At 37.1% G+C, this 71,418-nt stretch overlaps 5 protein-coding genes across 8 annotated transcripts; 4 read left to right on the top strand and 1 right to left on the bottom strand.

Annotated features, from left to right (window-relative positions):
* The first annotated feature begins 14,214 nt into the window (after positions 1-14,214).
* On the top strand, positions 14,215-23,882 carry scn4bb (sodium channel, voltage-gated, type IV, beta b). The gene is made up of 6 exons (XM_067406662.1): positions 14,215-14,438; positions 15,164-15,576; positions 20,518-20,681; positions 21,958-22,180; positions 22,329-22,458; positions 22,732-23,882. The coding sequence occupies exons 2-6, from the start codon at positions 15,486-15,488 to the stop codon at positions 22,814-22,816; spliced, it is 693 nt and encodes a 230-aa protein (XP_067262763.1). The 5' UTR covers positions 14,215-14,438; positions 15,164-15,485; the 3' UTR covers positions 22,817-23,882.
* Positions 23,883-26,611: 2,729 nt separating this feature from the next.
* Positions 26,612-30,527, bottom strand: tmprss4b (transmembrane serine protease 4b). Its single transcript, XM_067408235.1, has 11 exons — positions 30,389-30,527; positions 30,067-30,219; positions 29,792-29,918; positions 29,264-29,380; positions 29,136-29,179; positions 28,475-28,637; positions 28,029-28,195; positions 27,608-27,697; positions 27,299-27,441; positions 27,018-27,167; positions 26,612-26,942 (listed from the first exon to the last, which is right to left on the bottom strand). Exons 1-11 carry the CDS (start codon positions 30,525-30,527, stop codon positions 26,931-26,933), a joined length of 1,305 nt encoding a protein of 434 aa, XP_067264336.1. The 3' UTR covers positions 26,612-26,930.
* Positions 30,528-31,946: 1,419 nt separating this feature from the next.
* On the top strand, positions 31,947-40,112 carry tmprss13b (transmembrane serine protease 13b). 2 transcript variants are annotated; one of them, XM_067407340.1, is made up of 13 exons: positions 31,947-32,070; positions 34,515-34,680; positions 34,777-34,890; positions 35,073-35,198; positions 35,305-35,431; positions 35,598-35,693; positions 36,478-36,521; positions 36,621-36,783; positions 36,945-37,114; positions 37,334-37,432; positions 37,526-37,668; positions 38,972-39,124; positions 39,375-40,112. In XM_067407340.1, the coding sequence occupies exons 1-13, from the start codon at positions 32,056-32,058 to the stop codon at positions 39,387-39,389; spliced, it is 1,431 nt and encodes a 476-aa protein (XP_067263441.1). In that variant the 5' UTR covers positions 31,947-32,055; the 3' UTR covers positions 39,390-40,112. The 2 variants fall into 2 exon arrangements, with proteins under 2 accessions (XP_067263441.1, XP_067263440.1); XM_067407339.1 differs by having other exon boundaries at positions 38,972-40,112.
* Positions 40,113-40,639: 527 nt separating this feature from the next.
* On the top strand, positions 40,640-42,617 carry fxyd2 (FXYD domain containing ion transport regulator 2). Its single transcript, XM_067406657.1, has 5 exons — positions 40,640-40,836; positions 41,175-41,210; positions 41,446-41,520; positions 41,635-41,671; positions 42,481-42,617. Exons 1-5 carry the CDS (start codon positions 40,827-40,829, stop codon positions 42,482-42,484), a joined length of 162 nt encoding a protein of 53 aa, XP_067262758.1. The 5' UTR covers positions 40,640-40,826; the 3' UTR covers positions 42,485-42,617.
* Positions 42,618-42,773: 156 nt separating this feature from the next.
* On the top strand, positions 42,774-60,518 carry arhgap35b (Rho GTPase activating protein 35b). 3 transcript variants are annotated; one of them, XM_067406655.1, is made up of 8 exons: positions 42,774-43,638; positions 48,791-48,827; positions 49,566-53,542; positions 53,735-53,876; positions 54,314-54,391; positions 54,650-54,781; positions 54,956-55,061; positions 56,526-60,518. In XM_067406655.1, the coding sequence occupies exons 3-8, from the start codon at positions 49,817-49,819 to the stop codon at positions 56,890-56,892; spliced, it is 4,551 nt and encodes a 1,516-aa protein (XP_067262756.1). In that variant the 5' UTR covers positions 42,774-43,638; positions 48,791-48,827; positions 49,566-49,816; the 3' UTR covers positions 56,893-60,518. The 3 variants fall into 3 exon arrangements, with proteins under 3 accessions (XP_067262756.1, XP_067262757.1, XP_067262754.1); XM_067406656.1 differs by lacking the exon at positions 48,791-48,827 and having other exon boundaries at positions 49,571-53,542; XM_067406653.1 differs by lacking the exon at positions 48,791-48,827.
* Positions 60,519-71,418: the final 10,900 nt, after the last annotated feature.

Genomic DNA, 71,418 nt, shown 5'->3' with positions numbered 1-71,418 from the left:
AGAACTTACCGAACATCCAAAACAATGCTGTGTGCTGAGGTAAATGCGCTCGTTGTGTGTGCGTATCCTACATATGATGGTATTTTGGCCAGCTGGGAACTTGTGAAGAGCTGAAAATGTGTAAAGGAGTTATGTGTGAGGTTTCACCAGAGTTCGTTTGGAAGCGGACCATCTTTTTGCAGCTGTCTCGGTCCGCTTGGGTGCGCACCAGGGTTCGGATGGCAGCATTTACACATGCTCAAGTGAACCGCTCTAACAGAGCAATCGCACCACGGTTCGTTTTAATCGAACTAAACATGAAAAAAAGGGACTTTTGAAAAGAACAATGATTTAAGAGTCCTGTACATAGCCTTATTTCACCTAGTAATGAAAAAAGATTTTCAGATATATTAACCCTATAAAGCCTACTGTATCACAAATCGATATGCAAAATAAAAAAAAAAAAAGGCCTCAAAATTATTAACATGATCAAAACATTGTTAAAAAAAACCTGTTGCACCTCACAAAAATTTAGTTCGGTTGAATCGCACTAGAGTTTGTTTTCCCCTTTGGTGCGGTTAGTTTGTGCAGGTGTGAAAGCAGCAATTGCACTCAGGTACGCACAAAAAGCGATTCTGATTCTGTGAGTGAGCACATTATTTACCATAGTTGAAAACCGAAGAGCACTTCTACGTTGTGTCCGTGCGAGAATGCTGTCCCGATGAAGCCTTGATTTCCCGCTCTGCATCATTATAAAATTCATATGGTCTCTCGACACACTGACAACAGTTCACCTACTAGACAGCGCTGGGAGATCCAGAGAGAAAGTGTTTGAATTTGCTGCAGCATTAATAAATGTACAGTGGGTACAGAAAGTATTCAGTATTTCACTCTTTGTTATATTGCAGCCATTTGCTAAAATCATATTTTTTTTCCTCATTAATGTACACACAACACCCCATATTGACAGAAAAACACGGAATTGTTGACATTTTTGCAGATTAAAAAAGAAAAACTGAAATATCACATGGTCCTAAGTATTCAGACCCTTTGCTCAGTATTTAGTAGACGCACCCTTTTGATCTAATACAGCCAGAGTCTTTTTGGGAAAGCTGCAACAAGTTTTTCACACCTGGATTTGGGGATCCTTTCCAGTTCTGTCAGGTTGGATGGTAAATGTTGGTGGACAAAATAAACCAAAAAAGAACTGCACACTGCCATTGCTGCTCTCAGAATTTAATAAAAAGACAACGTTTCGACCAAAGAGGTCTTCGTCAGGTCAGGCAAACAGTAGATAGTGACAAAATGGCAATTACTTTGCATTTTCTCAACATAGTCAATGACACCAGATACAATTCATTTCATCAACATGATCAATCACACCTGTTTCAAATCATCATATTCATCACCCAATGATTAAATCAACACTAATAACAAACATTATACCCAAATTCACAAAAAAGAAAGCCTGCAGACGGGGTAAGAAGAGACCATCAATATGGGACTCGTCACAAGTTCCTACATCATTGAATTGCCATAATGTAGTGAATCTTTCCAGTAAGTCTCTATCACATGATTGTATACAAGCTCTTGAAAAAGGTTTATCATTTGTACCTACAACATACTGTAATGAATTTGGTGTCTTTGTTGATTTTCAAAAGTTCTTTAGAACGTTACGACTTAAAGAATTCTTCTCTAGCAATGTTGATGTTATGTCTGTGAGTCAGGAGCAACATAATACAAACCTACCTCCCGATAATAGTCAAAGCTTATCAATTAATTCAGTTTTTCGCTCCAAATCTACATTTATTCCACCAAAAAATCGAAATCACTCATTGGAAACATATTGTCGATTGGTTGAAAGAGATGTAGGACAAGTTCTCAATAAGAAACGTGAATATGTTTCTTTTAATAATTTACCTAAAATCCAGAGGAATGCTCTACAAGAGTTAAAAATGGAAAAATCTGTAGTGGTTAAGCCAGCTGACAAGGGTGGTTCGATTGTTATTATGGATGCCCAGTATTATGATCAAGAAATTTATCGACAACTTGATAATCCGTCTTTTTATACTAAATTAAAAGGTGATCCTACTTCTATTTTTAAAAATGAAATACATGAGACATTACAAGTTTTTCTTAAAAGAGGTGATATAACAAAAAATGAATTTGATTTTCTAAAAGTTGAATATCCAATTACACCTGTAATCTACATTTTACCCAAAATTCATAAAGATCTTGTTAATCCACCAGGTAGACCCATCATTGCTGGTATGGGCTCATTAACAGAAAAAATATCGGTGTTTATTGACTCTTTTTTAAAATCTCATGTTCAAAGTCTTCCTTCTTTTGTACAGGATTCTATGGACATGATTAAAATATTACAGTCCATTACATTGCCTAACAATGAAATGTTTCTTGTTACTTTAGATGTGGAATCTTTATACACCAATATTCCACATGATGGTGGCATACAGGCTATTGAATTTTTTCTGGGTGATTTTTTTCAGTAACAAGAGTCCTAGTATTGAATGTATTAAGACATTGACTACATTGGTGTTGACTAAAAACTTTTTTATGTATAAAGATGACTACTTTTTACAACTTAAAGGAACTGCAATGGGTAGCACTATGGCTCCCAATTATGCAAATTTATATGTTGGTCACTTTGAACATGAATGTGTATTTAATCCCAGGGTTAATTCTTTTTTACCTAATATTTTTTTGTGGCGTCGATATATTGATGATATTTTTCTCATATGGTGTGGCTCAGAAAATGTATTACTTGACTTTCTACATTTCTTAAATCGCAGTAGTGAACATCTCAAATTTACCATTTACTATAATGCCTCTCAGGTTAGCTTTCTTGACCTACTTATAATAAAAGATGATGATAAATTGGTGACAGATCTGTATAGAAAACCCACAGATAAAAATACGATTCTACATGGTCAGAGTTTTCATCCTACCAATTTAAAGAAGAGTCTTCCAATTAGTCAGTTTAAGAGGATTCGTAGGATTTGTACGTATAATGAAAGGTATGAGATACAATGTAAAGATTTATGTCAGAGGTTTTGCGAGAGAGGTTATAAAAATACTTGGATTAAAGAGGCTGTGGCATGTTTCGAAAATACTGATCAGCAAGAGTGCCTTGCTCGAACAGTGTCTAAACCGACCAATAATAGATTGTCTTGTATTATCCAATATTCCGCTCTAAGCAATGAGTTTGCAAACATCGTACGCAAACACTGGCATATTTTAAGCTCAGACCCTGCATTGAGTCAGTTTTATAAAGATCCTCCACGAATTGTCTATAAACGAGCCCCTAATATACGGCAAATGTTGGTCAGAGCTGACCAAGGATCGGAACGATCTACGAATCCCTTTTCAGTCCCTGATGGCAATTATAGATGTGGACAATGTGCACAATGCAATTTTACTACGAAATGTCACACTTTTAGTCATCCACACTCAGGTAAACAGTTGAAGATTAAGGGAATAATTTCGTGCAATACTAAAAATGTAATTTATATGATCAAATGTCCCTGTGGTATGGCCTATATAGGCAAAACAAAACGGTGCTTAAAAACACGTATAGCTGAACACAGAAGTAATATACGATTGAAGGACCAAAAAATCCCATTGCTGTTCATTTTGATTCTTTTAAACATAATTTATCGACTCTTCGTTACTTAGGCATTGAACAAATTAAAGTACCTAGAAGGGGTGGTGATATTGATAAAATCTTACTACAGAGGGAAGCTTTTTATATTTATACATTGAATACTCTTTCTCCAAAAGGTTTAAATTTGGATTTTGATTTGAAACCTTTTTTGTGAATTTGGGTATAATGTTTGTTATTAGTGTTGATTTAATCATTGGGTGATGAATATGATGATTTGAAACAGGTGTGATTGATCATGTTGATGAAATGAATTGTATCTGGTGTCATTGACTATGTTGAGAAAATGCAAAGTAATTGCCATTTTGTCACTATCTACTGTTTGCCTGACCTGACGAAGACCTCTTTGGTCGAAACGTTGTCTTTTTATTAAATTCTGAGAGCAGCAATGGCAGTGTGCAGTTCTTTTTTGGTTTATTTTGGAGTTACTTTATGATCGAGCACCTGCCCTGAGTTTAGTTGGGATGTGCGCATTTTTTCTTTTTCTAAATGTTGGTGGACAGCCATTTTTAGGTCTCTCCAGAGGTGCTCAATTGGGTTTAAGTCAGGGCTCTGGCTGGGCCTTTCAAGAACAGTTATGGAGTTGTTGTGAAGCCACTCCTTCGTTATTTTAGCTGTGTGCTTAGGGTCATTGTCTTGTTGGAAGGTAAACCTTCGGCCCAGTCTGAGGTCCTGAGCACTGCAGAAGGTTTTTGTCCAGGATATCCCTGTACTTGGCCGCATTCATCTTTCCCTCGATTGCAACCAGTCGTCCTGTCCCTGCAGCTGAAAAACACCCCCACAGCATAATGCTGCCACCACCATGCTTCACTGTTGGGACTGTATTGGACAGGTGATGAGCAGTGCCTGGTTTTCTCCACACATACCGCTTAGAATTAAAGCCAAAAAGTTCTATCTTGGTCTCATCAGACCAGAGAATCTTATTTCTCACCATCTTGGCAAACTCCATGCGGGCTTTCATGTCTTGCACCGAGGAGAGGCTTCCGTCGGGCCACTCTGCCATAAAGCCCTGACTTGTGGAGGGCTGCAGTGATGGTTGACTTTCTACAACTTTCTCCCGAATGCATCTCTGGAGCTCAGCATCTTGGGATCTTTGGGTTCTTCTTTACCTCTCTCACCAAGGCTCTTCTCCCCCGATAGCTCAGTTTGGCCGGACGGCCAGCTCTAGGAAGGGTTCTGGTCATCCCAAATGTCTTCCATTTAAGGATTATGGAGGTCGCTGTGCTCTTAGGAATCTTAAGTGCAGCAGAAATTTTTTTGTAACCTTGGTTAGATCTGTGCCTTGCCACAATTCTGTCTCTGAGCTCTTCAGGCAGTTCCTTTGACCTCATGATTCTCATTTGCTCTGACATGCACTGTGAGCTGTAAGGTCTTATATAGACAGGTGTGTGGCTTTCCTAATCAAGTCCAATCAGTATAATCAAACACAGCTGGACTCAAATGAAGGTGTAGAACCATCTCAAGGATGATCAGAAGAAATGGACAGCACCTGAGTTAAATATATGAGTGTCACAGCAAAGAGTCTAAATACTTAAGACCATGTGATATTTCAGTTTTTCTTTTTTAATAAATCTGCAAAAATGTCAACAATTCTGCAATATAACAAAGAGTGAAAAATTTAAGGGGGTCTGAATACTTTCCGTACCCACTGTAGTATAATTTAACAGCGGAAATTAACGGCTACGTTCATATAGTGTTTGCGTGTGTCTTGTCTTTACAAATAAAGCCACAATAAGCTCATGGAGCAAACTTGTCAATCATTATGATTATCATTAATCATTATTTTGATGGATGATGCAGAGAAAACTCTGACCAATAAGAGGACAGGTGTACGCGCGTGTGACTTGCATAAATGCATTTTGGTACACTTTGAAATGTTGCCATGTGAAAGCAAACCGAACCAAGAAGAACATGCAACTTTGTAACAAATTTTGTCCCTGTTTTGGAACAGAACAAATCAAACTATCCTTAGGTGTGAAAACACCCTTATGCTAGGTGTCCACTTCATTGGTGTCCAATTCATTCCTATGGAAGTCGAGCTTCACACTCACAAGCATTGAAAATGCTCGCTCTGCTCCACCAGCACTGTGCCAGCACCTACCGTTACGCTGCATTCACAGCGTTAACACTTCTCATTTACTTTGAATGTGTGACGTCATGCGTTGCCGAACTGAATTGTGGGTTCCGTAGCGTCACTTCACTCGTGATGCTCGCGGCAGAAGTTGAAGATTTTTTCAACTCTTCGAGCGCCAATGCAGGCGTCAGCCAATCAGATTACAGATGATAGCCAATTGCGTTCATGCAACACCAGAAAGTAATGTGATTGGCTGTTGTACTATGATGGTTGCGTCAGTGCAAGCTTCAGACACGCCCTCCGTCAAGCGTTGATGCCGACACTCGTGTGAATGCAGCGTTATACACATGACTCCGCATCCCGAAAATGCATGAATGCGAGCCAAATCTAGCCGAGTATGTAGATCTCATCACACCACCAGCACCCAGTTTTTGTATCTAAATTAATCGTTTAACATTTACAAAATGTGCCAACAATACCAGAAATAATCCCCTTTAATGAAAATAAAGGTCCATGTTTAATAAAAATGTTCACGAAACTAAATGAAAATGTTTAGTGAAATTAGAAAATATTTAAGAGATTGATAATTTAGTTGTATAGGCTACATGTTCTCATATCCATATATTTTGTTCTAATGTCACAAGTAATAATCTCAAGGTTTACTGGGTTTTACAATTCTTTTTTCAGTGTGGTTTTGGTGAAGTGTAAACCAGAGCCATTAACGGCTCTGGTGTAAACTAGAATAAACATCGGCTGCATTCGAAAACTGGAAATGCTGCCTTCGGAGGACACATTTCAAGGTAGGAAAGCATCAAGGCACATCCAAATTCAATGTTAGCTTCACTTCCTGTTTTCCTGAGATACCTTCCTCTGATCGATTTTTGAAGGCAGCAAAGATGTATCCTTAGCTGCCTTTGATATCCCAAAATCCTGTGCTTTCCATTCTGAGACAGCTGAGATAGAAAAATAAAAATAAAAAAGTTGCATTTGCTGGCCAGTTTGTGTAATTTTGACCAACATTTTCCACTTTTGATGTCATTTCTAGCGAGAAATTACTACCGTAGTAATTAAATATTTGTTTAGTTCTCACCAAAACTCATGCTATATTGCTGTAGATGATTAAACTTTTATGCTGCCTCAAAAGTCTGTCTGAAATCCGTTTCATGAGGTGCCTTCATGCACAATCGCTGCCTTACAAGTCATTGCTTGATAAGCGAGGCAGCAAGTCAGCTATCTAGGCAGAGATCGTATTATTATTATAGGGAGATAAGAGGGTCTGTAGCCTTGTCCAAATACCCACTTTTGCGGTCTTTGCACTTGACCGCTTGTCTACTTGACGTATTTCCTGCATTTGGGCCAAGTGTTCAAGCAGGCCTGAAGACTGCAAGTGTGTGTAGAACTTTTGGTTACCCGATGGGACACACTTATAGTGTTGTAAAAAATGCTAGCGTTTACAGTATTTTGCATTTTGAAATGCACTTCTAAATGTCTGTTCAGTGGTTGCTATGCAACTAACAGAAGACACAGTTTTAAAACTGTGGTGCTTCTTTAAGTGATAAAAAGTAGTTGCAAATGATGTACAAAATACACATAGCCTACTCATCTTTGCATCAATAATATGTGCAACACTTTATATTTTACTACCAAATTATATGTAATATATAATTAGTTTAACTTACAGTCATATGTTTTCCTTGACATCTCGCGATTTCAGGGCATGAGAGATCCCGAACATAATGCATGATGGGATACGCTTGGCCTCGAATACCGCTCAGAAGCGGTATTATAGTGTGGGTTTAGTCCAAGGGCACTGCACTTGGACATTTTCAAGACATGGGACAGTCTTGCGCACTTACTTCCTGTCACGTGCACAAGATCTCAAGTGGCCAAGACCGCAAGTGTGGGTATTTGACAAGGCATGTATCTCTTACCACCGGAGAAAGCGTAACAGCTAACTTAATCACGTGCGGCACCTCTCAGCCTATCGTGTCGCTGTTCAAAACTCCTCCCTGTTCACCGCTGCTTACTGCTGATCTAGAGAACAATTTCTCAGAGTCGTCCCCTGTCCTTTAAAAGAATAGAAAAACTGTGAGCGCGTTGAGTATAAACGTCTCGTCCATTTGGGGAGATGCGCATGCAGTCAGCGGAGGCTCACGGTGCAGAGCTAGGCTTAACCAGTCAGCATTAGGGGGCGTATGACGGTCAAGGAGAGAGAACGAGCAAGAGGGAGATTTGAAAATAAGAAAAAAAAAACTGCAGAACGAGAAATGGGACACGATACAAAACAGCTCAAAAGAATATCACTGGAATGAAGGTTTATGCCTGGGCAAGCAATTTAGGACTCGCGTTTATATTAGAAAAGCTTTCCAGCGCTGGAGAGAGCTAAGTGGGAAGGCCTGAAAACAGACACGGAGGCTGCTTTGATCCTGCTACTCACATGAGTAACACTGGGTTTTGATTGTCTGGAGCTGCTGTCATCGCGTAAACGATTGGCCCTCTGGCTTGTCAATCGCTGCCATGACCTTCCTTGTGCGGCTGCGCACTCCAGTAACTTTCCACACTCCACAGGTGCGGCATGCAATGTTTTTGTCAGGAGACAGGAGTAACAACTGCAGATTATGAGTTACTTGCTGTGAGTATGCATGTGCTCATTTCAAAAACTCAGTAACAGTCTTTGGTTTCTCAGTCGACGAAAAGATCCTCTGTAGCACCTTTAAGTATGACTGTTAGACTATTTATTCAAAGTAGACTGATTTAGTCAATGTAAAAAAAAAAACAATAAAAACCACAAACAAGACTGAACCCTTTTAAAATTGGACATTGCTTAACCATGGAAATAAAACTTTTTACCTGGTTCAATTTTTGTGATATCAACTTTAAATTTGGAACACTTGGTTAGACATATGGCTTTGATCTTCTAGCAATTTTAAAGTCCAATTTATTTAGTCACTTTTGTAAGAATCTGCTGCCTCTGAGTGTCTTTTTTAAGTATATATTATAGGTATATATTCCAAAGCTTTCATGAATTACAAACATTTAAGTCCAGATAAATAAGTTAAACCACTCCATTATAGTCCATTATAGTTTTTGGGTTCCGAAAGGAAATGTACCATACCTAACATTCTAGCTTTTTTTCAGTTAGCAGTGGATATGATGATGGGTGAAAAAGCACCCTCTGGTGGATTTAAAAGTCTATCATAAAATATTGATAAAATGAGTTCGTTTCAATACGGTGAACAGACATAGATCCTTCTCCCTCAAATTGGGAAACTTTGCACATGCTCTTTTATTTTAAATGTGGCTGTAATCAGCACGTGTGTGTGTGTGTGTGTGTGTGTTTGTTATTGTAGCAAAACTTATTTAGCATACTGAAAGCATGTAGATTAAAAGCATGTGTTTGAGAGACCGAGAGACAAGACAAAGTATATCACTGCTCGTGTTAAATTACATTGATCTGAGGTCAGTCATGAGTCTGTTTATTATAAGCGCATTATTATAATGCTGTGTTCTTCAGATGCTCTGTGTATGTCTGTGTGTGTCATACAGAGATGGATGATGGGCTTCTGAGCCCTAGACTTAAAAGGAGTAATTGAATTTATAGATTTTCAATTGTTTCAACCAAATGGAGAACCTGACTTCCTGTACTGTGTGTGTGTGTGTGTGTGTGTGTGTGGTGTGTGTTTGCTTGCTCGCTCACTGCGGTATACCAGAGTGCTGAAAGAGGCTCGTCCCCTGCCAGACTCTTTGCTGCACCAGCAGAGGACACCTTTCTCTCTCTCTCTCTCTCTCTCTCTCTCTCTCTCTCTCTCTCTCTCTCTCTCTCTCTCTCTCTCTCTCTCTCTCTCTCTCTCTCTCTCTCTCTCTCTCTCTCTCTCTCTCTCTCTCTCTCTCTCTCTCTCTCTCTCTCTCTCTCTTTCTCTCTCTCCTTGTCTCTCTTTCTCTCTCTCTCACTCTCAAATACACACACACTCTTTCTCTGTGTGTGTGTGTGTCTGTCTGTGTGTCTGATGAGAAAGAAATGCAGCATTGGTGGGAACTGGTCCAGAAAGGCAGAAAAAAACCCTTGCCACATTCAGTGCAGCACAGCGCTGCAGAGCAGCCTCAAAACGGATCTCAGAACTCCAAACTGCATCCTTCATTCCACAAACGCACGCACACACCCTGCACTGTCCCAGTGTCTTCAACTCTGAAGTAATCAGCATGGATCATTTTTTGACCCTTCACTTGTATGCACAATTCCATGCAACTATCCCTAAACCAAACTCTAATAGCCAGAGAATTGTTATTGGCACACACAAAAAAGATATTATGAAGAATTGAATCGTGAGTAAGGTGCAGAGGTGTTGTGTGCACTGTGTAAACATGATGGTTATTGAGGTTCTAGACTAAATGTGAGCATGCATTTACACTTCTCACTTGCACAGTATTCATCAAAATGAATAAAAACAGTGAAATGCAATCTCAGAATATTGCACAAACCTGCAATTAAATATATTAAATTAAACAAATATAATCTCACTTTATTAACCAATGTATTTGCTGCTGATCTTTTTATGATCAAATTCAACCATACTAATAAGCAAAAATTACTTTAGATAAACATCACATTTGTGATTTATTTTATTATTATTATTATTATTTTTTTTTTTTTGCAAATTCCAAGTGGGTTTTCATGTGTCTGACATAAAGCCCAGATGTGGAGTGTTGCAGTGACATTTGTCCTTCTGTAAGTTTCTCCCATCTGCATATATGTTCATGGAGCTCAACCAGAGTGATCATCAGCTTCTAGGTCACCACTCCAACCAAGGCCCTTCTCCATTGATAGGTCGGTTTGGCCAAAAGGTCAACTCTAGGAAGAGTCTTGGTTGTTCCAAAATTCTTCCATTTAAGGATTATGGAGGTTACATGTTCCTGTGAACCCTCAATGCTTCAGGCATTTTGTTGTTGTTGTTGTGTGTGTAGGTTTCCACAGTTCTGTGTCTTGACACAATCCTGTCTCTGAGCTCTATAGACCTTTCTTTTGACCTCATGGCTTTGCTTTTTTCTCTATATGTGAAGTGTGTGCCTTTCCAAATCATACCGATTCAATCGAATTTGCCACTTAAAGTGTAGTAACATCTACAAGTGAAATTGGAATGCCCTATGAATACTTTCACAAAGGCACTGTATATACAAAGTTCTGTCATGAAACTCTAGATGGTGCAGGCTGATAGGTCCTTAACTCAATCTGCTTGCAATCACATCATTCTCTATATGGCACAGCTGATTGGTTCCTGCTATATCAGTAGACAATGAGCTCACTGCTAAACCTTCAAATACTTCAAATACTACTAGCAGAGCAGTGCTCTTTCAGAAACCTTCCACCTTCCCCAGCTCCACCTGTATAGATCTGCTACTGTAATTCATGCTATTTTGTATAGCAGTCCAGGATGCTGGTTTACTTGCTCACACTAGCATGTCATGTGTGTATTGGCAGTAGCAAGTCCCGTACTTGCTCTGCAGCAGCGTAGCAGATCTATTCCACCAAGACCAAACATATCAACATTGTCACATCCATTACCATGTCAAACACTGCGAGAGTTGTCATGACAGAATTACTTTTATGTTACATGACGTGAGTGTGAGTAATTATGACTGAATGTTTTTATTTTTTTCCATTTAAACTATCCTTTCAAGAAAGATTTAGTGATGACATCTAAATGTTTTTATAACATTTGTACCAGCCATTGCCAGATTTTTCTTGGCACGACAGAAACATTCTTGCAGAGCTAGAGGATGGAGTTCACGATGTAGTGCTGCAGCATCATTATACCATTCTTCATGTCTGCATGAAGCGGTAAGCACAACCAGGTAGTTTGCAGTCCTCAATGGGAGGGGCTCAATCAAGAGTATGTTTTGAGAAATTATGATGACTGCATCTGAAATTGCATACTTCCCTACTATATATTAATCAAAAAAAAAAAAAAAAAACAGTTGGTGAAAAGGTAAGTATGTCTGAATCCACAATATTCATAAAACAGTAGGTACCTGGGTGACCTACTACTTTCGGCGAGATTCTGAAGTGTGCATCTAATGGACACTTTACTATCCCATGAGGCCATGGGAGAGGAGTTGTGAATGGCATAGAGTACCTCAGAGATGACATGTCTTTGTAGGCCAAACCGGAAGTTAGCAGCGCACGGGTTCCCTCGATCGAAAGCCTATGCATTTTTCCCATAGACTTTTGGAAAATCGCAGAAAATAAGCTCTGTGTTTAACAAAGGGTTATGACACTTACACGTTTTGTCTATCAAGATAATCTTTACAAATTAACACAACATTTATACATTTTGAAGCCTAAATAAAGTGGTCAGATATAAAAAGCTAACAGTAGGCTATAAACGGACTACAGCACACCATGGTCGCGGATCAACGTCACCACCATGCTTCCTCAAACTTTATTGAGAAAATAACTTTATTTAAAAACATGCTCGCTGCTTATGATCTGCGCTGTGTATGAATACTTATCCACTTTTTCATGAGAAATGCTGTCCAAATGTCCTGTTTGTCAAATGTTGATGTCTAAAGTCCCCGCAAAAGGAAGTAGTCCCTTTTAGCAACTTGTTAGCAACCGCTGTTTTTTAAGACACAATTAAGGTGATTGTACGGCAGATTGTCAGATTGTACGGCAGTCAAGATGCATTAAAAATGGACGCGCGCATGAAAACTTGTCGGGAGTTTTACATCATCAAACCATACACGTTTGGTGACAGTGAGCTGCGTTACACACGGCACTGAAATGGTGGCTAATAAAGAAATCTATAGCGTTAATTTTGATCAAGACAATTTGACGTTCGTCGTAGGAGAAGTCACACTGAAGGATTGTGTGCAAAATCTTCTAACACTGCCAGAATTTCGTCGGCGGTAAAATTTGATCACACCGGTCATTAACCGGCTGTCTGTGAACATATCAAACTAGCGATCAAAGACTACAGATTTTAGGCTAGGATTATAGGAATCTTTTAGGATTTGCAAAATTTGTCTCAGACGACCAAATCGTGGCCAAAATCGCACAGTGTGAACCCGGCTCAACTCGCTTCCGGGTTTTACATACAAAAACACGTCATCTCTGAGGTACTCTATTGAAGCAACGCAGCTGATGCTGTAAGTCACATGACAATGACAACATAGTTAATATGTCCAGATTATGTACTATATAAAATGTACTTTTTTTTTTCTTTTTTTTTTTAGCAGTCACAAAGTGATTACTTTTTCAAAAGATGTACCTACTCAGAAAGTGTGCAATTTCGCATGTAATAGATGACTTTCAAGCAGAGCAGTATCTGGAGTGAGCTCAGAGCTAGATATGATAGGGTAAGGAGAAAAGGAGTCACAAGACAAAACTCTAGCAGTTTCTACTGCATCATACTTTTTCCCTCCGGACCAGGCAGATTCTCCCCACTCCCTCTCACTTTTCTTTTCTTATTCACCCTTTTCTTGTACCAGAATTAATTTCTGGCCACTTCTCCCAGTCTTTGACCCAGATACGCTCCACATAGTTAGTTGCATACCTTTATCTATTGTTTTTTTTTTTTTTTTTCATTTGTTGATGGAATATGCTGACAGCATGGTGTTTCTCATTATTTAAATAACTGCTTAAATAAATCCTTTTAGAATAACCAAAAATGACTTCCACGTTAGAGGGCAGATTCATCAGTAAATACAAATGCATCTTTCTCTTCACACCCATAACATTTTATAGTGTATCCTTCTGCATATACAGTACACAGGTTCCATTACTAGAAACCACACACATGCCCAAGTACAGACATTCTCTGGGTTTCAGATAACAATTGCCCTGATCCAGGAAAACCTGACACTGCTGGTGCAGCCTATTATCAATACCAGAGGGGGTGGGGTTGAGAAATGCAGAGTCATAGGAAACTCAATTCTCCTAATCTATCATGGATTTGAAGAGAGAGTGAGACATTGACACATATTCAAAGTCACAGTCACTTTGCAGGCACACACACACACATGCATGTGCAGCCTACTCATATTCATTCATTTTTCTTCCACATGGTGAGAAAGTGACGCATGTCACTCGAGTTGATAGGGGTCAAACAAACTCTCGTCACTCTTTCAGTGTTAATTGATGTGTATCACAGCAGTTGTGGTGCTGGAGGACCCCTCATGTTTCTTTCTGGAGCTGTCCTCCCTGTTGCCTCTCTAAAAAACTGCAATGCAGAAGAGACTCCGGACCCCAAATATCACCGCCTAACAACCTGAACCCACATTTACAGCTCAGAGAGAGAGAGAGAGAGGGGAGGGGGGAATGGAAGGATGGGAGGGACAGGCAGTCAGCCAAGGAGGGGAAAAGTTGAGTGTGAGCCAGATTTTAGCTGATTTTTCATACAGGGTGGGGGAGGGTGTGGGGGGGGGGGGGGGGGGGGTTGGCTGTTTCTGTTGAACAGACTAGCTGCAGTTGTCCTCAGACCTCCAGTGCTTCAATGCTCTTCAGTTCTGTTTTACCGGCTGGACTGCATGTGTGTCTCTCACAAGGTGCGACAGTGAGAGTGTGTGTATCTGTGGGTGTCAGAGGGTGTTTGTGTGCGTGTCTGAGCAGTATTGGGACCAAAGCACTGCGGATTTGTGTGCAGCATATTCTGTGGACTGATGCCCTCTGCTTCTCCGAACAGGACACACAGATTTACCTGCTCAACAGAGGTACGGCGCAGACACACACACACACACACACACACACACACACACACACACACACACACACATGCTGACTCAACTAAACACAAACACAGCTCTTGAGTCATTTGCACACATTTTGGTTGGATGGTGTGTGTATAATATTAATATTAACAAATCTACATAATATCTATTATTATAATTACTATATTATATATTGGGATGATTATATATAAATTTTTATTATATCGTCAGTTTGGATCAAATTGGACCAAATTCATAAATATACATAAATATATTTAATAAACTATATTATTAAAAGAAAAACAGGAATAGATACATTTCATTAGTATTTTTATATATTAATAAATAAAAATATTAATTGTACAATAAATATTTTGTTTTTATTGATATTATTATTTTGTTCCTGTTTTGTGTTTTATTAATATATTTAATGATGTATATATTTATTAATTTGCATATGCTATAGACACTTTTATCCAAACCAACTTAAATTGCTTTAATAGCTTAGCTGGATTCTGTCAGCTGATCTCTCTTGGTTGTAACAGTTAGGTTTATAGTTAATGTGGAATAATTTTATATATAATATATATATATATATATATATATATATATATATATATATATATATATATATATATATATATATATATATACAGGAATTTGTGGAGCATTAGTATGTATGTAATTAGTCTTTTTGCTCTCCTGTTCAAAACGTCCCTTTTTCACAGGTCAGAGGGCAACCGAACAACCAAAAAACTGAGCCAGATGGAGTTCTAGAAACTTCATCTTCCCAGCTGGGTAGAATCTTGAGCTTCCAGATCTCTGAGATCTGGACAGGCCTTTGACTGGGGGAAACTTACAGTTGATGTTAGGAACTGTGAGCGCAGATTGATCAAGTGCGCAACTGCTGAGAAGCGGACGGGAGTCTTTGCCACCCAGACAGCATCTTGAGGATCCAAGACTTCTGGGAAACTGAGGAAACTTGACGGGAACTGCTGAGGAAGGCTGGTGGACGTGACAAAAAGAAGGGAGAAGAAAGTGAAGTATAGGATGGAAACACAGAGCAGAGGGCATCTGAGAGGGGGAGGAAGCACACCCCCTGAAAGAATCGCTTCCTGTCTTCTGCTCACGCTTATCACTGGTAAGACTCTCCTCCCCTTCCTTATATTGAAAACATGCTGTTGGCAACTATTATGTTTAGTTATGGTTTTTGATTTAGGAAAATAAACTTTAAAAATTCAAAAGACTACATGGGATAATCTACGGCTATGTGTGCATTACACAATTTGAATGCACAACAAGGACATTTATACAGCACTGAGGATAAACGGCATACTCTCACTGACAAGAACAGTAATTCATACTGAAAACAGTAAGCTAGCAAACTCTGTGCAGCTCTTTAATGTCCTAAACACAGACAGACACAGATCCAGCCCCATATTTTGCATTGCAAGGGTGTGTAAAGTCAGCATTAGATTAGAAGCTCAAATTTCTGAGACAAATTTGCTCAGAACGGAACTACTCACAGGAAATTGTGGTCAGACTCGCCCTCATGTCCTTTTATATCTGATTAAATACTTTCTTTCTCAGCATGTTAGAATGTTAACACCACTTTATTTCATTGAGCAAATGAGTATGTACTTTATCATTAAATTTGGCCTTGGTAAGGCTTGCGTATCACAAATTAAGCTGCATTTGAATTTAAATATAATACTACATGGCTCTCAAGGATATTTCTTGATTTTTAGGTTGCAAGTTTTGGTTGTTAGGTTGCAAATTTAGTTTGTCAGTGGTGTCGTATATTGTTTGTGAATGAGTGACTTATGCGTATGAATTATGTATTCAAGAGCTGTGTACGGGAAGTCCTGTGCTGCTCTAGAGAACATGCTTTGGACCACAACGGACTAATGCTTGATGACTTACAGTAACTTCAGGGAGTATCACAGATCTTAACTGCTGCTGAGTTAATCACAGAGTTTAAAGGAGCTGTGATGAAATACAAGGGACTGAAGACCCCCTTAAATAGGGTCTAGAATCACCTTTGTCTGGAAATCATGACTGTTTGAGACAAATGTCTCTTTGCTTAAATCTCTTTCAAATATTTTTTAATCATATAGTTTTAAAGTATCTGGGCTATGTTATCCATATTCAATTTGTAGCTCTATATTTTACTGTAAATTACTTATTTCTCCTGTATCGAGGAAAATACATTACTGATAAAAAATAAGTCTCATGAGACTTTGCTCATCAACTTTTGTGCAATGAACTTTTTCTTGTAAAGCAGCAGGCTACATTTCTGTAATGGAAGCAGGGCTTGGCATGAACTTTTTTGCTCACCAGCCACTTTTTATTTTTAATTTTTCAGTTGTAGGCTTTTAAATTGTAGTCTTTACGTTTTTCAATTGTAGTCTTTCAAAAGGGCATCATAAATAATAAACTGTTGTCAAAAATATTGATTTTTCAATACTGATAACTGAAATATCTGAAACGCTTCCAATATTAATTTTCCACAGAATAGATACACGATACCAGCTGCGGTTTACGCGCTCTCATTTCTCTGACAGTGAGTTGACACACAAACCCGCCTCCCCTCACTCACTCGTTTCATTTGCTCCAAAAAAATATTGTAGGTGTCACAGGGCTTAAATCTCGGCGTGGGATTGCACGTATTGTTCATATTTTACTTATTCCCACAGATTTTTTGCTCCCACCCAAATGTGCGTACATAAAGCTGCCTCTCAGTACTAAATTGAGTTATTTTTCAAATAGTCAAATACACACAAAATAATGTCAAAATGCCGGTTTTGATGAGTATTCACATAAACACAGTCAGTTTTGTTTTAACTTTAAGTGAATGTAAACAGTGGAGAAAGAAAACTTATGTGTAACAGTATATTGGATCAGTGCATCAGTTCTTAATGTCATGACCTAATTTTTCAACCCGCCAAAGTGGCTAGTAAGAGTGATTGCCTTACACACCACTGCTGAAATCCACACGCATTTGGCGGGTGTTAATGTCAAGCCCAGAGCGGAAGCACAATGTCTCTTTCAGAGAACATGATGACAAACATGTTGATAAATCAACACTGAGTACACAGTGTTTCTGAGATCACTCGTGTCCTGGTTTAAAATATCTCTCATGAAAGGGTACAGTTGATTTGGTAGGACCTCTTCACTGGTCATGTAACCTCTCCTGAAGAGTTACACAGCTGTGTAAACTCAGCACTCTCACACCGGCTCGTGTTCACTTTTTCACATTGCGTGCCAAGCAAACTTCTGGACACTTGACGTCAGAGAAGCCCAGGTGTGTATGTAAGGTTACCACAGCCTGCTTACTGCTCTTCTGAAACAGAACATACAGTATGTAAAATATATTTATAATTACAGTTATATACATTATAGTTTATGTAAATAGATTTTCAATATACAGACACATAGTTTCACTGTTAGATTGCAAAATTACATTCAAATGTATACAGTGTATGTACAATGCATATCAACAAACTGATTAATAAATGATCCTCACAATGAAACAAGAAAACACACATTAATTCATGTTTCAATTAAAGAGTTATAGTAAACACCAAGAAGAAAAAAGTTAAATATAGATAAGAAACTGCTATGCACATGAAACAGTGTCTCTGTAGAACCACATCTGAAATGTGACAGCTGTTATATGAACCTTGCTTAACCATGCGCTGACATATTCAAAGTCCATTATCAGCTGTGTTCTGAATAGTAGAAAACACCTTACAGAAGTGTCCAACTGCTTGTTATGTGAAGGACGTCTCTTTATCTGCAGCCTATAGTACTGTAGATGTTTGTGTACATAAAATATTATAATTTATTTTCTTTATTAATATTGTTTATTAATTTATTAGTATTCATTTTACTATTATTACTATTGCTGTTTTTAGTTGTATTTTTATCACATATATTTAATTGTGTACAGATTATTCATGCTTTTGGTAGACACATACTAAACACTAAACCACAATCAAAAATAGATCAGTTCATAGAGCATCCCCACTGAGAAGTTTAATCATATTTGACACTATATAGTCACAGGATGTTTTATGCATGATTTGTTTATTTTATTATGCCTAGGTGCTGAGATAATGGCTGAGCAAACCACAAAAAAAAGTGAATACATACAGTTGTGCTCAGAATTATTGGCACCCTTGATAAATATGATCAAAGATGACTGTAAAAATAAATCTGCATTGTTTATACTTTTGATCTTTAATTCATAAAATTAGCAAAAATCTAACCTTTCATTGAAGGAAATTAATTGAAAGTGGGGGGAAAATCACATTATGAAATAAATGTTTTTCTCCAAAACATGTTGGCCTCAATTATTGGCATCCTTTTATTCATTCATTTTTGCAATGTCCTTTTGCCAAGATAACAGCTCTGAGTCTTCACCTATAATACCTGATGAGTTTGGAGAACACCTGACAAGAGATCAGAGATCATTCCTTCATGCAGAATCTCTCCAGATCCTTCAGATTCCCAGCTCCATGTTGGTGCTTCTTCTCTTCAGTTCACTTCACTCATTTTCTTTAGAGTTCAGGTCAGAGAACTAGGATGGCCATGGCAGAAGCTTCATTTTTGTGTTGGTTTTGATGTTTGTTTTGGATCATTGTCCTGATGGAAGATCCAACCATGGCCCATTATTAGATTTCTAGCAGAAGCGGTCAGGTTTTGATTTTTTTATCTGTTGGTATTTGGTAGAATCCATGATACCATATATCTGAACAAGATGTCCAGGACCTCCAGCAGAAAAATAGGCCCACATAATTAAATCCAGCAGTATATATAACCGTGGACATGGGGTACTTTTTATCCATGTGTGCACCAAACCCATCTGGCGGCTTTGCTGCCAAAAAGCTCTTTTTTAGTTTCATCTGACCATAGAAGATAGGCCCATTTGAAGTTCCAGTTGTGTCTGACAACTGAATATGCTGGAGATTGTTTCTGGATGAGAGCAGAGGATTTTTCTTGAAACCCTCCCAAACAACTTGTGGGGATGATTTTTTTTAGGCTTTCTGAGACTCAAGACTCGACTAATCTCTGCAATTCTCCAGCTGTGATCCTTGGAGAGTCTTTGGCCACTCAAAAATTACTCCTCACTGCGCATTAGGACGATTTAGACATGCGTCCTCTTCCAGGCAGATTTGTAACATCTTTAGTTGATTGGAACTTCTTAATTATTACCCTGATAGTGGCAATGGGGATTTTGAACAGCTACTTTCTATATTGTGAAGCTCAGCAATCTTTTGCTGCACATCAGAACTATATTCTTTGGTTTTTCTTATTGTAATGAATGATTAAGGGAATTTGGCCTTTGTGTTTCCTCATGTTTATACTCATGTGGAACAGGAAGTCATGGCTGGACAATATCATTTTCATGATCACCCTGGTGTGCTAAAAAAAAATGTAAATATGACTGGTAATATACTTCAGAGATATTTTACTCAAAAAATTCTAGGGGTGCCAATAATTGTGGCCAACGTGTTTTGGAGAAAAACATTTATTTCACAATGTGATTTTCCCCCCACTTTCAATTCTTTTCCTTCAATGAGAGGTTAGATTTTTGCTAATTTTATGAATTAAAGATCAAAAGAAACAATGCAGATTTATTTTTACAGTCATCTTTGATCATATTTACCAAGGGTGCCAATAATTCTGAGCACCACTGTATATACTCCAAAGGCTGGCAACACATTATGCAGTATCCAGCAGGAAAAATAGTGCAGTGTGGCAGAGTGTTAAACATTGCGGGCTGGTAACTTGAAGGTCGTCGGGTCAAACCTCCTGTGAGATGATCTTATGATCCATGAGGGAAAAAAACATCAGTTCTATGAAAGAATTACTTTTGTGTGAGAAAGAATGGTTGCATGCGTTTATATAGCCTACTGTATTTGCATCACTGCATGTCAATTTGTCATTATAATATCTAACTGACCTTTACTAAACAGAGTTGCTTCTCTCTCTTATGGTTTTAGTGACACTGTGACAACACAACTAGGAACATTTCATTTAAATTTCCGTCTTTGTCTGCTTTCTCTTCCTGTTTGAGGAGTGTGTTGTGTTCATGCTCTAGAGATGTCTACTGGTAAGATCCCGTTTTTGGAAGCAGTGAATGGCAGTACAGTCCTTCTGCCCTGCACCTATGCCAGCTGTATTGGGATCACTAACCTCTACTTCAAATGGGAGTTCAATGATAATGGCACCATGCAGAAGGTAACATATATTTAGTTAAGTAATCATGGTGGCTATATAGGCTACTATAATACTCTTCAGCTGTTGATGTATAGCATAAAATCAGGCACTTGCAAATAAGTGGCATAGAATAGAACAAAATAGATATAATAGAAAACATATTGCCACACAAACATGATTACAATATTAGGCTTATGCTACTAAAACAAACTTTATCGGGAGTTTAGAGACTAGAGATCTAATTTTAAACCTAAAAAAGTTTTACGTTAAAAAAAACTGTACCTGCAGTATTTTTGCTCACTTGTCAAATTAACAAATTTGTGAGACTGATCACGTGAACTCCTTTGCACAGGTCGTATGTTCGCGCCATCCAGCGGTCTGACATCTTATCACACCGCGGCCTCGCGTCGCGTTCATACAAAGGCAGCTGGCGCCATCTTGCGTCTCAGTAATCGATTGAACTGAAAAAGAAGGACTTCAGTAGTAGGCTATTAATATTACTGTTGATGTTGTTGCCGTGTTCGTCTTGCTGCAACCGATTGTTTAATATATCGTAATGGATTTTTTTAAGATAATGTAGGTAGAATCATAAAATAATTAAAACTCAGATCAATATTTCATATCAACGTATTCATTTATTTGGTAAGCAGTCGTAGGCTATAAGATGACCTTCGAATCACCTTCTCACGGTTTATTTTCGCGATAATGACCAGTTCATTGTGTATTATTTAGCCTACATATCTAACCATACTATTCTCTTTCTCGCTGTTTCTAACTTCTGTTTACTTCTAACAACCATCCAAAAGTTTATTTTAAAATGAGTTACTGTTGCTGATGGAGGCTAAGTCTAACATTGATTGGATGGAAATATAAATAGAATATGCCTCACTTCATCTTGAGCTGGTTTTGAATGCCTTCAAGGACACTTGAGGTGGAAGTGGAGCAGTTCTAAGAAATCATTCAGTTGACTTGATGTTGTTTCTCAGTGGCAAATTCTGTGTGGTACATTGCAAGCGTCTAAGATGGCAACAAAGATTATAGCCTGTGTATGGATAAAGGCCTCTGAGTCTTCAAAGCATCTGTGCATTCTCAAGCTGTAAAACGACAGAGTTCTACCAAAGTTAAGGATATCGTAAAAGAGAGTGACAATTTAAGATATAAATTGGCACTGCAGTAGAACTGACAGTGTCAAAGGCAAAATACAGCATTTGAGCCAGTCTAAGTTTAAATGTGTAAGTGAAACTTCACATATGCTCATTTTAACGTTTATAACTAAAGAGTTCTGTTTTCCAATCAGGTGGCTGATTCTGTGATTCCAACGGATCACGTGGAGCCAAATAAGGTGAACATCTACCGCGAAAGGGTGGAGTATGTTGGCTCCAGTAAAGAAAACAACATCTCTATCCTGCTTTGGAACATAACATTCGAGGACGCAGGTGTCTACAACTGCTTTGGCAAAAACCCCAAAGAGAAGGGCAAGAATCACACCGCCTTTTTCACCTTAACTGTTGTAGAGGAACGTAAGTGTAGTGGGGTGGGGAGAGAGGGAGTTACAGAGAGAGAATCAATGATATATGAACGTTACATTTCAAGGACATTATTAAAATAGCTTTGCTTCTCTTCTTGTGTTCTCTTTTTTGTCTTATTTTCTGGCTACCCCTCTCTCAGTAAGGGTGATTGATAACACGCTCACCATTATCATTGCCTCCTGTGTTGGTGGATTCATCGCTTTTTTAATGGCCTTCATGCTGATAAAGAACTTCACTCTGTTTGTTCTCGCAAAGATTGATGAAAAAAAGTGAGTTCATGTTACAGTCCTATGCCCTTTTAAGTGTGACGTTTACCAGATTTTGACCATGTTATTGAAATTGTTTGTGCAAAAAGTGAGGATGCAAAAAATATAAAAACTCTATTTTAAATAAAAAAAAGGTAAATTACTGGTAATCATGAATTACAAAAAAAAAATGGATATAATATATTATAATATTGCTAATTAGTATTCTGTATAAAATATATTATCTATACATGATCTCCCTCTCATTCTGCTTGTTTCTTTCTTTGTCTTTTTCAGTAAGGAGTGCCTTGTCACCTCCTCAGGGATTGATAACACGGAGAACGGTCTGTCGGGCTCCAAATCTACACCAAAGAAAGCATGACAGCGTGCATCCAAACACAGTCACACATGCACTTGAAAACATGGATCAGCCATCATGCTGTGCCCTCTCTGTTCATTCACATATGCGTTTACAAGTGCTATGCTTCTGTTTTAATCACAGAGAGCAATGATAGTATTAAACTAATTTGAATTTCATTCATAATATATCCATGGATGATATTCACATGGCTCATTTTAAACATTTGGTTGACTCGTAGACACAGATATGAATGAAAAGAGGGGCATTATGTATCTCTGCATATATTTACATTTATATATGCATTTAAATATGCACCACATGCAGCCTCATGCACTTTAGTTCATTGACCCACACTGAATCTGTGGGCTATATTTATTCTTATGATAGAAAAAATAAATATTTTCTTCAAACAATGCTTAAGACAGGGATAATGTGCTAATCATTTAGATCATTGGACTGGACTGTAAAACTGTGAAGGGCCCTTAGCCTCAAATGTAGGTGCCTGACTAAAATAGTTGAGAAATGAGTACAGTTGAGAACGCTTCTGAACTTTAGTTCAGAGCTTGTAGTAGAATACTATTTGAGGATTAAGTTTTGTTTAGCACAAGTTTAGAGCAAAGGTCTATGGATTTTTATTGTGAGTCCTTGTGTAAATACAAATGCAGTATTGTTTGTCAAATGGCCATCAGCCTAAATATATCTGTTGTAGAAAGATCAATTATGCAACAATTTTAGGGTAAGTTGTTAAGAGGACACTGGTGATTTGTGCTGTTTCACAGAGACAGACTCTCAGAGTGGATTAAAAAAACTGCACGTTTTAATGCAGTACTTCTGAATAGAGCAAAAAATAAATAAATCAGCAGAACTCTGATTATAATAAGCATGAATGGAGAAAAAAGGCCTTATTGTAACAGTCTTGAGTCCAGTTCAACATAAAACTCATTACCGTTTTTGCTTGAAAATAAAACACAGGTGCCTGTTAATGCTTCTCTCGCCACCTTTTGGCGAGGACAACTAAATCAATGCAGAACATTATGATGCAAAAAAAAAAAAAAAAAGAAAAAAAAAAGAAAAAAGAAATAGAAAACGCTGCAAAATTACAAAAGCCAAACAGTTAGTAAATACAAGCTAATGAATGATACTTGACAATCTGTAGAAATCAATATCCCCTTAGAGAAAACCCTGAATGAAACACTGAAAATGCTGCTTCAGATAATTTTCAATGCATTATAGCATGTTAAATGGCCAGAAGTTTTAGGGATATATGGCTGACTATAACAGTAGAAACATTATATGTAATGCTTTTTTATTGAAATATTGAAACAAATTGTCACATACTTAACAGAATTAGCATCAGCTTTGAAACTGAATATAGCTTGGTGAATTTCCATGCTAAACAAAATATGAATACCAAAAAGGAAAAATATAAATATAACCTTCCAATGCAAACAGACATACTGTGACCTGTAAACCATGCAACTCACCCTACGACATCATGAAAATGCAATATTTAAAGGCAATAAACTCATTGTCATACAGTCATGTAGAACAATAACTAAATGATAGTATACATGATGTAAATATAGATTTACCAAGACATGACTGGATATAGGTATCACAGGTTTTCAGAAGTTTAGCTAATAAGCATTTCAAACTTTCACTTGAAGGATTCAGGGAATTCAGTGGAGACCAGAAAAGGGACTGATGTCAAGCAAGTCTGGTGAGGGGAGGTCTGTTTATTTGATTAGAAGTGAAATGATTGAGAATTAATAAATAAAATTCCCAAATAATCTGTTCTTGAAACTACAGAGCTGCTGTTCAAAACAGAAAATGTCACCTCTAAAAGACAGAGAGCAAATTATCCTGTCATACAAAAAAAGATGTTACCTCCTTTAGTTACATTTTATATTTCATGAAATGAAAATTTTAAGCAAGTTGGTAATCAATAAAAGTAAATCTACTGATCTACCTACGAGAGCTCTGCCTATAGGTACAACCATTATTACTGAATACTTGAAAGAATTTTACAGGTCTTTGGATTTTGCAGTTATTGAGGAATTTTACTGTGAATCCTGGGTGATGCCAAAAGGAGTTAACTCCAGATAAACAGTCAGAGGTTGTAACTGTTTATATATTTCTCGTAGATTTATTATAACTATAGAGCGCAAAATCAGTCTGAGAAATCTGGTAAATTTATACTGAATTTGGACCTGACAAAAACATAGCAATGTAGGTTGTATATCCAGAGCTCTCCTCTCATACCCCTCTGTAATATCACTAAATGTTTAAATTGTCTATGAAAATAGCAATCATTTTCTTTATAGTATTTTTTAAAAATGTATTTATTTTAAAAATGTAGTGGTGTAATTTAAATGATTGGAATTCTGTTGGTTAAAGATTCACTTGAATGTAACCATAACTTCTGTGGTTAAGTCAGGACTCAACTTTCAACAATACTTGAGTCAGTTGTGCTTTGAGTGGATAACTTCTGGCATACATTGAGACTACACTGTCTTTTATTTAAATCTTAATCCTCAGTTTTTTTGTTTTGTTTTTTTTTTAATCTTGTAATGGCACACAAGTTAGTAAATCAATACACATTCAGAGGGCTCTTTAGCTTCATTTAATAGGAGAAATATTGAGAAGGTACATTCATAAATTTTCAAAGCACTTGTACTACCTCTTAAGAAATATTTTTACCATATTATTGTGCTAAACTTGTATTTAATATTTATGCATTTAATAATTTTACGATTTTGGAACAGTGTTTTCTCTTGTTGTTCATTGAAAGAGTTATTCTGCTTGATATTGGGCTTTAAGATCTTAGGGCTTTTAATTAATTAATGCACTATTTAATTAACAGCATATCAGTTTTGTTTGGATTAGCTATTATTTGTCAGGTCATGACGTCCGCCAAGCCTAATTGTGATCAGGCTATCACATCAATCAGAAATTGACCATAATTTTGTGATTTTGTTTTTGAAATGATTTTGTTGAAGCTGTATTGTGCGTCATGTTTTTGTATTGGAGTTTGAATCAAGTTTCACAAACACCCATTTCATGTAGCCAAAACCAACATCCATATCGGTGTTCAGTGTGTCTGTTCACACAAACTGTGATTCTAAAACAGCTTCTGTAAAGCTTTCTGCAGCTCACCATGTGGAAAATCATAAGAAAATGCCAGAGACAAAGCAATATAGAGGATGTGGGAGAAACATTAAAAGTTTGATTGCTTATTTTTAGTTAATCATTTAAATAATTTAAAATGACTGGTGAAATGTATTAAATGGGGAAAACAAACCAGTTGCTTCTGAACAAAATTCTACATCTATTTACAAATTCTGTATTGTGAACATAACTGTAAACTGTTCCTATAGTAATGTGTGTGCAAACTGTACAAATGTTAAGGCATCGGAGTGCCACTGCAGCCATGTTTTTGCAAAGCTGGATCAGAAACATTCAGATGCTTTATAAACGCTAAGCTAAACCAGGCTGCTAACACTAATGTAAGACCAAGGGGAATAGAGGCCTCAGGAGTGAACAATTTGCAAAGTTGCAATCCCTATTCTCAATTTCAGTTCAACACAGACAGACATTGTTTGACATTAGTCCCTGCCAAAACTGAATGTAAAACATATGCTGTATCATAGATGCTCCATTCACCTCATAATACAGAATTCTTGGTCCCATTGTTTCATCAAGCCATCGTGCAGGCCTGTTATTCCCCACGGGACTGGACAGTCATGCATATTATATTTCTTTATTATAAGCTACTAAAATAAAATGTTTTGAATAAAATAAATGTGATGGATTGGTAAATGCATCAAGCTTTATTATTTATTTTTTGCTTTCTACATGCTTTTGGATAGAAAAAAAAAATTAAAACATACAGTACTTTAATAGCTTTATACAGCAGGCTAACTGGAAAATTGCCACAGTGCTACTTCCAGTGAACAAGTGTGAATAAAAAAAAAGCATGATGTTTCGACATAGTACTTATGTCAATTTGAACATCAAGTTCTAAAATTGAATACTTATATTCACACAAACTGATTTCTGTATCGACACACTGAGATGGTGTGTTTTCTCCTTTGTGTCACGAAAGCATGAAGTGATTCATCCATGGTTCACCTCCTCATGGATGTCTCTAAAACGTGACAGTTGATCTTGAATTAGATTTATACTTTATAAATATTCATTTGCACAATCCTGTGACACATACCTCCATTATAGTGTAGATCCAGTCAAGAAGTTGTCTAACATCAGTGTAAACTCCAGGTTTTCCCTCCCGTGCACAGCCCACACCCCAGCTCACTACGCCCAATAATTGCCAGCGAGATGAAAGGTACACAAGCGGACCCCCGCTGTCCCCCTGAAAATGAGTGAATACTAGTCTTGAACTTGAATTCCATTTTGAAATTTCTTACATTGTCTGGATGCATAGACAATATACATCTTTTAAAAGGTAGCCCACTGTATATTTGATTTTTCATTTGTTGTTACCTGACACGCATCTATATTTCCTTCTAAAAATCCAGCACAAAGCATTCTGGGAGTGATGGCGGCACCATAAACAGAGGGTTTGGAACACTCTGACCTGTCAATCAGTGGCAGTGAAGCTTTCTGCAGCACTGAGGGCAGCTCACCTGTGGAAAATGAGAATGAGGAAATGCCAGAGACAAAACAATATAGAGGGTGTGGGAGAAACAGAACAAGAGGTGGACTGCTGATTTGAAATAGGTAGAAGGTCACAGTCCTTCCTTAGAGTCACCAATTATCCATTAAGTGGCAACAAACCCCTTTCCCTCATACCTTTCTCCTTTAGCAATCCCCATCCAGTCACCACAAGCATGTCCTTCACAGACAGCTGGTGCGGGGGTAAACAAACGGGCAAGATCGATTCTAAGGGAAGTATAGGACAGTATAAGCTAGAGAAATGAGTAAGGCTTCTCAAAGGAATCAAGTTAAAAACAACAAAAACCTACTATAAGTGTTCCTTTCATTTTTTTGCATCAAACTTTACAAATTGTTGTGTGTCAAATGTTATGGTTCACATGTATTTTTTTCCCCTACTTATTAATAGGTCATAATTTGCACAAAAAAAAAAAAAGTATCACATTATAAAAGATTGGTAAAGATGCTTAAATGGAGCTTGAGCAATTTGGAATGTCCCTTTAGAGAATAATAAAAGAGTGCATAAGAGTAGGTCACCAGAATGGATGAAGTACTGTACCCCCGATTGTGACAGGCCAGGTGAGTTTTAGCATGGCGATGTCAAAGTCATTGCTCAAGCGGCTGTAGTCCTTGTGGACAACCACCATCTCCACACTGACACCCCTGGATGCTGTATTTTGGGTCTGACCCAACACCACAGTCCATCGACTTAGATCTCGTGTCCGGCTGAGAGTTTGTGAGAAAGAGACAGCAAGACAAAAAAATAAAAAATAACATCCAAGTGGACCAACTGACCCATAGTCATAAATTTAAAAGGGTAAAAATGTGTTCTATTATTGTAAAGAGAAGATGTTATCCAAAAGCAACTGTTTTAGGTTTACCCATTTAAAACACTTTGCCAGTCAACAGAGTGGTTTAAATAAAAAAAAAAAAAAAAAAAAAACAGTTAACTGAAAATCAAAATGCTGACTGAAATTCTGTCCTAGGACACATTAAATGACTCACCTTGTGAAACAGTGAGCAGCTGAAATAATCCAGTGTGTGGACAGTAACGCTCCTCCACACGCGTGCTGGTGGTTCCATTGAAGACTAACCTGCCATGGCCAGTGTTCGATCGCTGTGTCCTCCCCACCAACAATACGGTCCTCTCCCACCACCTCCCCACAGTCTGCATAAGAACAGCAAAGCCATATAAAATAAGACATGCACAAATGATATTAGTAGCCTATGCTTACTAATGCCTGAGTTTTAAATTGAAAAAGAAAGCTTGAGCTAAAATTGACATTCAATTTTGAAGTACAATTAAACATTTGAAATAAAACATTTGTCAAAGGAAAGTCTGTCAAAAGCCTTGAATGTTGGATGTCTTGTTTCAAAGTTTGAAAAAATAAAAAAAAAAGTTACATTTTATAAGCTTTATATACAGATTTATGATAGATTTATGGACCAGGGTTGAACATGCATTTCCCAGAATGTAGTTTTTTTTTTTTTTGCAATTTGCTTTTGCAATTCAGTAAATTACAATTCCTATCATTCCTGTTTAACTTCCTGTGTGCTGTGGCCAATTCCAGCTCATTTTTAATATTCTGAATTTTGCCCAACCCTAGTAGACAAAACCTGATCCATACACACTCTCTCTCTCTCTCTTACTCTCTGTCAGTCATACCTGAGCAGGACACAGACACCACTGAGCCAAAGGAACAATTATCACTGTGAGAGAGAGCATAATTATTTCTATATGTAAATGACATGCACATAGAATTATCACAAATGACTTTACCCAGTGTATCTCACCTGACTGAAAGGAAACTCTGGATGTCAGAGTTTGTTGAGTCATTGCTGACAGTAGCAAATGCATTGTGAGGGTTGAAGAGCAGACTCTTCACTGGGACTCGTGTACTTCGTGGACTCCTGTAATGTAGTGAAATATTTCCTGAATAATATTACGAAAGCACGGCTTTATACTGCACTTAATGGGAAGGTGATGAGATTTCATAGTTCTATCATGACAACTCTGAGAGTTTGGCATGGTATGAATATGACAATATTGATGTATTTGATCTTGGCAGAAAAAAAAATCTGCTTTGCTGCTGCTGTTGATTATAGTTGCAGAGCAAGTACAGAACTTGTCATGCCAATACACACAACATGCTGCTGCTGTACAAGCATACACAAATCACCTCATAACATCTATGGTGGAGCTGGGGAAGGGGAAAGGTTTCTGAAAGTGTGCTGCAAACGACAGGCAAGTATTTTTGAGCAGCTTAATTTAATACTGATCATTGGTTATCAATGACTGTGCCATGTCTGTGCTCTGCTTACGCTGTATATCCCAGTTGCTGACAGGTTAAGCGTGTGTGCTTTGTCCTCCAGTTATCAGCACACACTGTTCTCCATCCACCCTCATTAATGAACACCTGCAGGACCAGTCTGTCCCCCATCAGCCTCACTACAAAAGGTAAAAATAGATGAATCACATGTTCTTCTACAAATGCACCTCTAGTATACTAAACTGAACTGAAAATAAAGGTTCTTTATCTATGGCTCCATGAAGACACAATCTTCTCACTAAGAAAAGTGTATGTGTGCATAATCACCTGGATACGTTTCATTGGTCCGCAGTTTGGATATGCATGCAATCTCATCTTCGTTTCCTGCACAGTCAGCCTTGCCATCACATGCCTTCTCTATTGAAATGAACCTCAGTGAACCAGAGCAGAAGAAAAACTTGGTATTCACCATCCTAATGGCTGGAAGGTGTACAGATAAACAACAAACAGAGAGATTTTTTGGTTATTTGCATGGCAGTTTTAGATTTAGCAGTCAAAGTGATGAAAAGATTGTCATAAAGTGATAAGCATTACAACGGAGAAAAGGAAAGATAACAGAAAGTACAATGGCACGGCAATAGATTCTTACTAAAGTACAACCCCACTATCAAGGCTGCCAGTATGACTAGCACACAGCACACAGTTATGATGGTCAATCTCCAACGTGCTCTGCTCTCCGCTGTCCTCAGCGTGCTTAATTCTCGCCTTCGTTTCAGCTTCAGGGCCATGAGAAACTGGGAGAAGAAAGAAAATCTAGCCAAATCAGTGGAGTTCACTGGTCCTGTAAATAAATATGGTTTTGTTGTCCTCTCTTTAGCCGTGTAGGAGACTTTGCTAATGCTAACTATTTTCTATGGCTAAATACATACAGATTAGTATGTGTGCTTAAACTGGTGTTTGTTTCCTACAGTTCTAATTAGTGAATCTCACAGGTTTCCTAATATATGACTGACTGCCAGCTCACTAGATATGACAGTGTTTAGGGAATTCCTAGTTATCACCTTCACTCAGCTGCTCAGCATTAACTATAATCAGCTGGAGACAGGTTTGATGGGACGGGACTGTGGTTGAATTCAGACCAGCATACTAACACGCTCTTACTATGTCTTGTATGCTAGCCATATATAGCAGAAACAGTAAGAGTAGTATGCTAGTATGCTATTCAAAAATTAAGCCTTTAATTCCAAACTAGGTTTAAATGTACTTCTCAAGCTCCTACACTCTAAAAAATGATGGGTTAAAAACAACCCAAGTTGGGTTAAATATGGACAAACCCAGCAGGTTGGGTTAAAGGGCACCTATTATGCCCTCTTTCACAAGATGTAATATAAGTCTCTGGTCTGGTCAAGTTTCAGCTTAAAATACCCCACAAATTTACCCCTATTTGGGGGTGAGCAAAAACATGCCTTTTACTATATTACTATATTGCTGGCTAAAAAAATAAATCTGAAATTGGCTGAATAAAATGGCTGGGTGTAAAATCCTTTGAGTTCAGATTTATAAACATGAAGAGAATTTCTCAGTGTGATTTAAATTCCTTAAATAATTACAGCAGTTTCTTTCTTTTTTTCTTAAATGGAAGGACTTGTTTTTTATTGCTCATTTTTTGGCATCTAAAAACACACCTTGCTAAACAAAAGCTGTGACGTACAAGATAGGCGTTTAAATATGTCAAACACACACGTATGCGTATGTTTGCCATTTTTGTATTAGAAATGGATTTATGAATGTGATTGTTTTATTTGTGACTGTGTGCATTTGAATGTGTGTAGGTGTGTCCATTATTCACTTTCATTGGATTCACTTTCATTCAGATTCCAATTTTATCTGTGATTATTCATATCTTTGCACTGTCAGACTTAATATATTCAACACTCACATTACTTTGCCTTTATATTGCAGTTGTGTGGGTTATTGAGTGAAATTTGATACATGTGTAAACATACTTGTGTCAATCTGATGGCATCAATTAAGCACCTACAGTAGTTTCCCAAATTCTGTTGTGCTTTCATGAAAGCAGTTGACGGAAAATACTGTGGTGTATCTGCACTACAATGTTTCTATGGAAATGTTAAGAAACTTTGAAGGGCTTCCTGTAAAACCAGTTCAACATGAGTTACTCCATATAGGGTGAGTCTGTACTGCTCTGATGATGTAATAGTTGTACTGTGCCAGTATAGCAGGTGCATGACAGGGAATAAATACATAGCTGAAGTACAGGTAGAGTCTACCTGATCTATTTAAACGGATACTCACATGGAGAACAGACAGGTATGAATACTTTAATACGTAACAAAATATTTCCAAAACAATCATAGATACACCTATTTCGTAATTATTGATTTGTTCTTTTTGTGGTCGGTTTTGATACAACTGTGGTTTTGTTATTTTGTTAATATATTATTGTAAATGTTTAGTGACTAGCACTAAAATTGTATTAGTATCATGTTCTTATTGCTGTAGTGTTTTTCTCTTAGTGATAAGCTTGTGTATTGCGCTACAGTTGTCTTGGTATTGTGTCAGTTGAATTAGTTGACTTGTATCCTTAGTGATTATTAACACAGTATATACATTCTAACTTGATTTGTTTAGAAGTTTTAATAGAAATAAAAATCAGGCATAATATATGCGACCAAGTGAATGATTCACTGTGTGTATTATAAAGAACATGTTCCAACTGGGTGCTGTTAGAGAGAATAAGATCTGCAACATGCCTTAAAAAGGAAGGGCAGATTCTGAACCTCTCAGATCTATCCTGGTAACAACACTGGTTGTGGTTGTGTTTGAAATCAACATTTAAGGTGTCATTTATTGGACAATTATAGAGAACTCACAATAAACTTTCAATCATCTGGATTTTGTTAGACTTACTATAAGTATTTTCATAAAAGTTTATATTACAACAAGACTGTGCGGATAAATAGACAATGCTTTTTCACACCCTTTTCTGCTGGAGTCAGTGCACTATGTGCGGCAAAAATAAGTTTAATGTTGAATCTCTACTGTGTACTCAATATATGGTGCTGCTTATGCAGGTATAATACCATAACCTGTTAATATGGGAGCTGAAAGAAAAATTCTCTGCTTTCTTGTGTAATGTACAACAGGTCTTACACCATTTTATTATAAATGGCAGGTATATAAAAAAAATACTCTTTGTAGTATACCAGAAATCACTTTATTTTGTTGTATAGTGCTGCAGCTGCTGAAAGCACGATGTGTGTGATGTGAACCAGGCCTAATATAAGTCTGGTCTCATTATGAAAAACATTACAACAAATTCAAGACAAAAAATGCTTATAAGTGTAAAAATATGCAATTATATGCAATTAAATAGCTAAGAGACCAGACTGAGATGTCTAAATTGCTCTGTCTCAACTCCATGCAACATCTTTATAATGTCATATAATGTCATATAATGTTTTGAATGTTCTTTGTTTTGGCAATAAGAGAATGGTTCAAATTACCAATAATCAAATTACCTTAAAATTATAACTATGACAATATAATGTGGTAATATACAGTACAGTCCAAAAGTTTGGAACCACTAAGATTTTTAATGTTTTTAAAAGACGTTTCGTCTGCTCACCAAGGCTACATTTATTTAATTAAAAATACAGTAAAAAAAGTAATATTGTGAAATATTAGTACAATTTAAAATAACAATTTTCTATTTGAATATATTTTACAAAGTAATTTATTCCTGTGATGCAAAGCTGAATTTTCAGCATCGTTACTCCAGTCTTCAGTGTCACATGATCCTTCAGAAATCATTCTGATATGCTGATCTGCTGCTCAAGAAACATTTAATGTGTACAATTGTACAAAATATTTGTGTACAATATTTTTTTTCAGGATTATTTGATGAATAGAAAGTTCAAAAGAACAGTTTTTATCTGAAATCTAATCTTTTGTAACATTATAAATGTCTTTACTGCCACTTTTGATTGATTTAATGCATCCTTGCTGAATAAAAGTATTAATTTCTTTCATTTCTTTTAAAAAAAATAAAAATTTAAATTCTTACTGACCCCAAACGTTTGAACGGTAGTGTATAATGCTACAGAAGCTTTGTATTTCAGATAAATGCTGTTCTTTTTAACTTTCTATTCATCAAGGAATCCTGAAAAAAAAAGAAGTACACAACTGTTTTCAACATTGAAAATAATCATAAATGTTTATGGAGCAGCAAATCAGCATATTAGAATGATTTCTGAAGGATCATGTGACACTGAAGACTGGAGTAACGATGCTGAAAATTCAGCTTTGCATCACAGGAATAAATTATCTTGTCAAATATATTTAAATAGTACACAGTTATTTTAAATTGTAATAATATTTCACAATATTACTGTTTTTTTACTGTATTTTTAAATTAAATAAATGTAGCCTTGGTGAGCTTCTTTTAAAAACATTAAAAATCTTAGTGGTTCCAAACTTTTGGACTGTACTGTATGTACTAAACATGACAAATAATTACTCTTCAAATGACTGTTTTAAGGTCAAATCTGTCCTTGTTAAACAGAAAAGCAGTCCCACTGCATAAATATGAGAATATAAGTCTTATCATCAATGTATAAACAATTCATTTGAAATCTGATTGGTAGTAGTTGTTTACAGTGAATTTAACTGAATGACAGATGAGAACGAACAGTGTAAGATATTAATTACCTTAAATGCTACTTAAATATCTTGCATTTATTTTATGAATACAGGCTGAGGCTCCACCGTCATATGACTCTGTGGTGAATCAGAACATCCCTCCACCTTCATATCCGAGTCTTCAGATATTGTCGACTACCCAAATCCAGCCGTACAGCATACCTCAACCAATACCTCAAACACCTGCACCTTGTGTAGTAGAGACAAGTCATACTACAAGTAATACTAATAAAATGGACACCTTATACACACATAGGTCATAGAGCAATAAATCATTTTAGAGTGTCAATAGCCATTTTTGTTTGCTTTTTGCAGTCCCGACACAGAGAAGGCAAGCTCTCCCATACAAGAGCAAAAGGTGTTGCTATGGAGGGTCTAGTGGTACTGTTGTTGTTGTAGTGTTGGTTGTAATCGCCATCTGGCTGGGAGGTAAGCACATATTTTAATGTCATATTCACAGTTGTGCTGTTCTGCCCAAATCATAATATACTGTAGCTATTTTGGGTTGTGTGTACTGTATTGTGTCACCTAAAAGCTTAAACTCTTACATAACTTTAGTAAATTTGAATTTTGTCCATGAAGAGTAACTTCATTTTTCAACTGCTGCACAGTGCGTTATGGGCCGTCACTGTGGGCTCTCTCCGAGAGAGAAACAGGGACAGACACATGCCCTCCTTCCTCAGTTGACTGTGATGGGAAGAGAGACTGTTCTCAAGGCAGTGATGAATCTCACTGTGGTTAGTGTCAATCACATAAAAATATATGTAAATAATGAAGTGATTTTTTAAAATCTCTTTTCATTTGGAAATCATATACGCTAATTTGCCTTTAATCTTTCTATAGTGCGGTTTGGTACAGCAAATGAATTGCAGGTCATGACCTCCAAGTCCAGGCTCTTCTTCCCAGTCTGCGCACAGGGCTGGAATAAAAACCTAGCTGACCAAACCTGCCAACAGCTTGGCTTCAGACAGTAAGTATACTGTATTTTCGTTTGTTACATTTAACCTGGTTTTCACCATGAAAAAAGCCATGGAAGCTGGCATGGCGTTGAATCCCAAGCAAACAAACATTAGATAATATTACAGATCTATGTATGAATTTGTATTCATGTGTGTTTTGGTTTATGTGCTCCACAGGAGTCATATTTATAGTGTCTTGCAAACCAACTCACCCTCCTTTCAAAGTGTGAACAGTCAGTTTACAAACACCATCCAGGGGAGCGTTAATTTGAGGTAAAACATTTTTTTTAAACAAAACAAAAACTGGTATAATTTACTGCTGAAAAAACAATGGAAGCATAAATCTCAAGCAGAAAAAATAGCATAACCCACATAGAACAAAAACACTCCAGAAAAGTTATGGCAGAAGTTATAAATCTATTCTAATGCTCATGTTTATGCTAAATACCAGATTCTATGGCCTTACAAAACTTTAAATAAAACACCGATTTGGATTTGCCACAGGATAAATGTACAGTCAATAGGAAGCATTTGCTGACATCTTTTTAAAATGCTGTCTAATAAACTGTGTAGTCTATTGACATTAATTATTAGGCAAAAAGGCTGTTTTTCAATATCCCTGAAATAGCAACAGATTCTTTACAGCAATTTCATATGAATTCACAAAATGTGATTTGTATGCAAATGTATGTTTTGTTTTTGTTTTTTTTGGGGGGCGGGGGGGTAATCATGAAAGTCCACCACTTAACCTAATTCAGTGGGTCATAAGTAGATCATATAAAAACAGACGAATAAGATGATTATGAATTGCCATTACATTTTTTTTTTTTTTTTTTTTGGAATAGACCTAGAACACAGTCTGAATTCAAATTAATTTCCCCATCTGCAGTTAAGAAAGACCATAAATAGGTTTACAAAGCATTGTGAAGATGGCAATGCGTGATAATGTATTAAATAATTAAGTGTATTTAGATGCAGAAAGGTGTAAAGAAATCCAACAAAACAGAAAATACTCTTGGTCTCAATTGTGTGTGTAACAATGTTGTTTTAATTGTAGTACGTCCTGTCCTGGTCAGCAGACCGTGTCCCTGAGCTGCAGCAGTGAGTATCCTGCACTGTTGCTAAATGTTATTGCCACATGATAATGCTATCTAAGTCTAAACAGTCTCTTTTTTTCCCTCCTGTTCTTTCTCTGTTCAGAATGTGGAAAGCCACCGGTCTCCACGAGGATCATAGGGGGAAATGCGGCTGTTGACGGTCAGTGGCCGTGGCAGGCCAGTCTGCATTTCAAAGGGTATCACACGTGTGGAGGAACTCTGTTGACTCAAGACTTCATCATTACCGCTGCTCACTGCTTCCCCAAGTCAGTATACATTACATTAGATTTGATGACTAGTCTACATGTTGGAAACAACATTGTATTATGTAATTAAAATTAAGATTAATGAATACCTTAAACAATTTCCAAAAAGCATGGATGGATGAACAAATGAATGAATTTAGCTTTTCCCCCTCTTTTCTTAGAGAAAATCCCAGCTATCAGTTGCCTAGTAACTGGAAAGTGTATATTGGTTTGGTGTCCCAGCTCCAGCTTCCCAGCCCATATCTTGTAAAGCAAATCATTTTACATGGGAAATATGACCCAGTGACAAAAAACAATGACATTGCCTTGCTAAAACTCAGTAAACAGGCCAGTGAGTTTATACACACACGCACAAACACAGAGTTACAAATATTTTATTACTCAAGAACATTATATGATGTAAGATACATAAATATTTGTGCAAGTCATAGCTTAACTGATCTAATTCTGTAGCTATTAACCATACATGTTTAAATTACCATAAATATAAGTCAAGAGGCATTTATGACCACTGACGGGTTTCTTTTTTTTTTTTTACATTCTGTTAAAGGTAATATACAGCCTATCTGTCTGCCTGTGTTTGGCCAGACATTTTCTCCTGCCCAGCAGTGCTATACTACTGGTTTTGGAGTTACCCGGCAAGGGGCTGGTATGTATGTGTAAAATGTGTATGTCTTTTGTTGTCTGAATTTGCATGTAGACTATTAATAACACTGGCATCTCTCAACATGTTTGTTTGCAGACAGTAGTCCCACTTCTTTGATGGAGGTCAAAGTAGACCTGATAGACTCATCTGTGTGTAACTCACTTACTGTTTATAACGGACAAATCACTGAGAATATGCAGTGTGCAGGAGATCTTATGGGAGGGAAAGACTCCTGCCAGGTTAGATACATTCTCATATTCAAAAGCTTGCTGTCTTCGCATGCAAATAGTGCCACCTTTTGGAACAATATGATATTGCAGTTTAAACTTTGTAATGCTAATGTTGGGCGTAGAATTTAGTAGGGACGCTAGTGATATGCCCCTACCAGTAGCTATACAGCGACTACTGAATTGTCCCTAGCAATAATTTTGATCAAACAATTAAATATTTAAATGCAACCACTGTAATTTTGGCCGCATCTTAAAATGGGTCGTACCAATCACGTTACCTGAGAAGACAAATAGTCTACGTTAGAAAACTGCATGGGCTCTTTCAAGGACGTGCATTAGCTAATGTATGAACGGATAACATGTTAGACAAAGACTCTTTGAACAGTTCAGTTGAATAATAGAGTTCAATAACTTAAACGGTTATTTCACCCAAAAATGAAACTTATGTAATTTATTATTCACCCTTATGTCAAATTCGATGGCTCACTCAGTGACACCTCTATTGAGAGCAAAGCCATTCAAACTCTGAAGGTCCATAAAGGTACTAAAAACATATTTGAAACAGTTCATGTGAGTTCAGTGGTTCTATCTTAATATTATAAAGTGACAATAATACTTTTTGTGGGCCAAAAAAAACAAAACAAAATAATGACTTTTCAACAATATCTATGTGGGGCGATTTCAAAACACTTCATGAAGCTTTTGAGCTTTATGAATCTTTTGTTTCGAATCAGTGATTCGGATCTCCTATCAAACGGCTAGACTGCTGAAATAACGTGACTTTGGCGCTCTGATTCACTGATTCGATTCGTAAAGCTCTGAAGCAGCTTTGAAATCGGCCCATAACTATATTGTTGAAAAGTCTATTATTATGGACCTTGAGAGTTTGAATGGCTTTGCTCTCAATAAAGGCCTCACTGAGCCATTGGATTTCATCAACAATATCTTAATTTGTGTTCGGAAGATGAACACAACGGCTGTAGAACGATATGAGGGTGAGTAATAAATGACATTATTTTAATTTTTGGGTGAACTAACCCCAAAAATGAAAATTCTGTCATCATTTACTCACCCTCAAGTAGTTCCCAACCTGTACGAATTTCTTTCTGCTGCTGAACACAAAAGAAGATATTTTGAAGAATGTCAGTAACCAAACAGATCTCTCTTATTTTTCCTACTATTGTAAATGGGGGACGAGATCTGTTGGCTGCATAATCAAGATTATGTTACTAGTTACAAGCGAGTTCCCATATCTATATCTATAAAAAAGTTCTGTCTTCTTCTTCCTCACTTTTAATTCTCTATCTCTCAGGGCGACAGTGGGGGTCCATTGGTGTGTAAAGCTGATGATCAATGGTTTCTCACAGGCGTTACAAGTTGGGGAGATGGCTGTGGAAAGAAGAACCGTCCAGGGGTCTACAGTAACGTAGGGCAACTTTTAATGTGGATATATGGCAAGATGCAGGTAAAACCACATTACTGTTACACACACACACACACACACACACACACACACACACACACACACACACACACACACACACACACACACACACACACACACACACACACATACATTAAAGTACACTGATATTAAATGTAAATGAAGATACTGACACAAAACGTTGTGAATTCATCATGACTTTTACATACCTTTATTTCTTCTTTCTCTTTCTTATCCCTCTGTTTTATCATCTCTGTTTTCTTCATTACAGCAAGAGCGACCCTGACCTTCTGCGACCTTGAAGAACAAATATTCACTCTACTCTGCTGCGTACACATCACTGATTTGACATTTTGCACAGAATTAATCTGATTTACTGATTTTTTAATGTGAAACAGTATAGATGACCTGTACTACTGTAGTAAATATAGATTTCTGTTACATTTTAAATTAATTATTTAAATGATGAAGATCCAAAGAGTCTTTATTCCTTTTGTAAATAAGAAGTCTTTTATTCTGGAGATATGAATGTTTGTGAATAAAACATTACTGTTTTAGGAGCAAATCATTTAAGCAGTACAGTTCTCTCTGTGTTGTATATTGTGTATTATGTACTGAGTAGGTCATCATCTACTTTCTCCTAACAATACATGTGACATAAAAAAGAGTTTCAAAAACATTTAGTGCCTTTTTCATTGTACAGTGGAGCAGCATATTGAACCAAATTGTCCTTCACTCTGAGAGTAAAACAGCAGGCTGTGATGGTTTTATTTGAGCTTTTTAGCCAAAATTTGCTGAAAATTAAAACAGCGCTACTGAAGACAAATTCTTTCCTCTCTGAAAAGGTGAAAGTTGGCAGGATCTTTTAACATAGACATAATCATTAACTTTACAAAGAATACCCCACTTAGTCCCTTTTTATACTCTGATAGATTTATCTTCAAGCTTATTAAAGTGGAAGAGAGTAAACTCACACTTGCTGTATGTGGACAGAAGAGAGGGTCGACTGAAGTCACTATTTTCCACTTGCACTATTTGAAAACAAGATAACTCCAATCTGTTTTATGAATACTCCTACTCGAAACTAAAGTGATTAGTTATGTATTTGTTCTACACTTTTTTTATTTGTTCTTTAGAAAATGACAGATTAATATTTAACTACCCACTGAAATAGAACTAACAGATAAACTAACTCTTTGGAGTCCTTCATAGTGTATATTACAAAATGCGTGAAAATTACAGAGTAAATAATATTTTGGAGTTTACATCACGAGTTTATTTTATTTATGTTTTTATTTATCTTATATCAGATTAGTTGGCCTTAAGAGACTGAATCTGTCTCTCATGGTCTGCTTGTTTCTCAATGAGCTTCAGCGCCCTTGTCAGCTTATTGCAAGGGCACATTCACCACAGCTCAATGGTTAGATATTAAGAAATGACCCAAAGGCTTGTGTTTATGTGCGTGTTTTGAAGTTTACTGGATAAGACAGGGCGGAATAAAATGGTTTGAAGGTCGTTAATTGTGAAGCACACACACTCTCTCTCCTCCCTGTAACTCATACTGATTTGTCATTCGCTCTACCAGTTCAATTCCACCTTCGGAGAGTTTAAGGAGCTCCCGGCAAACAACTAAACTCCTCTCTCACTTTTACTTTCACACACATATATCACATTTGAGGAATTACCATCTCTGAAACTTTGAGATCCAGCACCACAGTTAACGATGGGAGTGGGTAAGTTTGATTTAGCTTTATGAACTATTTTGATAATCAGTACTTATCAAAACTAACTTTTTTCTTTTTAAAAGATTTTATTTATCACACAACTTAAATGGATAGTTGCCTCAAAAATAGATAATGTAATCATTTACTCATATTCATGTCGGTCCAAACCTGTATGACTTTCTTTCTTCTGCGTAACACAAACCACACAGTTTTGGTTGAGGACAGAATATTCATTTTTGGGTTAACTATCCAATTAAAAATATTTAGACATCTATTAGAGAATGTAAGAATAATATTTACCTTAAGTTTAAAGTTAACATGATACCTTTTTTTTGTTCTCTCTTAAGAACAAACAGAGTATTCGGATGCTGATTTCACCTATGGTAAGAACGTCTGATGGTTACTTATACTCCTTTAAATTAAACTGACTGTGGAGTAATCATAACGCATTTTAAAGTTGACTTATGTTGCAGAATATATCTCAAGGGAACAGTCTTGCTCACATGAGCCAGTCAACAAAAAGAATTTTTAGTTGTACAACTTTTCATGCAAAGCTTTGTTTAGGAACGCTTTTGTGGATATCTTGTTTGTAACTATCTATGTGTGCGCTTATGCCAGATTATGAGTTAATCAGAAGAGGTGGGCTGATCTTTGCAGCCGTTTTGTTCTGTTTGGGCATGGCTATCATATTCAGTGAGTATGTCTAGATTTATGCAATCTACAGCATGTCCTCTCTGCATACATTTTAATAAAGATTACCATCAAACATACCATCCTTTTATAGTCAAATGTTATCTTTTCTGGCAGGCAAAAAGCTCAAGTGTGGAAACAAGTCATCTGCTAAGTAAGGCACACACGATATTCATACTGTAAAAAGATATAATAAAAGATAACACACACACACACACATTGGGTTTTTATGTTTTATTGGATCATTCCATAGACATAATGATTTTATACTGTACAAACTGTATATTCTATCCCCTAACCCTAAACCTACCCATCACAGAAAACTTTCTGCATTTTTACATTTCCAAAAACATTACTTGTATAATTTATAAGCTGTTTTCCTTATGGGGACCAAAAAAAAATGTGTCCACTATAATTTCAGATATTGCTATCTTAGTAGGAATAATTGTCCCAATGACATAGGGTATATCTGAACCACACACACACACACACACACACACACACACACACACACACACACACACACACACACACACACACACACACACACACACACACACACACACACACACACATTCTCTCTCTATTACCTCTTGGTGTGTCTTTTCTTTATATGCTTGAGGACAATGATCATTGACCTCTCCTTCATTAACTTTTACTGTGAGCATGCACATGCATTAACATATTGTTATACTTTATCAAGCATATTTATAGCAAAAATTATGTAATGTATTATAAGTAAATGCCCTGATTTTATGTCAAGAAAGCATTTTTCAATGACTTTTAAAAGGTAATTGTCTTTTATTACTTCCTCACACATTTATCTCAGAAACTCTGAATGAAAATATAGATTCACAACATTGTGTAAATGTACTTGATGTGCAAAGAATGTTGATGGACAAGATTCCCATTTATTCAATAATAATTTTTTTTTTTTTTTTTTTTTTTTTTTTTTTTTTGCAGGTAATGGGACACCTCAATATATTCACCAAGGACAACCCTTTCATGATCACTTTCATGATCTCAACTTGCATGTTTTTTTGTTTTGTTTGATGAATATTGTACTTTCCATTGACATGATCTATGTACACAATCACAATAAAATGAAAAAAATGACTTAAAAATGGTCCTGTGGAAATCACCTTATAATTTTACACATGAAGTGACAGTAGCCTATAATTAAATATAATAAACTGGTAAATAGTGAGTACTGCCGATGTCAAAAATCTTGATAGGCTGTGTGAAATTTGACAAATGAATGAGTATTTATTTGTTTGAGATACTGCTTCACACCATTATTTTTTTTAGAATTTTAGATACGATCACAATCATCTGCAACAGCATCAATCACTCTGTCTTTGAAAGGATGCTGCTTCGCCTTTAGGTCGGGCCTGCGTCCGCGTGCGCGCGCTCGAGCTCGGCTCTTGTAATTGGCTCAGCGCTGTGCTGTTGTCCATGCGCCACTGGGCGAGTCTCGGCTGTCTCAGTAACCCTCTTTTATCCTCAAAAAAGGAGAGCGAAAGAGGGCAGACTCAGAGTTGGGTTCGGGCGGATGGACCGCCATTATTGGGAGCCTTGGACAACCACTTTCACCCACACGCACATATATATCCTAACATTTAAAGACATGCGTGGCCCAGATTGCTCGTGATTTGGCTACGAAAAACTGGATGTTGTGTCTCAGTGTAAAGGCATCGCTGCATGCTGTCTGCACACGATGAATTTAGCATTTTATAGCCACAACAAAGGGCATTATAATTGACCAAAACCAACGTGCTTAGGCCGGACATTAAAACAAGCCTTTTTCCCCGCACGGAAACGACTGGCCTCCAAGAAAGGACATTTCTTTGTTTGGATATGTTTAGCCGTCGGTGGATTTTCACAGCCGTTTCTATACTAACGCGAGATCAGTAAGTTGCGTCTGACAAAAATATCGCCTGGAAACTGCAAGTCTGTCAAGCCACAATCAAAGATCCCCCAAGGAATTTAATGTCCTCGGCTTTTTACTTAGTCTTTTGTTTTCCTTTCTTTGTGGTTTCTAACAACATTGGCCGAGCCGGTTGTAAGCCCTCTCGCGCTGGCCTGGAAGAGAAGGCAAGGGGAGGACGGAGAAAGGCACTGGTATGTATGTATTCTCCCCGGTGTTTCATTAAAATCGATATTAGCGAGCAAAGTAGTCTGTGTCACCTGCTACGTGACAGTTTTCAGCCTTCAAGAAGCATATAAACAGTATCTTTATTAAATAAGGAGTAGAGTAGCACTGAAGGGGAGTTGTATGTTTAAATAAAAGTGATTGCTGTCTGTTGTGCAGCAGCGACATGGTTGCATTGTAAACGGATTTATCTCGCACTCTTATAATCTCAGAATGTTATAAGTTGGCAGAATATTTTCTCACGTGATGTGCACCTTGTTAGTTGCCAAGTAACACTGGACGGAATTGCAGAGCATTTAATTGTAAAATACACCAACGGGTAGTACCGTAGATGAGTCGCGCTAATTTTATTATAGCTGCATACCCTGTTTTATATATACGTGGGGGAAATGTCACAGACAGTAGTGTAATTTCTGTTGCAGTACCACTCACAGCTGAGCCGCTCACAGAAAGGCAGTTCTGAACCATGACATCCGCATTACGTAGCTGGTATTTCTTGCTTAGGATATGCTAGGCCTTGGCTTTTTAGGATGAAATCCTTTATCTGTTGCTTTCTTTAGGGTTCAGAATTTCAGATGTGTATTTTGCGTGAAGAGTGTGCTGTGATGTCTTTATTTTTTCCATACACATACAGCCAAGACAGTGTTTGATGTATGCTCAAGCCATATATTTCTCAATGTCTAGCATCACAGTGGGCTACAGCCAGGGCCAGGCTGGGAAATCTCACATTCATCCAGGCCATCCCATATACCCACAACAAATTTTGGAACCACAGACAACCCTATTTGTTGTATTGGCATCACATAAACAGTTTAAATCCTTAGGCTGGGGCCATGAAAAATAATTAAAAGTTCTCCCTTGTACTGTGCCTTCACTTCCATTTTTGTTTTCCTTCTCTTCATTTTACCTGATAACTCTCCGTCTCTCCCTAGTGTGTGTCCCGAACTGTCTCAACCTTGTTTCAAAAGAACCACCTCATTGTATTTTTTTGCAGATAATCTAAATTTGTTTTGGTTTCATTCAAAGTATTACATTAGGACAGTGTGTTGTTGTTGGGGTTGTTCCTGGGATTCGGTGGCTTTTGTGTCCACGGTAAAGATCATGATCTTACTGCCTTAAAATGTTGAACAATGTCAATTTCTAAAGCTGTCTTGGTCATAAATGAAATCATTTGAGACACCTCCATATATCATCATATGTGATTCACACACACAATATTTTTTTGTATTGAGTATATCAGAAATTATTCTTTCTAATGAATATATTTTTCAATTGTTAGATTTAATTGAAAAAATAATAATTAATAAAGAGTTTTAGTTTGTCCCTCAAATGATCCACTCTGTACATCATAAAGCAGCCATCACGTCTTTGGAGGGAAACAACATGGGAGTGTGATTGAGATCCTCTATTATTTTAGTTGCCTATTTTTACACATTTTATCAAATTTGATGTGGTCGACCTTAAAGACACAGTATGTAAGTTTTTGCATTAAAATATCCAAAAACCACTAGCACAGTGTTATATATATATTTTTTCAATTGTGCCCTTATCCCAAATGATTATCCCAAATGTTTCCAACAATGTTTAAATCCAGAGAAATGTTGACCAGTGTAATGATTTGTGTCATTGCATTGCCTGCCAATGACGTTGTATCTGCGTTACCCTCAATTTCCGGCCCGATTTCCGTAAAAACCATGTAAACACCAAAGAAACTTTAATATATTATGCAGTTTATTAGACAACCGTTTGGAGACCTTTATCTACAGAAAACTAATTGTTTTATTTATATATATATATATATATATATATATATATATATAACAGTATAATTAGAGCTTTATTTGTAGTAACAGTAATACAGCATTTTCTCCAATATATGTTTAAAATTGCATGCCAAGCAACATAAGTCCATCCAGCTTTTATTAATATCGATCTATGTTACTGCAGTGTGCAACAGGTGTCTCATACCAGCCACCAAGTGAACGCACAGAGTAACGCATATAACATGACTTTTAACACACTCAAACGTATTTTTAGTATGATTGTTTTGACCAAGTAATATTTAGTTCATTACATTTATATAGCACTTTTCTGGGTGCTCAAAGTGCTTCACACATGGAAGGGGGAATCTCCTCAACCACCACCAATGTGCAGCATCCACGTGGATGATGCGACGGCAACCATATTGCACCAGAACACCCACCACACACCAGCTTATTGGAGGAGAGGAGACAGAGTGATGAAGCCAATCATATATGGGGAAGATTAGGAGGCCATGATTGACAGAGGCCAGTGGGCAAATTTGGCCAGGATGTCGGGGTAAAACAGTGCTATGTTACCCCACAATTTTAATTCGTCAAATAAAGTGATCTGTATGAGTAGTAATTCAGCACTTGCGCCTGTTTCATTAGAATTAAACAAAACAATGTGAATTTATGTGATCAAACGTAACCGACAAAACGAAAGGAGCAGCAGCGGCCGACTGTGGCATATAAGCGTAATAAAAACAGCAACGTAATGTCCTGGGCTTTCAACCCTACGTTGCTTAGTTATATTAAAACTGTAATATATTAGCTCACCCATGAACATGATTTCCTGTCAGATTGCTTTCCTTTGACTGGCTGAGGTGAAGACGACAACTCCCATGATTCCACGCTAATTAAACAGCGTCATCAAGCGACCTCTAGTGGCGAAAATTACATATTGTGCCTTTAATACGTCACTCTGTTGAGGGAAATATGAAAGAAGTTTTTGATCTTCCATTTAATTTATTTTGTTTAATAAGTGTTTACATTTATTTACCTGAGCTTGACCAAAATAATTTTTCAAATGTTTTACATCACCCTGTCATAATTACACAATTTCTTTTAAATAGACATCAATGACACTCTTTACTGAGCACTCACACAGATGGGAGTTTGAAAGCAGGTGTCTATCAGTGGACCGGCCTGCTTTAAAACGTTCCCACTTTCAAAATTCAAACACTTCTGTATGATTTCAAACGCTCCCGTGTGTTGATCATTGTAACCAATTACAGACATATATGTTGAGCGTGTGAACATAATGGCCAATCAGAGGTGTTTACGAATCTGCTCAAGGAGTCACATTTTTAAAATTTCATTACTAACTTGGTATTGAAGTCTATACTTTTGACAACACTTTTAAATAAGACCGCTTGACGCAGGTTTTTCAGAGAGACTGAAAATAAAAGATGATGCAGTAAGGACTATATTGGATTCACCGGTAATGTAACAACACATATGTGTGTAAGAGTGTTTTTACCATGTCACTATTGCTTTGTCTGTTACAGGTCATTTGATATGTACTGAATAATATATATATATATATATATATATATATATATATATATATATATATATATATATATATATATATATATACTCTAGCACCATAGTCACACTGAATAGTTGTGATTTGCTGTTCTTTCCTTTGCTTTGGCATTTATGGGGTTAGATTCGTGGATACAAAAGAAAGGACATAGAGAACGCTGGTTTTGTTATTGTTTTGATTCTCAGCCATTCGCTGTAATTCTGAATAAAAGCTTCAGTGAGTGAGATTTTGTCATCATTTTATTTAAAACAAGATACTGCAAATGACAATGATGAATACGTTTTTCACTTTTGAAAAAGATGAACAGTGAATAGCCTATAAGTGCGACAAACAATGGTATATTCATAATTAATTTACACACAACACCGCAAGTTATCGTTTGTCAACTATAACTATTTGTCACAAATCAGTGAAGAACAAAACACTACTGAGGTTGTGTTGCTGGGAGACGCAACTTTCTGCTTAGTTTGGAAATATTTTAGTTAGCAAAATAGAACAAAAAGTCAAAATTGACAAAATTGTTTTCAATTCAAATTTTCAATTCATATAATTAACCTAATGTATAAAATGAATATCACATTTGTAATCATACTGATATTTGAGAAAATAGCACTCTTGCTTGTGCTATTATTGCTTATCTATATTATGTTATAAACACAAAATACAAGAACTCATACAAGAACTCATACAAGGGCAATTTATATCTTGAATTTTGGGGGCATTTTTGTTTTTCCGACCTTTTTTCCTTGCATTTCCGACCTTGCACGAGGCTATTTTATGTCAGACTAACTACAATGCCAGACTAACTTGTTTGTTATTAAGCTTAATGGAGGGCTATTGCCTAATAGGCTGACCGTATTGAGATGTTTTAATAATGGTTTAATTTCACACCAGTGACACAAACAGTGTCGAAGTTTAGGGCAAACATTGTTACCTGTCTGTCACCAATGAAGGCAGACCGGGGAGACGTGAATGGTGCTCGTCTGTTCTATAGAGCGCTGTGGTGGCTGCGACATTTAATATCGGAGGGTGGGAGGGGCTTGTGCGGTCTTGCAGAATTATTAAGAATAAGTTGTCAGGCACACACTGAGAACTGTTTGAGAATTGATGCCACAGGCCAAATTTAAACAAAAATTAAACCATAAAAAATGTCTTGCAAAAAGGGCACTTATCTAGTCCGAGACCTAAAGGGCAGGAGCTTGACCACCTCTTAGGGTCTATCTGTGCACACATACCTTAATTTAATTGTTACTTTTTAACTACTTGATACAGCACCAATTAAGTGATAAATTAAGTTGCTGCAAAATGGGATCAAGAACTGTTGTCAAAGTTATCTTGTTTCATATTATTTAAATAAATTATTTTTAATAATGATCTGAAGTGATAAGGCCCTTAGATAACGGTTCACCCCAAAATGGAAATTCTTTAAGAACTCATATGAATGTTTCTTTTGTGGAACACACTAGGTGAATTTAAGAATATTTTGCTCACTCTTTTCAGTATAATGTAAATGGATGAGTATTGGGGCTGTCAAGCTATGAAATGACTGAAAAAGCATCATAAAAGTAGCCCAACAACATAAATTTTGGACTGTTTTTCAAACAAAGATATAATATGGCTTCACAAGACATGGAATATAGACATAGCCCATTATATTGGCCACTTAAGATGCTTTTATGGTGCTTTTGTGTCATTTTCTGAAGCTTGAAAGCTCCAGTCCCCATTCATTCATGGAAATTGTATTTAAATTTTTCTCTTTGCATTCCATAGATAAAAGACAGCCGTGTGGGTTTGGAATGATATATAAGTGAGGAAATAACAATTTTCTGGGTGTGCTATTTTACTGGAAATGATAAAGAGATGGATAAAAAAAAAGAAATTATTTAATACTGTTGATATTCTATTCACCAGTTCTTAGTAGTTTACATGTGCTTGCTATTAGGTCATGCTCTTTAATTCATTTGAAGTTAGCCTTTTTTGTAGTCTAACTGTTTGTCCCTAACTGGTTCAGTGTGCAGCAAACTGGTGGATGCTCATTTGGAATGAACATCCACCTATAACACCCTAGCAATCACATAGCAGCTAGGAATGCTAACGATTAATTGATGATTGATTAATTGTATAATAATTTAATCGATAAAACTTATTGATGGTCAATTAAGCAAGGTAATCATATGAGGAGTATCACCCAAACCTATTTTGAAATAATTGTGTGTGTATTTGTCTGTTCAGGCATAAGGCGATGTGAAAAAGGAGGACTAAATTTTGTTTGCAACAATCTTAAGCATTATTGAAGAAACATTATTATACATTATTAGCAACATATAATTGAAATTCTCAATGTAGATTGTTAGGTACTTTAAGGGGTTTAGTGTTTAATGTACGGTTATATTGTTACATGAATATCATTTTAATATCTCTCAGAATTATTAAAGTAGTTTTATATTTCATCAATTTTCCTTTTAGGCAAACAAAGCACATAATTTTGCTTTGATAATAATTTGTTTATTCTTTCTCTCTCTCTCTCTCCCCCTTTGTCATTTAGGTTAGCCCCAATTCCTGCTTCTGCCTTCTTCACTTTTTCATGTCCTGCTTCTTATCTCTCATTAGTCCCCTCTAATATGGCCAAAAAAATGCAAGCAGCTGTCTTGACCTGAAAGAATGATTGAAACATCAAAACTAAAGCCTCAATTGTAAATCAAATACAGGTCTCTCATTTCAACATTTTATGGACACGTTTTAAAGAGTCTGCCTCTGTCAACCTTTGGGGCATAGCAAGATGAATGCCTGTGTACGATGATGGCTAAAAAGCAAGAATCCCGAATGCCTATCTACAGCCTTGTTGTTGTAGGCCTGTCGGGAACTGAGAAGGAGAAAGGGCAATGTGGAGTTGGAAAATCCTGCCTTTGTAACCGTTTTGTCCGCCCCAGTGCGGACGACTTCCATCTTGATCACACTTCTGTGCTAAGTACCAGTGACTTCGGTGGCCGGGTTGTCAACAATGACCATTTCCTGTTCTGGGGAGAGGTGGGTAGAGTTTTGGAAGATGGTGCAGACTGCAGGATGCATGTGGTTGAGCAGACAGAATTCATTGATGACCAGACATTCCAGCCCCATCGCAGCACAGCCTTACAGCCCTACATCAAAAGAGCTGCCTCCACTAAACTGGCTTCTGCTGAAAAACTCATGTACTTCTGCACTGATCAGTTGGGACTGGAGCAAGATTTCGAACAGAAGCAAATGCCCGAAGGCAAGTTGCAGGTGGATGGATTTCTGCTTTGTGTTGATGTCAGTCGTGGTATGAACCGAAACTTTGATGAACAAATGAAATTTGTTACCAACTTATACAATCACTTAAGCAAGACAAAAAAGCCTATTGTGTTGGTTCTCACTAAGTGTGATGAGGGTGTGGAGCGATACATCAAGGATTCTCATACTTTTGCCATTACAAAAAAGAACTTGCAAGTTGTTGAGACTTCGGCACGGTCCAACGTCAATGTTGACTTGGCTTTCCTTACCTTGATACAGCTCATTGATAAGGGAAGAGGTAAGCCCAAAATCATACCTTACTTTGAAGCATTGAAACACCAGAGTCAACTGATTGCCTCTGCAAAAGACCGCTATGAGTGGTTGGTGAACCACATAGTGAAGAATCACAATGAAATTTGGCCCAACATCAGCCGTCGAATGCAGACTTCACCTGAATACAAGGAGTATGTATTTTTAGAAGGTACGGGTAAGGCTAAGAAGCTTTTTCAACAACATATTCACCGGCTAAAACAGGATCATATTGAAAAGCGTCGTAAAGCATACTTGAGCGCTCTTCCACTTGCCTTAAGTAGCTTGGTGTCTGAGTTGGATGAAATTGAGCATTTGAGCTGGTCTGGGGTCCAAAAGGTCCTTGAGTCTAAAAAAGACTTTGATCATTGGTTTGTGGTGCTGGACGATGCACCATGGGAGGACACGCCACATCTTGACAACATGGAGGATGAGCGCATCCCCTTCGATGTGCTAGACACCACGGCTGCTGAAATAATCTTTGATGCACACCTTGAACACTTGCGCAATGAATGCAAGAGGGCACAGATGCGTCATGAGTTCAAAGCAAAATTAGCATCTTCACCTTTTGTTACCCCTGGCAAACCCTGGGAGGAGGCCCGAAGCTTCATCATGAATGAAGACTTCTACCAGTGGCTTGAGGAGCCAGAATATTTGGACATTTATAACCGGCACCAGAAAGCGATCATAGACAGGGCAAAAGAAGATTTTCAGGAGCTTTTGCTGGAGTACTCTGAACTCTTCTATGAACTTGAGCTGGATGCCAAACCTAGTAAAGAGAAGATGGGAGCAATTCAAGAGGTGTTAGGTGAAGAACAACGCTTCAAGACACTTCAGAAATTGCAAGCTGAAAGGGATGCTTTAGTGCTGAAACACATCCATTTTGTGTATCATCCTACGAAGGAAACATGTCCGAACTGCCCACACTGTGTTGACAATAAAATTGAGCAAATACTAGCTTCGTGCTTCCCAACACAATACCCTTCTTTTGGAAAGCCCCACATGATTGATGGAAAGGTAGATAGGATCAATCTTGTTATACTTGGCAAAGATGGTCTTGCTAGAGAATTAGCCAATGAGATTCGGGCATTGTGTACTAATGATGATCATTATGTACTTGAAGGCAGAATGTATGAACTTGTCCTTCGGCCAATTGAGGGCAATGTTAGACTTCCTGTTAATTCGTTTCATACATCCACATTTATTCCCCATGGATGCCTGTGTTTATACAATTCAAAAGAGTCCTTGTCATATGTTGTAGAAAGTATTGAGAAGTTGCGAGAGTCCACGCTTGGCCGAAGGGACAACCATATGGCTCAGCTTCCCCTGTCACTCTTATTAGTAACCAAAAGAGGTGTTGGAGGACTGAGTGACATCGGTGGCGAGACTGCTCAAGCATTAATCTCACAGGGTCAGCAGGTAGCCATAAAACTGCATTGTAACTACCTGGAACCTGCCTCTCCAGGCACTGGCTATGGGAGAAATGTGAATGACAAGCAGATCAACCAGGTCTTAAAGGTTCTACTTGAAACAAGGAGGACTTCTACATTTCGTAGCTGTTCTCCACCTGCACCTCCGCTGCCTCCATGTATTCGAGACTTACAGCAGAACCAGAGCCCAGAGGCTGAATTGCGAATTGTCATGTGCCTAATGTGTGGAGACTCCTACGACATTGATCAGCTTCTTGCACCGTTCCTGCTTCCTCAGCATTGCAAGCCAACCTCTCCCCAAACAAGTGGCACTTCAGTGCTGCTAGAACAAACAATTGGTGGACACAAGCATACAATTGAGTTGTCCCTACTGTCATACCATGCTTCTTTTGCCACTCGTAAGAGTCGGCTGGTGCATGGCTACATCGCTGTATACTCTGCTAGCCGCAAGGCTTCTTTTGAAACCCTGTGTGCCTTTTTGTGTGAGGTTCAGGACATCATCCCTGTTCAGCTGCTTGCAGTGGGGGAAACCCGGACTGAGCTTCTGGACTCTGAGTCTGCTCATGAGTTGCTAGTCCAAGGTGAAGAACTGGCCCATGAACTTGAAGGACGGTTTTGCAGTATTGTCTGTGGCCCTGGTGGAGTTGTTGGAGGACTTCACAAACTAGACCTATTGGAACATTTTTTCACAGAGGTACTAGAAAAGAGAACCATTGTTGAGGCCAGTCATATGTATGAAAATGTTGCAGAAGCCAGTAGCACAAATGAGAATGTGTATTCGCCACACTGTGGCTCCCCAAGCCCTGTCACAATGCTGTTAGATTCTGAGGAAGACATGGAAGCTTCCCCGCCTTACCACGATGGTACACTCACCTCACATGGTGGATTCAAACTGCCTGACCTGGACTCAGGTGACACATTCTCTGTGATCTCTGACCTTAGCACCTTTGAGAACAAGCTAAATAATAAAGTTCCTCCACAAGTGAGACCCAAGCCTAGTGTCACATTTGACCTTAGAAAACCAAATTTCAACCCATATGTAGATGCAGTTAGTCATCGGCGTTCCCTTACATCTAATGTGACGTGGCCTCTAGGAGGAGATTACGATCCTTCGGACTATGCTGAGCCAATGGATGCTGTCTCTAAGCCACGCCCCAGCTATGAGGACAGCATATATTCTGTGCCACATGACAGCACACAGGGCAAAATTATTACCATCCGCAATTCCAATCGGATCCATTCTAATGGTGGAGGCAACGGTTCAGACAGTGAAGGGGATGGCAGCTCGTTGGAGAGACGTCGCAAGTTTTCAGCAGCAAGGGTGAAGCCACGGCTCTACCGTGATCGTTCCAAACGTCTGGGGAAGTTCAGCAGTTTCCGCACTAGTTTTTCCATTGGTAGTGATGATGAGATAGGCACACTCACAAGGTCAAAAGATGAAGATGTTTCAGCACTGAAGACAGACATACTCAATGAAGAAGGAGAAGATCCCAAAAAGAGGAACATACTGAAAAGTCTTCGCCGACCAGGCAAAGTAAGATTTATTTATTTATTTTACAATGCTTTTTAAAGTATGCTTGTCTGTTTTTAACATTGATATTTCATTTCATTTTTTTTTTTTTTTTTAAAGCTTTGGAAGCTTTTAATGCTTCATTAAAGGAGTCAAAACAATGCTAATTTTCTTGTATAATTGTAAAATAATCTTTATTTGTCTTGCTGTTTGTAGAAAACAAGACCAAAGCCTCGTCATTCTATCTCTAAGCCTTTGGAGAGTAACTACTTTGGGGTGCCTCTGGTGAATGTGGTTTCCCTTGAACGACCTATTCCGGTTTTCATTGACAAGTGTATTCGTTATATTGAAGCCACAGGTACATTTGCTGCTGCCGTTTCACCAACCTACTCACCTCATAAGAGTTGTGCTTAGAGAACCATATAAGCTTATCATTATCGCAGTGTCCAGTTAAAATTAGACACTTAATGGGCTGTAGCTGTCATAAATCACACCACAGCATAGTATTGCATAGTTCACTTTTTTTCTGACTGGGTTTCAGTTATGGTCATATAATAAAGATTGTAGAGCCATATTAATGTGAATTTAAGAACTTTTTACTTTTAGGATTTTTAATAGCTGCAATTGCAGTATATTAGACCTGCATGTAGTAGTAGTTTGTAACATTATATTAGAAATATAAAAATAGAGAAACTTGTACTTAATAATGTCTTAAAATGCTTAAGAGTCAAAGGAAGGTGATTTACCATTAAAGTGATCTTGTTAATCATCTCTCTCTCTCTCTCTCTCTCTCAGGTTTGACAACAGAGGGTATCTACAGGGTAAGTGGGAATAAGGCGGAGATAGAGAGCATGCAGAGACAGTTTGAACAGGGTAAGTTTTGAAGGATTTCAATACTTCAATATTGTTGTGTAATTTTGTCAGTATGATGGTGGATTTCTGTGGTTTTAATGTAAAGCAACATATAGTGTGTATGAGTGCATGTTAACAGCATGTGAAATCTTTTAATAAATGCATTTTATTTTGTTATATTCCACACAAAAAGTATTGATGGATAAGTTTTAATGCTCTTGTTTTTACTTTCTTTCTATATCTCATTCCATCACTCTTCACTTTATTAATTTGTCTTAGACCACAATCTGGACCTTGTGGAGAAGGACTTCACTGTGAACACAGTTGCTGGGGCAATGAAAAGTTTCTTCTCTGAGCTGCCTGAGCCTCTGGTTCCTTATAGCTCACAGGAAGAGCTGGTGGAAGCTTTCAGTAAGATTTCACTTGGCATTCTTTAAATGCATTTGTGCAAAAATATAATAATGAATTTTAAACTATTATATTGTTGCATGCAAGGGTAGCAACATTGTATGTTATGTCATCCATAACAGTGCCTGTCTAAGCCTGTGGAATAATCAAGATTGACATTTTTTTTGTTGTGCATAGAAATTAATGATCGAGAACAGAGGCTTCACACAATGAAGGATGTGTTAAGACGATTTCCCAGGGAGAATTTTGATGTCTTCAAATATGTAATGAGCCATCTAAACAAGTGAGTGTCAAACCACCTGCAGTTACAAACTATTAGAGATCAGTTAAAGGGATAGTTCACTCAAAAATAAAAATGTACTGTTAATTTACTCACCTTTAGGCCATCGAATATGTAGGTGACTTTTTTTCCCTTCACAGTAGAACAGTAAAGAAGGTTTTTAGCTGAAACCATGGTCATTGGTGATTCATATAATGAATATATAATGGCCACTTTCACTTTGAGAGTAAAAAAAAACATAATATACAGGCAACCCATATACAACACCCATGGCTCAATGATACATTGAGGTTTTATGAATAGAAACAATCAATCTGTGCAAGAAACTGAACATTATTTTGAACATAATTACCTTTAATCCACAGCTTGGGCAGACGGTCCTGAGTGTGTTCATGAGTTCATGAGTCTGTAGCGTGAGCTTCCTGTTGCATAATGATGTATGTGCAGGAGCTCAACTCTTTGGGGTCGGCAGAGGCACTTGCATTTTTACTGATATCAGTGATAACTAGAAATACTCATTTTGAACACACATATAAGAGTACCTATGCATCATTTGAAACTGTAAAGGGTCTACTTTTATTTGTGTACACTCACAATAACAACAAAAAGATTACAGATTTCAGTAAGTTGTACTGTATCTTTCAACATACCTTCTGATGTTCATTCATGTTTATTTTGTATTGCGCTCCACTTGAACTGAGGTGCTACAGTGATCTGTCAGGCCACAGAGTGCTAGAAAAAAAAATTGTGACAGCTCGAGAGACATCTATGGTCTCACTCTAGTGTTCTTGTGTAGATTCTTGTGAGGTTTATTGTGCTTGTAGATTCACCGCTGTAAAATCACATTGTAAATAGAAACATTTGACATTCTCCAGAGGGCACGCAAAAATGCTCTGAAGTGTTTGCCAAATCAGTTTCACCAATATATAAAGTAACTGAGGGTGATCATGCTTTCGTTTAAGGGTGCTTAGCACATTCTAGCACCCCTGTAGAACCAGGCCTCTCTTCCTCTCTGTTGTAAACAAACACAGCCTCAGCTCATGTGTGAGTTTTCTTTCTGCGCGATAGGAAGCTCGCGCTCCAGGCTGCCATGAACACACTCAGGACTATTTGCCCAGTCAGTGGATTAAGGCTAATAATGTTGTAAATACTGTTCAGTTTCTTGCACAGACCGATCGTTTTGCTTCATAAGACCTCAATGTATCGTCAGGAGCCATGGGTATTAATTTTGTTTTGCCTGTATATGTTTTTTTTGACTCTCAAAGTGATGGTAGCCATTGACTTGCATTATATGAATCACCAAGGGCCACAATTTTAGCTAAAAAAAATTTACATTTCTACTGAAGAAAAACCTACATCTTTGATGGCCTGAAGGTGAGTAAATTAACAGAAATTTTCATTTTTGGGTGAGCTATCCATTTAAAGTGAAGAGACTCCAAACCTCATCTCCCTGTTTCTTTCTCACAGGGTTAGTCAGTGGAACAGAGTCAACTTAATGACCAGTGAGAATCTCTCTATCTGTTTCTGGCCAACACTGATGCGACCGGACTTCACCTCTATGGATGCCCTAACAGCCACACGCACCTACCAGACAATCATCGAGACATTCATCCATCAGTGTGCTTTCTTCTTTTACAACCAGCCTCCTGCTGAGTCACCCACTGGCCCCTTTGGACCCCCTGGACCACTGGTGCCCTCTGGATTGCCCCCATCCCCCACAGCCGCCCCTTCTTATTGCCCTCCGACCCCACATTTTACCCCCCTTTTGCAATCTCCGCCACATTCTCCCCCCCAGAGCCCTCACACAGCCCCTGCAGAACCACAAACGCTGTGAGAAAATGTGGCCTGTTATTTAGTGAACCACACACACACACTTCAATGCATGCTTACACATCTACATACACACATCTAAATGCCTCTAAAACATGTAGCTTGTTTAGGTCAGTGTTGTATGTGGAAAAAATTGTGCTGAGCTCTCAGTACTTGCATCAGGAATGCTCATTCCTGCTCCTTGAAATCCACCTTCATGCAGAGTTTAGTTCCAGTCTGCTCTAATATACGTCTGTAATTTTTAATGTACAACAAAACCTTGATTATCTGGTTCAGGTGTGTTTGATTTGGCTTGTATCTAAACTCTTTCTAGCACTGACCTACAGTTATTGACACATACCACACACCAGTTGAAGGTCTGTGCGCTTATAAACTCTTGAACATACTATTTATTAGTGTGTAACCATCAAAGACTTCAATTAACATGTCAGCACTGCCCTTCATGTAGTTCATTACAGAAGGGGGATGGTGTTATTTTCCTGAGAGTTAATATAGATGTTCTAATCAAGAAGGATATGAACTGTTTTGAAGGATTTTAAAATTTTCCTGTTCCCTTCCTCTCAGTAGAAGGCTTATATTCATTTTTACAACAGTACATGCTGTCTTTTTATTCTTTCTCTTTGCGTCTCTGTATGGATCTGTGGTATAGAGGAAACTATAGTCATGAAAACCATGAAGCACATGTTGTTCAGCCTTTCATCTTAAAAACATTTTGGGAGATTAATAGAATTAACTTCATTTTTCTCTTTCTCTGTTTATTTTATTTCAAGAAGATTGAAATCCCTTCAGCTGCAACCATATTCACCACTTTGCCTGGCTGTTGTGTTCCACTCTACCTTTATTGGTTTCTACCCCATGCCTTTTAGTTTTAAGTTATACGAACTTTAAACGTACCATGGATTTTGGAGGAAGTTTTTATTCCTTGCTTTCAAGAGTTGAAGTTCTGACACCTGATAGCCTAGAAGGTGCCGTTGATGAGAATTTGCTTTGCTGAGTGTCTCCTGTGGATCTTTGCTCATAAATTCACCTAATGGGAGTGTTATGTGGCCTTTCTTTGAAGGCTGGGATTTAAATGGCAGTGATATCACATGGTTTTAGGGAATGTACTTCCAGTTAGAGCTGGTGAGGGGCTCAAGATCACGGAGACTGCAGATTTACTCTGACCCTTAAACATAAGACACTGAATCAGCAACTCAAAACCCTCACACCTTAATTTTGGACTCAAGTTACAAAAAAAACAAACAAAAAAAACATGTTAAAGGCCTTTTACTGATGCCTAGTCTGACTGGTGTAAGATCTTCATTGTTTTTACTTAATCTAAAGCACTTTTTTTGTCTTTTTATATAGACCTGTATTGTGAACTGTGACACTGAATAATGATTGGTAAAAAAAATTTGCCACCGTGTTTAAAAAAAGGACTTTTGGAATCAATGGACTTTTTCAAGGTGAATGTGGAATGGTCACACAGATTAAGCCTAATCCTGGACTCAAGTTCACTCTTGATGATTCTACATTCATTACTATGTCTTTTGTCCACTATTAGTATGTTTTGGACCTCCTGTACAGCCTGATTTTTGACTAACATGGACCTTAAATCACCTATTTTTTATTGTCTTCTCCATTTAACTCAGTTGGAATGACACAATTTGCCTCTACTGCTCCTACCATCTCATGTTCTGTTTAAACTCTTCTGGACAAATCCCTGATGTATAAAGACACAATGATTCATCAAGTATAGATTGTATGTATATTACCATATTACCTTATTTCTCTGAAACCACAAAGCTTCTGATGTGAAGGAAATTATTCCTGAACATATTTTGCTTGAAATTACACTTCCTATTTCTATCCAGCCAAGGTAGAAAAGCTGAAGTACCAAAGTAGTGCAATATGGCTGACGAGGGTTCAACACCAGTTGTACATATTTTGATGATTGGGTTGGGGATGAGTATGTCAGATTCAACTAAAATACTTGACAAATAGCCCATATGGCAAATCTTTGATGATTTGAAAATGCTTTCATTCATAATCCTCTTCATTCTTTGTATCTGCTGCTTTTCTACCAGGCTGAACAAGACTGAAAGAATCCCAAGTTTACTTGAAGTGTACTATTTTCCTTTCATATTGAGATTTCCGGTGAATTGCTTGAATTAGAATTAGCAGCTAGTCCAGGTGTTGATACAACCATCTGTATGTGTTATACTTGTAAGAGTGCAATTTCTCTTCAAGCTAATGTGATTAGTCAAGAAAATTATTGGTAACTGTGATGGTTATCATAATGGTTCAAGAATTGAGGCCCTTCAAGAGTGCCATGAAATGTTTTATGAAGTAGAAGTGTTTGTAGAAGTAGAGCTTCTTTGGATTTTTACTTTTGTTTTTGATTTTGATTTTCTCCTACAAGTCTGAGTATGAGAACTTGTTTATTCTCTGTCTGCTTTTGCATTGTGTTGAAGCCAGAAAATGGAATACTGGCAAAAACCCTGATTAGTTGTGATGCTGCAGCATTAGGAGTCATTTAAACAATCAAAGTGTGCAAAGTTGCGCCTCACAACACCTGACCTGCTGAGTTTACTTACCTTGAATAAATGAACTTGCCCTAGAAACTGCTAAGTGAGCTTTAGTTAAAATTCTGAGATACATGTGACAGTTGTAGAAAATCTGATCTGCCACTTTATGACGATTTAATTATATTTCTCAGCATAAACTCATGAAATAATACATCAGACTTGTAATTGGGGGCCAAGTATCAAAGGTGCCTAGGCACCTATTGTAATTGTTAGTCGTCATTGTCGTCATCATCTTCCTCCACTCTGGAAGTCTATGGCAGTTATAAAATTTGGCACACAGATCGGGGACATTCTGAACATTAAAAACAGCAATTTTGGAGTCTCTATCTCAATTAATCTAGTGCCACCAATTGTCTAAAATTTCACACACGTTTATGCTAATAATGTTTGCACCATAAGGGCGAGATTTTTTTTTTCTTTCTTTCCCTCTGATTCCTTGGCTCAAGATGTTTGATTGACATCAATTTCTGTCATGAAAAACCTACTTTTTCAAACTCCTCCTAGACCAGAGGTCTCCAAACTTTGTCCTGGAGGGCCACTGTCCTGCAGAGTTTAGCTCCAACCAGCTCCAACACACCTGCTTGAAAGTTTTGTGTATACCTAGTGAGACTTTGATTAGCTGGTTTTCAGGTGTGTTTAATTGGGGCTGGTGCTAAACTTTGCAGGACAGCGGCCCTCTGGGGCTGAGTTTGGAGACCTCTGTCCTAGACCTTTGCTCCAATTTTCATTAAAATCGAACCAGATCATCTTCAGACCATGCAGACAAAAAGTCACGGAATTCAAGTTGATTCATCAAACGGTTCTCGAGTAACTCAATGAAGTGCAAAATTGACGCAAGGCGATAGCTGTGTCTCATTCTGGAGGCTGTGTCCTCCAGAGGTCGCATTTGTAGGCTGCATACGTCAACAAGGATGTCTTATTTAGGAAAAGTAACCGTAATAAAATTGACTGTTATTCCTAATGAGGTGTAAAATACTGTAATTTTTTTTCTTACTTTGCAATCTAATAGTTTCTTTTCTTAAAGGGTTAGTTCACCCAAAAATGAAAATAATGTCATTTATTACTTACCCTCATGTCGTTCCACACCTGTAAGGCCTTCATTCATCTTCGGAACACAAATTAAGATATTGTTGATGAAATCTGATGGCTCAGTGAGGGCTCTATTGAAAGCCATTTAAACTATTAAGGTCCATAAAGGTACTAAAAACATATTTGAAACAGTTCATGTGAGTTCAGTGCTTCTATCTTAATATTAGCATATAAAGTGACAAAAATACTTTTTGTGCGCCAAAAAAACCCCAAAATAACGTCTTTTAAACAATATCTATATGGGCCGATTTCAAAACACTGCTTCATGAAGCTTCTGAGCTTTATGAATCTTTTGTTTCAAATTAGTGATTCGGATCTCCTATCAAACAGCTAAACTGCTGAAATCATGTGACTTTGGCGCTCTGATTCACTTTATTTAGTTTTTTTTTTGGGCGCACAAAAATTATTCTTGTCACTTTATAATATTAAGATAGAACTACAGATGAACTCACATGAACTGTTTCATATATGTTTTAAGTACTTTTATGGACCTTGAGTTTGAATGGCTTTGCTCTCAATAGAGGCGTCACTGAACCATCGGATTTCAACAACAATATCTTAATTTGTGTTCAGAAGATGAACAAAGGTCTTACAGCTGTAGAACGACATGAGGGTGAGTAATAAATTACATTATTTTCATTTTTGGGTGAACTAACCCTTTAAATGAGGCCGCCTCTATGACGTATGCAGCCTTCAAATGCGACCTCCATATGGATACAGCCTTTGAAATGAGATGCAGCTTAAATCTCTGCAAAGCTTTAGCATATTCTGACCACCAGAGTGTTATGACAGCCATGACCTCAGGGTATGTGCATAGTTTTGGCTAGTGTTCAGGAGATATGAAAAATTGACGTTTTTGCTTCTGAACTGGTCTCTTTAGATTTGGAACAGCAATAGTCAAATGATGACTAATATCAGACATTTTGGGCGTCGGCCATGTTGAATTTTGTTGTAAAATGCTATATTGTACGAATACATTGGCGTATCATTACGTGCCCTGAAAGGTATTCAAAAAGTTTTGGGGCATCACCACCTCTTGGTCAAAAGTTATAATGGAATTTCCAAAAATGCTAATAGCTTTTGATTATTTTTGCATATTGTAATAAAACTCTTAACAGATTCCTTGGGTCATGCTGAGAACATGGATACCAATTTTGCCATAGTTGGTCAAACTTCCTGTCTGCCATTTTGATTTTCTTTTACCCTTTCAGGCATGAATTATGACAACCTTGACAACCATGCATTTTTTCCTATGCATTTTTATTGCTCTTAGGGCATGACATTTTTTTACACATTCTTCAAAGAGATTTTCAGATGTCCACTTGAGTGGACAGTATGTATTTATGGGTTTAACTGAAGAGATACTGTATTAAACATATTACAGTAATACATCAAAAGTTTGTATATTTAAACCAATGAATAAAATTATTTTAAAAACTATAAAATATATACAAAAAAATATAAATGCAAAATATTGCAAACGTAATTGAACTTCATAGAAGTTTAACGTTGCATGTCTTTGATATCAGAACTTGATGACGTGATTTCATCAAAGATCTCTACAACCAGTCAAAATACAAGACTATAAGTTGATGGCATGATTCCAGAATGACTCTGAGGCTGTATTTCTGCAATGCTTTGGCATATTGACACCAAATTTTGCATGTGTCATTGTCACACACATCAATTTGGTCACAGCGCCACTTATTGCTCGAAAGTGATAACCATTAATGACTGTATGATTTAAACCTGCTTTTTCGAACTCCTAGTCCTTTTGTCTAATTTTCATCAAATTTGAGTCACATCACATCTTCAGACCATGCCGGAAAAAAGTTATGGATTTCATGTCGATAGATGAAACCGTTTTTTCCCCCACATCAATGAATTTGATGACATCTGAGGCTGTACACAAATTTGATAAAAGATAAATCATATTACTAGGGATTGTATTTTTGATTTTTAAGCCATTTTGACTCAAATCATTGTTGCAGTTGGTCTGATGTTCCCAGCCATGCTGGCATGACTTAGCATACCTTCTATGTGCTTGGCCCCTTAATTTCAGCTTGCAGCTATATTTATAACATGCATTTATCAGAATTATTGAGCCTCCATGGATTTTTTTTTTTTTTTTTTTACATCATTTTAAGTTCACTAATATTAGTGTAATCGGAAAAAGTCTGACCCAGACCCAGTTATATCAAGGGTCAATTCATAATTCAACAACCCTTGCTCTTTGTAAATGAATGTTCTGCTACCCTCTTGTGGCTGTAAGTTAATCAGCAGGTATGTTTAATAAATAAATGAGCACAGTTAATAATTGAACATGTAAATTAAAGAGAAAACCTGTTCATAGCTACTGGATTTTTGAATGTGGGCTAATATATAGGAGAAGGGTCTAGACTCTCGATGACTTGCGTGCGCACGCCTATCACCCTGTTTCATCCTCTTCCTGGTGCCTTTAGTTTTTATTAATTAGCAGGTCTTTCTGCTGTGAGTAGTTGGTTTTATTTTTTTCATGTTGGAGAGAAACACAGCCTTTGTTATGGTTTAAAAAAATTTGAGGGGAAGTATAGGTAGCGTGCATGACCAAAAATCTATACAGGGAGTTTTTTTTTTTTTTTTTGCTGGTTTCAGTATTTCAGAATATGAGTCTGATTAAAAGTATGTATTTAATTAAGATGGAAAAAAAAAAGATCCTATGATGAATGAGGGTCAGGACAGGAGGGCTTTAAATAAATGACAACAAACAATAAATCAATTTTGTTACATGTATGTTGTTCTCAAGTTTCTCATTGTGTTGCCTTTCGATACTAATTGACATGGTACACAAATAATCGTAGATTTAATGTTATGTTTATACTGGTTATACAGTACCATTCAAAACTTTGGGGTCAGTAAAAAAAATTTAAAATGTTTTTGAAAGAAGTCTCTTATGCTTACCAAGGCTTCATCTATTTGATCAAAAATACAGTAAAATAGTAATATTGTGAAATATTACAGTTTAAGAATATAGCCGCAAGGTCTATACCAAAGTCCACCTGAAATCTTCGCTGATAGTTAAGGTCAGTGTACACACTGTGTATACCATGACAATATCAGCATTAATATCAGCCTTCATCTCAGTTGAAATGATGGTTTAGAATTTGCTGTTAGCTTCCTAAGCATCATAATTTCAGGAATATAATCATGTTTGCTCAGAATGATTCCACATGTACAAAGTTTGTATGTACATGTTCTCCGTATGTACACAGTTTGGAGAAGTTTAAGCAAACAAGGTATACTATAGGCATAATAGCCATTGTGGCCTGGGCCATGTCAGACAAATATATATATATAAAAATTGCTAAATATTTAATAGATTAAAATTCTTTTTATGACTTTTTGCTAGCAAGGTCTAGACTATAGCTAAGTTTGGTGAAGGACTGACAACCAGCCAAGGAAGAGTTAAAAAATTTTTTTGGTTTTAACAAATTAGAAAGGCAGATACAATTTTTCGGTTTGGTCTGAAAGCAAGAACTTTTTCAAAGTTATAGCCACACATTTTCACTCGCCACAATTTTGACATTGATACCATGGGGAAAAAACTGCCATATAAAAATTTTTCATTTTATCTCATAATTTGGCAGCAGGTAGACCTATATTAGGCTACTGTTACTTTTTATGACCTGAAGCATGGATCCATTACAACTGTTTATGTTCAATTAAAACAAAACTGACTGTATATGTGAATACTAGCCAAGCCCAGCTGGTATTGTGTATCTATTTTGCAGAAAATTAGTATTGGAAGTGTTTCAGATATTTCAGTATCAATATATATTGAAAAAAAACACTATTTTTAACAACACTATTTTGCACTTAGTTTATTATTTCAGGTGTCTTTTTACAAATTGAAAATGTATATATTATATATAAAATTCAACCTGCCAAAGTGGCTAGTAGGAGTGATTGCATTACATGCCACTGCTGAAACCAACCCATTTGGCGGAATTAATGTCAAGCCCTGTGTGTGTGTGTGTGTGTGTGTGTGTGTGTGTGTGTGTGTGTGTGTGTGTGTGTGTGTGTGTGTGTGTGTGTGTGTGTGTGTGTGTGTGTGTATTTATGTATATCCCAGTTCTAATCTAAAGTATACGGTCCACCTAAAACCCCAAGGTGTGAAACCAGGTAAACCGTTTAACCAGCAGTGCTTATGAAGAGATTAAGTAAACCAAGAATATAACAAGATGGCAATCAATTTACAGTCAATTTACTCAACAATATAACAAGGGCTTAGACACCTAAATAAAAAAAAGGAAGTAAAAATAAATAAATGAGAATAAATACATTAACAAGACAATTTCTACACAGGCTCAAAAAAAGTCTAAAATTAGCTAAGAATACAAAGTTATTAGGAAAATATTATAATAAATTGTTTTTTTTTATCAACTAAGGCCAGTAAAATCCTATCTTTTATTTGTAGTTTTAGACAGGGCTTGGCTTTTAGATCCTGTACTTTACCAGTTAGTTCCCTCATGAAGAGACGAAGCTCCGCATTCACAGCCAATCTCAGTGACGTCACAATGGCACGCGTTCTAAATATTCCCGACTTCAGCGGCAGTCCTGTAGGCTATTAACGCTGGAATTCTCTTTCGAGCTCAGTGTGTGTCTCTAACTGCAGGACGGAAAAGGTAAGAGCAAGTTTCTTCATGAAGCTTCGCTCGGCGAGTCGGTGAGTCTGGGATTGGATTGCGTACGCGAAACGCAATTCTCGCGAAAGATTTTACGTGTCTGCTGCTTTCGTTGTGCCGCGGAGCAGCATCCGGTCTACGGCACGGACTGGCACCCGGTTTATTCGTGCTCTCCCTGGGGCGAGGAGCTAGAGTATGCTTGGGTTAGGTGTAACGGCGCTGATGACCACCAGGGAGACACGCGAAGCCGGTACTTGGCCCACGCTGCCAGGGTGTGGTTGGTGGGTGTTCAGTGTTTCAGCCACATGTTTATTTGAGGTTTCAGACATTTAAATGAGGGCTATATATATATATAAAAAAAAAAATACATTTATAGTTTTTTAAATGCACATTCCATACACTCATATGGAAGCTGCAATAATCCTTTCAATTAGGCTATAATTTGACGAAATTGTTTATTCATATCAGATACAATGCGTATGAAACAAAGTTTACTCTCTTCTCCCAGTTCACCAGCCACTTACGTTTATTTCGGGAAAATTTAGGAATTTGCGTGATGTAAATACGACAGATCCTTTGTTTTACCCACGTAGAAGGCGACGTTTCAGGACCTTGCGCAACGTTCCCTAAAAGTTCTCAAAAGGTGACGAAAATTCCGAACCTTTACGGAAAATTTTGACGTTCTTAAAACGTCCTCTTTTGGTAATGAACGTGACCTTCAGGAAACATTCAGGACGTTCTTGGAATGTTTAGAGGACTATAGGACGTTCTGTTAACTTCCCAAATCTACTCTTTGTAACGTTCTCGCGCGACCATAAAATAACCAAGAACGCCCCCCTAAACTCATATCAGAAACGTTATTAAATGACCAACAGAGGACCATGTGGCAACGTTCAGTTAATGTCCCAAATATCCTCATTGTAACGTTCTTATGTGACCATAAAATTAACCAAATTGGAATGTCCCCCTAAAATCATATAAGGAACCTTGAACTGCAGCTCTTTCATTACCAAAAGAGGACGTTTTATGTCACAAATTTTCTGTAAAATTTCTGAATTTTCGTCACTTTCAGAGAACTTTTAGGCAAAGTTGCACAAGGTCACAAGAACGTCGCCTTCTATGTGGCTGTTTTATAGGAAATAGTAAATAGTTTGAAGTCACCCTTATGGAGGTGAGCGTTTGCTTTAGATGGGCTCTTGATTCTTGCCTTTTTAATGTTAGATTTTTTTCTGGTTGCTTTAACTGTGATTTCAATACACGTTGGCTATAGCATAAAACATAAAAGAAATTTTGATAAGATTTGGGTTGTCTAGTGCTGATTCAACCATCATAGATTGTCCTAAACTCTCTGACCATCCCCAGAGTCTAAACTACGAGTGAACTACTATATGTTAGTGTCTTTTAGACTCACACAGACATCATGAATCAGTGTATGATTCTCAACAATGGTGACACTAAACAAAAATCTTTGTGACTTTAGTAGCTTGTTTTGTAATGTTCAGAGTTAGTCTATCTGAAAATTTTGTCACCATTGTTGAGGATCATACGCAGAATCTTGATGTCTGTGTGAATCTACATGATGCTGTCTGAATAATTTCTGTGTAATGATAAAAACTTTCAAAATGTTAATGCAGAGCAAGATTTTGTGTGTCATCATAGGGCTACAACATGAAAGAAAATACAATATCCAGGGATCAGTGAATAAAACCACTGTATTTGATCAGTTTTTTTTTTCTCACATATTTTTTTGTAACAAATGCTTTAAAAACACAGTCACAACAATTGGAGAAAAAAAATAAAGTTTAAATGTCAAGGGTCAGGAGCCCAACTAAAGCAAATGCTTAGCTCCGTAACGTGACATTGATAAATTTTGATAAAACATCAACACCTCATTAAGAAGATTTGTATGAAGAAATAAAGTCAGAGTGGTTAGTAATAAGTGAAGGTGCTGAGATCTAGAGAGATCTGTTAGTGTTTAATGTTGTTTCTGTTATCTGAGTTTTGTGAGGTTACCATTGTGCTGGAGAGTAGCGCCTGTGCTTCAGTCAGTGATGATCCAGAAACACTGATGTTCTGCTGCATGTTGCTTTCTTTAAAGGCTGCAGTAACTGTGTAGTTACATTAGTTCATGTGCTGTTGTCAGCTAATGATTTACTGCAATAATTTGCATTTTAAAGAAAAGGTTTCATAATATGAATCCAGGAGTTACCTGTAAAGAGCTTTTTTTTGTTAGACATTTAAGAAAAAATTGTTTTTGTTTGAACAGCTACTTTTGTTAGTCAATTTAGCTCTATTTTCAATTAAATGTTTTGAGAAGGGCAGCAGGGACGTTCTGAACTCCACATCGTGACCATCTCTGAACGTACTGGGAACGTCCCTACTGGTGTAAAGGACGTTGTCTAGTAACGTTCCCAGTATGTTCAGAGACGGTCACAATGTGGAGTTCTTTTAGGGTTTGGGGGATGTTATTTGACTGACCTTCACAGAACATTCAAGACGTTCTCTGAATGTTTAGGGAACCATACTTTATTTGGAAATGTTCTCAGAACGTCCCTGCTGCCCTTCTCAAAAAAATTGAATTGGAAATTAGAAATAAATTGACAAGCAAAAGTGGCTTTTCAAACAAAAACTAATATTTCTTAAATGTCTAACAAAAAAAAAAGCCCATTACAGTTGTTTCCTGGATTAATATTATGAAACTTTTTCTTTAAAATGCAAATTATTGTAGTTAATCATTAGCTGATAACAGCACATGCATGAGGTAACGTAACTACTGTATTACTACAGGCTTTAAAGAAAGTAACATGCAGCAGAACATCAGTGTTTCCGGATCATCACTGACTGAAGCACAGGCGCTACTCTCCAGCACAATGGTGACCTCACAAAACTCAGATAACAGAAACAGAACATTAATCGCAGTGTCTTCATTTATTACTTTACACTTATCTGACTCTGTTTCTTTCATACAAATCTTCTTAATGAGGTGTTGATGTTTTATCAAAATTTATAAATATCACCGCTCTTGCTTTAGTTGGGCTCATGACCCTTGACATTTTGACTTTATTTTTTCTCCAATTGTTGTAACTTTGTTTCTAAAGCATTTGTTACAAAAAAAAAGCTGATTAAATGGATTTGGTTGGTGATTATATCATCATACAGTGGTCTTATTCACTGATCTCCAAATATTGTATTTTTTTTCATGTTGTTGTAATTCTATAATGATACACAAAATCTTGCTTTGACATTTTGAAAGTTTTTATCATTATGTAAAAATAATTTAGACAGCATCATACAGATTCACACAGACATCAAGATTCAACGTATGATCCTCAACAATGGTGACGAAATTTTCAGATAAACAGATTAACTCTGAGCATCACAAAACAAGCTACTTAAGTCACAAAGATTTTTGTTTATTGTCACCATTGTTGAGGTTCACACGCTGATTCATGATGTCTGTGTGAGTCTAAAAGACACTGCTCAAAATTGTATGAATAAAGAATTAAATTAACTAACTATTAATCAATGGAAGACTAACATATAATACACTCATAATTTAGACTCTGGGGATGGTCAGAGAGTTTAGGACATTCTATGATGATTGAATCACCAGCATTACACAAACCAATTCATCTGATCAAAATTTCTCTTACGTTTTGACCTATAACAAACATGTCTTGAAAACACAGTTAAAGCAACCAGAAAAAAATCTAACATTAAAAAGGCAAGAATCAAGAGCCCATCTAAAGCAAACGCTCACCTCCATAACGGTGACTTCAAACTTTACTATTTCCTATAAAACAGCCACATAGAAGGCGACGTTCTTGTGACCTTGTGCAACTTTGCCTAAAAGTTCTCTAAAAGTGATGAAAATTCAGAAATTTTACAGAACATTTGGGACATAAAACGTCCTCTTTTGGTAATGTAAGAGCTGCAGTTCAAGGTTCCTTATATGATTTTAGGGGGACATTCCAATTTGGTTAATTTTATGGTCACATAAGAACGTTACAATGAGGATATTTGGGACATTAACTGAACGTTGCCACATGGTCCTCTGTTGGTCATTTAATAACGTTCCTGATATGAGTTTAGGGGGAATTTAAATTTAAATATGAAAACATATATCACATATATAATGATCACATATATTATGACACAAAAATTTTACATTTTTAAGTTTTCTTCTTGTTTAATCTAACAGTAGAGGGAGTGATTTCTTTTGAAAGTCACTCTCTTTTTGACACCTGTATGTTGCTATTTCATCATCAAACCCTAACTTTCAGTAAAGATTCAAGATGGATTTTGCAGTAAAAACCACGCCATAAAATACATTTAAAATATGGATCGCTAATCACATGCGCCATTGGTGCTTGGACCCCAATGATTGCAGTTTGCACCTATATTTTAGATTTATTATCATTGTTGAAGACAGTTGTGCTATTTTTAAGGAAATCTTGATCAATTTTTTTAAATAAATATCTTTTGTAACATTATAAGGCCCGGTTTCACAGACAGGGCTTAGATTAAACCAGAATTAGGCATTCGTTCCATTAGGGCATTTAAGTAGCTTTTATAAAAATGCCTTAGAAAAAATATTAGGCCTACTGGTGTACATCTTGAGATAAAACAATGGCTCATATTTTGAGATATGGAACACATGATGAACATGTAACTGGGGGTAAATGTCTTTACTGTCACTTTTGGCCGGTTTGCATCCTTGTTGAATAAAAGCATTATGTTTTCAAAAAGAAATCTTACTGACCCCAAAATTTTTAACAATAGACCTTATGCGCCAGAGAAACGTGAAGCCATCTTGAGAATTTTGTCTTTGAACTTATGTTATTGCGGTAGCCCTGTATATTTCTGTGGCATCACTGTCAAAGAATAATTAGCTGGTGAAGTGGATTTACTTATTTTAGAGTTAACAAAAGTTATCATGAGCATTGTAATGTTTACAGCAGATGTCTTAACAAATGTCAGTAAACTGGGAAGATTTTAAAATGAACAGTTCATTCATAAATACATAAGATTGTTGTGGAAATACAAACTTGAAGTCAGAAGACAACGAGCGCAGTGCTGAAAAGGGGCAGGGCTACATAAGGTCTATAGTGTATTTATAAACAGTTATCGTTCTAATGACACCTACTGTTAGTATTTAACAAGAGCTCATGGTCATGAAAACATGCTTCTCTGATTATCTCCCCATGTCCTCAGGCTCGATTTGAGGGGGGATGCAGGGAGATGGCATCCCCCTTGTTGAAAAAAAATGACAAAAAGCATCCCCTCTGTAAAGCCACCATCCCCCCTTACCATCCCCTTTATGATTAACAGTGTTATGTATTATGTAAATCATATCATGTAAAAGAAATTTTAAAATTCGCTGTATGATAGTTAACCAACTAAAACAGCGATTGACCAATCAGAACTCAGTATTGTAACTTGCTGCGCACAGTCTTGCCAGAGCTCTGATTCAAGACCTTTCAAGGAAAGTTCAAGTCGGTCATATTTGCAACGCCTCCTGGCAGCTATTTCGGGCATCCAAGACCAATTCCTGTCTATTTGAAGTCTTCTGTTACGAGATTTCAAAGACTTTGAAGATTTTAATGACGATTGGTTTTCAGTGTCTGTTTTATTTGGTTACAAGATTTCAATGACAGATCATTTTTTTTCTGTTTGAGATTTCAGTGACAATCAGCTTTGCTCTATTATGAGATTTCTTTAACACTTCTTCCTTCAGCTACACAGTCTCCCATCCAGGTAAAGATCAGGCTCAACCATGCTCCACTTCAGTGGGTGTGCAAGTAAAAACTTCAGGTTGACTACTGCAGGACTTCACAAACATTTTTTTTCAACCATAGACCCTGTTATGTACACATATAAATCTCAACAATGGTAACGTGCTTCATGCCACAATACATTCTATAACAGATTTTTAAGTTAAACTTAACTGCATTACATCTACATGATAAAAAACACTCTGTGTAAGATTAGACCACTAGAAGACCACAACCTCTTCATCATCATGCCGCAATGCATGCTGGGAACAATAGTACAAAACTCCCAGCATGCATCACAGCATGAATAAATTATGCAGTTGAATTGTCCTGTTATTCTCTTTAATTCTAACTATTTGCTTTTATTTTTTGCTGTGGTTTTTGTTGTCTTTTAGCTTTTTGTGATGTCCAGAGTTGATCTTGTCTGAATATTTTG

Source organism: Chanodichthys erythropterus, chromosome 13 (assembly GCF_024489055.1).
Source record: "Chanodichthys erythropterus isolate Z2021 chromosome 13, ASM2448905v1, whole genome shotgun sequence".
Taxonomy (NCBI): domain Eukaryota; kingdom Metazoa; phylum Chordata; class Actinopteri; order Cypriniformes; family Xenocyprididae; genus Chanodichthys; species Chanodichthys erythropterus.
This window is presented reverse-complemented; position numbering and strand designations above follow the sequence as displayed.

What these genes read in the sequence shown, in the direction of transcription:
- scn4bb (XM_067406662.1), top strand. Translation starts at nt 15,486, where the DNA reads ATGGAAACACAGAGCAGAGGGCATCTGAGAGGGGGAGGAAGCACACCC. An exon ending in TCTGCTCACGCTTATCACTG is followed by an intron (nt 15,577 to 20,517) that starts GTAAGACTCTCC and finishes TTCCTGTTTGAG; the next exon opens with GAGTGTGTTGTGTTCATGCT. An exon ending in CTTAACTGTTGTAGAGGAAC is followed by an intron (nt 22,181 to 22,328) that starts GTAAGTGTAGTG and finishes CCCCTCTCTCAG; the next exon opens with TAAGGGTGATTGATAACACG.
- tmprss13b (XM_067407339.1), top strand. An exon ending in AGTTACCCGGCAAGGGGCTG is followed by an intron (nt 37,433 to 37,525) that starts GTATGTATGTGT and finishes GTTTGTTTGCAG; the next exon opens with ACAGTAGTCCCACTTCTTTG. An exon ending in GAGGGAAAGACTCCTGCCAG is followed by an intron (nt 37,669 to 38,971) that starts GTTAGATACATT and finishes TCTATCTCTCAG; the next exon opens with GGCGACAGTGGGGGTCCATT.
- tmprss4b (XM_067408235.1), bottom strand. Translation starts at nt 30,527, where the DNA reads ATGGCCCTGAAGCTGAAACGAAGGCGAGAATTAAGCACGCTGAGGACA. An exon ending in CTGGCCTGTCACAATCGGGG is followed by an intron (nt 27,698 to 28,028) that starts GTACAGTACTTC and finishes TACTTCCCTTAG; the next exon opens with AATCGATCTTGCCCGTTTGT. An exon ending in GGGATTGCTAAAGGAGAAAG is followed by an intron (nt 27,442 to 27,607) that starts GTATGAGGGAAA and finishes CATTTTCCACAG; the next exon opens with GTGAGCTGCCCTCAGTGCTG.
- arhgap35b (XM_067406656.1), top strand. Translation starts at nt 49,817, where the DNA reads ATGATGGCTAAAAAGCAAGAATCCCGAATGCCTATCTACAGCCTTGTT. An exon ending in GTCTTCGCCGACCAGGCAAA is followed by an intron (nt 53,543 to 53,734) that starts GTAAGATTTATT and finishes TGCTGTTTGTAG; the next exon opens with AAAACAAGACCAAAGCCTCG. An exon ending in GCAGAGACAGTTTGAACAGG is followed by an intron (nt 54,392 to 54,649) that starts GTAAGTTTTGAA and finishes AATTTGTCTTAG; the next exon opens with ACCACAATCTGGACCTTGTG.
- fxyd2 (XM_067406657.1), top strand. An exon ending in GGATGCTGATTTCACCTATG is followed by an intron (nt 41,211 to 41,445) that starts GTAAGAACGTCT and finishes CGCTTATGCCAG; the next exon opens with ATTATGAGTTAATCAGAAGA. An exon ending in GGGCATGGCTATCATATTCA is followed by an intron (nt 41,521 to 41,634) that starts GTGAGTATGTCT and finishes CTTTTCTGGCAG; the next exon opens with GCAAAAAGCTCAAGTGTGGA.